Raw genomic sequence first — 72089 nt, 5'->3', positions numbered from 1 at the left:
GGGCAGCTCGAATATGCCCCTACTGCCAGCAGACTATTTATTACATGTTGACTGGATCTCAGCTTCTTAAGCACATTCCCTTGTGACTCAGTTATTAAACAAACACATGGGCAAGACAATATTACAGTGATATTACTTGTTAAGAAAGATAATCCCATATTCTTTGTACTTCCATGGAAATATTTGATATTAATCAAGTCAAGACACAACAGCTGAGAAGTGTTCACACTTTCTGTGTTATTTTTCGAGACTTTGGTACTTTTGCTTCCGTGTTATAGCCTTCAGACAAACAAGCTTCCTTTCTCCACCCCCCACCCCCAGCACTGCGTAATGCTGACCCTGAATAATAAAACTCATCGGCAATGCAGTTTTTAACCTCGCGGTCTTATCATGAATATTTACTATCTGGCTGGGAGCTGGCACCGGGCTGCCTGCCTCTCCACTGCCCTGCCGCAGCCTGATCCACTGTTGGGAGAGTGTTGCCTTGGCAACAGAGGGCCGCGGAAGGCAAAGAAACTGACAGTCACCCACACAAAGCGCTCCGGATCTGTGGGCTAATTAAAAGGTTCTGTGCTTGGGTCACCTTGTAAACGAGAGGTGTCAGTCAGAAACCATGGTCAAAAACAGCCCCGCGGAGAAGCCCCGGGAACTCCCTGCCACCCTGCAGGTGCCTGCTGCCCCCGAGTGAGGAACTCACAGGTCAGGCTCTCTCCTTGGCTGGGCAATCTTATTAAATGGACTGGATCTATTTTTTGCCAGTAGGCACATAAAGCAGTCAACTGGAGTGATTGATTAAAAGCAGGCTGCTCTCCTCAGATCCTGATTTAGATCTGATGTCATTTGTAATTGAAACTGCTTTCAAAAGCTTACAGGCTGGAAGGTGGTATGTGGGGGCAGTGGGCAACTTATGATGAGCTCTAAGGGGTTCAGGATACGGCAGAAGGTCATCATCTAAGCAAGGATGGAACAGACCCTCCCCTTGGACCTTAATCAGGAGACGTCATCTTTACAGTGTGTTGTGGGGCAAGCGGACGCTGAGCATCTCCAGTACACCGAGCAGCCTTAAGAACATGGGGGTGAAGGCCTTGCCCCCAGTGGCCCATAGCTGCCCACTGGCATTGCAGCTCTCTGTGCTCCAGCCCCAGCGGAACTCTTTAGCCACAGCTCACACTACACACCCCACACGGTACACTCACTTCCAGGTAGGTCCAAGGGCCTGGATTCCTGCACCAAAGCTGAACTCTGACCCTTTAGAAACCCATGAGCACTGCGCAAAAACAGAAAGGGAAGCTCCCAGGGAAACAGAAACAGAGGTGGCCACAAGGAGAGGCCGGATGTTACATAAGAGCCCACCACTCACAAAGGCAACGCACACCCACGGGGAAGCAGCCAGACTCAAGAACTGGCTGGGGGGATCTGGGGGGAACTGGCTGGGAGGAATGGGGCGGAACTTCAGTGGGGCCTGCCTGAGGCTCCCAAAAGACCAAAGACAGGAGCTCCTGGTCCACTCACCTCCATTAGCACGAGTGCATCAGAATCTCCCTACAGCCTCTCGGAACAGAGGAGTCTCACACCTCAGGTCATCAGGGAGTAGTAGGGGGGTCGCAGGATCCCCACGGACAGCCTCAACTACCTGTTTCTCTTCTTGCTGATGACCAGAGCTCCTTTCTGAGAGATGGGCAAGACCACATGATGCGGGTTCTGGTTGCACACACAGCACTCACGTCGAATGTGTGTGACCTGGACAGTTACCTCATACTTGTGCATCCCTGTTTCATCACCCGACAAAGGGGCAGCAAGACGATTCTCTTCACGAAGGCACCACGATCATGAAATAAGGTAATCTGTGTCAATGCTCCGAGAGATGCCAAGAGCACCGCGAGGCCCCAGTAAACACAGGTGAACTGTGTCTCCCAAAAAGATACGTAGGAGTCCCAACACCCAGCACCTCAGAATGTGACCATATTTGGAGATGAGGTCTTTCCAGAGATAATCAGGTTAAGATGAAGTCATCAGGGTTGGGCTCCAAACCAATACAACGGGTGTCCTCATCAAAAGGGGAAACTGGGACACAGGCGCTGACCTGCATCGAGGGCGGACAATGTGGAGACACAGGAAAAGCACCAGGTGAACATGAAAGCAACCCATCTACAAGCCAAGGAGGGTCAAAGACTTCCAGTGGACCCCCAGACGCTGAGAGGCAAGGAAGTCTCCCGGGCAGGTTTCAGAAGGTCATGGCCTTGCTGACGCCTTGAGTTTGCCTTTTGTCTCCAGAACTATGAGATAATAAATTTCTGTTGGGTAAGCCACCCAGTCTGTGGTGCTTTGTTACAGAGACCTTGGGAACTCATGCGGTGTGTTCATCAGGGTAAGTGTTTGTAAGTTCTAACCTGCGAAATCCCAAAATGCAGTACGTTTAAAAGGAAGTTCCTCATGAACCCATCGCGTCGTGCCCAGCCCTGGGCAGGGGGAGCCACTCTCTGCCATGGGCTCATGCAGGAATCCAGGTTCTTTCTGCTCTGTGGCTCCACCACCTACATTCCAGTGAGTGGGAAGGGACAGGAGAGGATCTGGCTTCTGAGTTCGGGAAGGACCAAACCCAGAGGGGCAGGCCTCTCTTCCACCCACTCCCATCAGCGCAGGCTGTCACATGGCCACCCGTGGCTGCATGTGAGTCCCCAGTGTTCCTGGTTGTGACTTTGCATGAATATTACTTAGTGAATGGGAAACCTGATACTACACCTGATAAGGAAAGAATCCAAGGATTGCTCAGTGCCAAAACCAATAGCATTAGGCATGCACCTTGTACCTTGCGATGGTTGAGGTTTGACAGAATCAGTCCATTCAGAAGAAGGGGTCTCTCCAAAGTAGCTGAACAGAGTCTCCCGAGAGAGACTGGCTGGGGACGTTCCCAACTGAGGCCCCGGTAGCCGCCCTGCACTTCTAGTCTCTTTACGGGAGACGGAGGCCTCCCAGCGACCAGCTTAATTATTCCCTGCAACTTTTAACAGCTGAATTGTCATTTCTTTAGCTGCTACAAGGTTTGGGTCATCTCGCTGGTGGCTTTATTAGTATCTATTTTTACTCATAATGAGGAGATAAATAAGCAAGGTTTCCACAACTGGTGAAAGCCTCTTTGTTGGAGACAGCCAATCATCACAAACCACCTTAGAAATTACAGCCAACCCATGCACTTTCTAAAATAATCTGAAACTTAAAGATGCAACTATTTATCAATTAATTTAAACCCTAGCGAGAATTTTGCATACACAGGGACTTTAGGATGGAGCTTAATGGATTGAATTCAGACTACTGCACAAATGAATTCTGAGAGCTGGGTTATATATATTCACAAAGTTGAGGCTTCGTGAAGTTTTCTTGGCAGAAGGAAAGAATATATTAAAATCTGGACTCCTTATGTGTTTCCCAGAAGAAATCAGCAGTCAGCTTCTTCCACCATAAAATTAATCCAGAAAGTAAATGAACATAATGCAAGAAATAATTCTGTTGTGGGGGGGAGGGGTGTACTTCACAGGCAACAACAATATCCAACGAAGTTTTGGTCCTGCCATTCTGAGGGCCTTTGAAAACTATGTCAAATCCTACCGAATTGAATTTGAAACAGACCATGAAAGATTTCAAGTAAGCTCTTGTGGGGATCAAAATGAAGATTTATGGCAATGGAAATAAATTTGATTTCGAAAATGACTTTTGGTATCATTGCGTTAATGACCTTAAGGGAAACCCCTCTCAGGGGAAGTATTAGGTCACAGGATATTCAATCAGGGGAGCAATGCTGAAGTAGGGAACTTGCAAATTAAAGATAGCACCATTTGTCTTAAATCGATCAGAGACAAGAGTGGAGGAAAAAGTCCCCAAAAGGTACAGCAAAAAATCAAGCCCAATTTGATTTGATTTATGTCACCTAGCCTCATGGCACTGCAAATACCATGAGACCTTATTTCAAGGATTCTATAGATGAACTTGTGGCCAGAGAGAAGAGGGAAATGATTCCATAGAAGGAAGACGAGGAAGAAGAAAAAGAGAAGGAGAAAAGAGGGGGTAGGGAAGGAAAGGGAGAAGATTTTTACATCACATCTGTGAAATGCCTGGATGTATTCCCCCCAAAATGCTTTAAAAATAGTCCAGTGGGTGCCTGGGTGGCTCAGTCGGTTAATCTTCCGACAGCACAGATCATGATCTACCTCTCTGATGTCCATGAGGAACCTGCTTCAGATCTTCTGTCCCACCCTCTCTGCCTCTCCCCTGCTTGTGCTCTCTCTCTCTCTCTCTCTCAAAAATAAATAAGCATTTAGGGGCGCCTGGGTGGCGCAGTCGGTTAAGCGTCCGACTTCAGCCAGGTCACGATCTCGCGGTCCGTGAGTTCGAGCCCCGCGTCAGGCTCCGGGCTGATGGCTCGGAGCCTGGAGCCTGTTTCCGATTCTGTGTCTCCCTCTCTCTCTGCCCCTCCCCCGTTCATGCTCTGTCTCTCTCTGTCCCAAAAATAAATAAAATAAATAAATAAATAAATAAATAAATAAGCATTTTAAAAATAAAAATAAAATAAAATACTAAAGAAAGATAATCCAGTGACTCAGAGATTGGATGGAGGTCAGGACCAGAAACTGGAAGAAATGCCCATGTTGTGCTGGTTTGTACCTAACAGCTCTCCCCCCAGAAGCTGCACAGCGCCCCGGACAGCTGGAGCTAGTTACTTACTCTCCCCATCTGCAGTGGCCTTGGGCTACTGAAGGACCACGTGGCCGACCAAGACACGGAGGGAGGGGGCTTCCCTAGAAGCGATCAGAGACTGCCCAGCCCAGAGCCCCAAGGCTACAGGCTTTTCAGGTCCTGGAAGGACCAGCATCTGACCTTGATGACCGCACTCCAAGTCTGCCCCAGAGTCCTTGCACTGGCCTGCACTTGAGCAATGGGGCCTCCTGCCCCAGCCACACAAGGAAGACTCCTATAGACAGACTGTAGACGTCCATCTCACGGTTTGTTTTGTTCTCTTCCAAGGGAGACATTGAATCAGGGTTTGGCCCAGCTGGCAAGTTTTCTGGACTGGAAACTGTCAACCATTTGCTAGGAACATATACAATCTAACATGCCTTTGGATGATGTAGACCAAACCCAGCTTGGCTCCCTGCAGGCGGGAGCCATGCATCCAGCCCTCTAAGGAAGTTATGTCATGACACTAGAGAAATCTGACATCTGGAAACCCAACCAATTAAAACACAGCCAACAGCTAACCAGAAGGTCACAGGCCACTCCTGCCATTTCTACATATTGACTATCATGAGAACTAAGAGGTATTTTACAGTAAGCTTGGGTCACAGTTTTACAAGTAACTACATTTGTACACAACACAGAAAAACCCTTGATCCAGAAAGAAGATCAGATAGAACATGTGCATTAAGGTCCCTGAAAACAGAAAAGAAACAGCTTAGGAAGGAACACATTTGCCACCTCTCTGAACTTTCCCCAGAGCCCCTGTCCTCTCATGGGTCCTGCAGGTAAAGTCCAGGGTTCTGGGACAGAATCAAACTGGTTGTTAGGACAGTATGAGTGGTTAAGTTGGGTGGTCCATACAGAGAATAGAATATTTCTTGAGATAATAGCAAGAAGAAAAGCAGGTGGCCACAGCAGCCAAGAGGCAACTATTTAAGGTACAGAAAGATTAAGTTGTCTTCACCAGCTCCAGGATTTTCCAAAGATCAGGAAGTCCCTTAATCAGTTAAATAAGGCCAACTTGGGTGGCAGGGCCATTCGCTGAGCTCTGGTACAAAGTTTTCACTCCCGTCTGTGCCGACACTTATGACAAAGCCAGTCCTCTCTTGCCCTTGGTCTCCCTCTCAGATACCTTAGAAGGAAGAGGAAAGGAAGAATTAACAGGATGAATGGAAGTATTTAGGTCTCCGTTATAACAAGGCCAGTCCTCTCTTGCCCTTGGTCTCCCTCTCAGATACCTTAGAAGGAAGAGGAAAGGAGGAATTAACAGGATGAATGGAAGTATTTAGGTCTCCGTTGGCAATCATTCCAACCTCATTTATCTGAATAATTATGTGTGCATGGAGCCAGGAAGGAGGGGAGAGAGAGCTAGGACCTGAGACCCACACCCCCATCCCAGTCCCAAAGGCAGCATCTCAGAGGATGTAGAGTCTTCAACAACTAGGACCCCAATTTTTGGCACCCTCTATTCCCTCAGAGGTCCCTCGCTTCCTGGGTTTCCCAAGGAGCCAGCCTTTCCTCCTCAGTAATGGACTCCAGCCAGCTCTCTAACACCCCACTTGATGTAAACGTGGGCATCTCAAACATGGCACACCCCTTCCCAATGGCTGCCCCTCCAGTCTCCTGCACCTGTGTGCATTGGAGCACCACTGTCCTAGTTGCTCAGACAAAACATCTAAGAATTCTCCTTGACCTCTGTCTTCTTCTCACGTCCTACATCCCGCCCACAAGCAAATCCTATCAGCTCCACCTGCAAAATATAACCAAAGCCATCTTCTTCCCTATCCCCATCCTGGCGAGGAGTCCTCACCTACAACATGTCTCCCCCAGTTGATCAGAATAGCATCATATGTGGGCTCCCCACTTGCACTGGTCTATGTCCAGTCCACCTCCTCATGGCAGAGTGGTCTTTAAGAAACACAAATCAGATTGTATCTCTCTCCTCCTTAGGCCCTCATTCACAGAATTTCTGGGTGCAATGGAGCTGGTGACGAAAACGGTTGACATGGTGCTGATAAATGGTGCAGACACCAGAGGCAACTTTAAGCATGGCAGCAATACACCCCAAAGATCCCCAAGTGAACCCTCCAGGCACAGACCTGCCTATGGAGCTCTCGACCTTCATGTCTAAGTGCTCACTCAGTGTCTTCACTTGGATGTCTCAAGGTAACCTCAAACTCAACTCATCACCCACCAGACACTGAACTCATCACCTCCACCCTTGCTCCCCCCAACCATGAGCATGGCCCCAAACGTTCCCCTCCTCAGAGAATGGCACCAACCACTTACCAACTGTACAAGCCACCACCTCGGCACGACCCTTGGTGTCTCCCTCTCCTTTCCCAGTGTCAACTCCACACCAACTCCCGTCTTTCTCACCTGCCAAATGCCTGTCAAATCGACCCACAGCTCACTATTGCCAGACACACCTTGCTGTCCTACAAGGTCGTTTCTTTCACCTAATTGGTATTCCCAGGTCCAATGTAGTCTCCCAGAGTGTGGGCATCTCAATAACTGGACCTTCTCTTATTCACAGGGGATTCCAGCTCTGGGCTACACATTCTCAGGGTCTTCTGTTTCTTCCAAGAGCATGTCTAATATATTCTTCACTGTGATTGTTTGATTAGTGAGTCTTTCCTCACCAAAGTGTGAGCTTTACGTACATTCCTGAACGCCATAAAGATGTCTGTGGGAAGTCACAGCCACCAAGCCCAGTGGACACAGATCCCCTCCCTAATCTATTTGTAATCTTTGTTGAACAAGGAGCAGAAATGGCCCAAGGAATGCACTGAGCTGATGCGTGTTCAACACACAGCCTCTGACAAGCAGAGTGAATTGTAAGAGGTGTGTGGTCCAGTGAGAGATAACAGTACCCTGCAAAGATGGACTAGAACTGGCCCAGAGAACGGCAATAGCTTCTTCTTCACACGTTCCTCCCCATGGTCCTGAGTCCTATATCATCCCAGGTGCCACTGTCAGGACCCTCCTTCCATCGTTGCTTGAGCCCTGACCACCTCCCCTCATAAACAGACCCTGGAGAGAACATACGTCATAGGTGCACATGCCCCAAGTCGGTAAGGAAGCAACGTCCATGGAGGCAACGTATCGCCAAGCGACATACAAGGTGCTGTACATCGTGAGCAATGCACTCTATCTCCTGAATGGCCTTCGTGCCGAGATCGTCACCTAAACAAGAAGCCCAATAACGAGGGCTTCATCCCCGGCAAAGTCAGGGGAAGGGACCTTGTTCCACTTGAAATCGGCCCCTGCCCACAAGAGGGCTGCCTGTCTTCCTCATGGAAAAGAGAAAAGGCCCCTAAAGTGGGCCCTGCCTGCCTGATTTTGACCTTAGTGGGTTACAGATTAGCTTTGCTGAGTGTCTTGTTAATCCAAACTGCTTCTGCTTCCTGATCCTTTTCTTTGAGCTGCTTTGCTTTGTTCCCTTTGGCCTCCCCAGGGAAGCAGTGTGGGTTTCACGTAGCAGATTGTCAAGGGTTTCATAGCAAACAGTCTTATGCACACACACGTACACACACGTGCTGGCTTTCTATAGCCAGGGAATATAACCTTGCAAAATAACCAAGACTTGTTCTACTTAGAGTAAGGTCGAAAGCAACAAAGAGAGGAGAGACGGGGCAGGCAAAGTCTTTGCCAGCAACTTCCACGTTACTCCTCCAGACACCCGATCAATGATTCTTAATCCCCAGTGTGTCTCCAAATTGCTTGGAGAGCTTGTTAAAAATTTAGATTCCTGGCTTCCACCCCAGGAAGTCTGATTTAGTAGGTCTCGCGTGTGGCTATAAATCCAATTTTTAGCCAGTGCCTCGCTTGATTCAGAAGCTGTTGGTCCAAAGAGCAAACTGGGATCTGACCCTGAACGTGCCATTCTGCTGCTCAGCGCCTTCGATCACGCTCCGAGAAGAAAGATTAAAACCGCAGGCCGGAGGGTGCTCTGGGCCAGGCTCCCCTGACGCATCTCGGCAATGCTCACAGGGGCCACCTCCCATGCAACATACCCCAGCTCGCTCCTCCTGGCCAGCAGTGTGAAGTCCTCACTCCAGCCCTGGGAGTCACCCCCACCACCCTCTCCAACACCTTGTAATCTGCTCAGCCCAACCCTGACCTCCTGGACCTTCTCCTGCCCCCAGGGTGGCCCTGCCGGCTCACCCTCATGGCTGCCCCAGCATTGACCTTCCTCATCCCAGCACCTTGGCTTTTTCGGGGCAACCTCACACCCAAGTCCTTCCCTGGGGGCCTCTGAGGGAAGAATGCAAGCCTTCTCCCTGGGTGGCTAGAGCTCCACCCTGTGAAGCACAGGGCTTCCCCAACACGCGTTTTCCACTGCACGACCGAGAGAGGGGGAGGGGGAGGTGGGAGGAGCATCAAAGGAGACAGATACCAGCTAGACTCTCCTCCCTCTACACCTTCCCCTCTCCCTGCATGTCTTTTCTGAGGCTGGCTCCTTCCTGCCTTCAACACCTCTCCATCATGCGTCCCCCATCAGTCGCCCAGGGCCACCGCAACAGGGTACCACAGACTCAGTGGCTTGAACAACAGAAACGTATTATTTTCTCACAGTTCTAAAGACTTGGAAGTCCAGGATCCAGATGCTGGAAGGACTGCTTCCTTCTGATGCCTCCTCCCGGGCTATAGTGGCCATCTTCTCCCTGTGTCGTCACTCCGTCTTCCCTCTGTGTCCTGATCTCCTCTTCAGTATGACACTGGTCATACTGGAGTACAGCCCACATGAATGCCTTCGTTTCAACTTAATTCCCTCTATAAAAACCTTGTCTCCAAATACAGTCACATTCTGAGGCAAAGGGGGGCTAGAACTTCAACCTATGCATTTTGGAAGGACATGACTCAGCCCATAAAACCCTTTGCTATTGTTATAAATTCCTATTTTTGGTGGCAAGGTCTCCTGTAAACCATGGACCTCCTCACCTTCTCTGTGTCCGATGCAGGTCTCCGGGCAGGACAGCTTGGGGACAGCTGATCTGGTCTGCTTTGCCTTCCACTGGCCTGTGAGCACCTCATTTACTGGACTCAGTCTCCCCAGGGTGAGCTGCAGAGCATACACAAAGCGTGTGAGTGGGCATCACGCCCCATCCTGCTGACACGGGACATTCAGGGAAGGGAGCCTTTAGAAATCCTTATGGAGATGTGGAAAACATTTCCCTTTGTGCCTGACCGTACTCTTGGAGTTCTTCAGCCAAAAAGAAAGTACTGTTAAGAATTATTACTGAGCTATTTAGAGTTTTTATTGGAGTTCTAGGAAGCCAAGAATTTCTGACTGGTATATGAATCACAGGAAGGAACCCTGATTATTTTTTACCCAGAAACTGGCAGTATTTGATGACAGATAAAAGTAATAGATCGGGAAGTGCAACTTCCCTTAATGCTATTTCAGTATTTCTCAAAGCACGCTTGCCAGAGATGTGAACGGCTGGGGAGAGTTGGCTCGTCTCTTCTATCTGTCCTGAGCTTGCATGGACCGCCTTCTAGCAGTTCCGAGTCCTTGCCGTGTTCGCCCCTTGCCACCCAGGTGTGTGTCTATGTCCCTCACTGCAATGAAGGGAACATTCATTAGAACATTTGTTCTAATCAGCTCAGTGAAAATCCTGACAGTGCTACGCTTTGGTGAGGAGGCAAGGGAATGAGGGTTCACACACATTCTGGTGGGATCCTAAGGCAAGCAGTCTGGAAAGTACTTTGATCACTCCCAGCAAGCTGAAGATGTGCACAGAGCCCAGAGATACTTGCATAGACGTCCAAGAAGACATTTAAAAGAATGGTTACTGCAATTACTTGCAACTTGGGAAAACGGAATAATTTAAATGTTCATCGATAGAATACCATAAAAATTCAATAAGTTAACTGGAATTAATGTATCAAGTAGATGAATCTTAAAACCATAATATTGATTTTTTTTTTTTTTTAAAGCTGCTGCAATATGGACGTTGTGCAAAAAAAGCATGAACACGGCCAGCCTGGGCCTGTTGTCCTTAGAAAGACGCATCAGATTTCAAGAGGGTTCCCTCCATCCCCTAAATAACAAAAAAAAGCTTGGCATGATAACACTAGGTGTGCAAACAATGCAGTTGGTGTTGGAACTTGCTTTCCTTTGGGGCGTCTGGAGTCCAGGTGCTGAGCCAGGCAGGGGCACCAACATGAGCAGCCCCCGATGAAAATCCTGGGGCCCGAGCCCCTGTCAGACTCCCTGGAGGACAACCCTTCACACACAGAGGAACAAGCGTGTTCTGTGTGGCTGCTGGGCAAAACCCTAGGAAGCTCCTGCCTGGTTTCCTCCTGACCTCACCCCCACCCCCACCCCCCAGTCCCATGCCTTTCCCTTTTCTGACTGTGTTCTTCACCCCCCTCTGCGCTCCCCCTCCTCGCAGCTCTGACCCATTGCAACGAGTCACAGCGGGGAGCCCGAGCACCATGGAATCCTTCCACCATGGAAGCGCGGAACCTCGGGTGATCTGGGGACCCTCAAAGTGAACGCAAACAAAACATCATGTGCTTTAAGCTCAAGAACATGCAAAACAAGATGACTCATCGTTTATGGAGGCACATGTCTGATAGGAAAATATAAAAACATGCCCAGGGGTGATAAGTGACAGCAGAGAGTCAAGGACAAACGTTCACAAGACTCACCTGTGATACTTTATGCCCGTAAAGGAATGAAGCCAACATGGTGAAGTATTAAGATTTCATGTGGCTGAGTCACAGTCCACGGTGGTCCCTTACATTGTGCTCTACATTTTTCTGTATGTCTAAACATTCTCGAAGTGAGCCACATTGAAAAGGGATGAACTAGAGGAGGACAGCCCAGAGGGGACGAAGGTGAGTCTATTTCAATTCTAGCTCGTCTTTCCCTCATTGTGGATCATGGCGCTCTCCTACCAGAGGGCAAACAGCCCTGGAAGTTACAATTCCGGGAAGTAATTCCACATAAGCTTGACGTCTAGTTCTTTCTCAAGTAGGGATTTCATTGGGGGAGACGCACCTTTCATACCTGAAGAAGTCTGGAGGCAAATGGCAGGAATAACGGAAAAGGCACAAGTCAGCAAGCAAGGAGATCCAGGGAAGGAAGGAGGTCTGTCCTCTATTTCATTATCGGAGGCCAGCCATTATCTTACAAATGACACCTTGGCAGTGAGTGGCCGTCCCACAAGACAGTGATTCTCTTGTTCCTTAAAAGGATTCCCTGGGAGAGATGTATGGGATGGAGATGGGGTTTGGGACAACTGCAATGGTGATCATGATAATGACGTATCAGTGTCTCAACATGTTGCTCATTGACAATGAGAACAAATCTGCTAAATGCCTAAACGTTACTGTGCGTGGGGAACACAGAGAAACTAAACTGTCATCTTTGTCTTCAAAGAGCTCAGAAGCTAGCAAAGGGACCACAGGTGGACAGATTCAAAGGCACCTGAGTTTTTGCGTGGGAAGGCTAGCGGTGACAGCTTGCCGTCTGCCTCGATCAAGCAACACCCCACTGTGTCCGCTGGTGCTAAGACAACATATGCCCTCAACAAGCATACACTGTCAATGATGATTGTGTGCTGTTGTACCAGGTCTCTCTATTGGTCAAGAATTAGTTCCAGAAGCCATGCAAATGGTTATTTCCCACTTGCCTACACAGGTATCCTGGACATGCCTCCACGGAGGTTATGGAGGACACTACATCCCAACATGCTGCAAGCTTCTTGAAACAGGAGACCGTGGTCCCCATGCCAACGCACTGCTCTGTGCTCCTGCTGTGGGGAGCAATACTGATTCACAGGCCCAGGCACAGCCCTCTGCAGCCTTCACTGCATGCACACCAAGCCCATGCTGCCGGAACACGCTCTCGGCCACTGCCTGCACACTCTTGCCAGACCAGAGTTCTCCTGCTTCAAGCAGCTTTGGCTAGAGAATAACTAACTCAACAGACTGGTCAGATCCTTCTCCAACCTGCATGGAGGTGTGGAGCTTTTCTGCTCAACCTTTCCTCTCTGTTCACCAGTGTCGGGCCTGCCTCACGGTCTGAAGGCTCCCACTGCCTCCTTGGGTTCCTCACTTTTCTCCTTCACGGGCATCGTCCTGGTAACTTCTAACGTGTGCCATCGTATCTCGTGTCTGCTTCTCGGGGGACCCAAGATAGCACGGTTATAGTCCCAACACTAACGAAGGACAAAAATACAATAGGAGCTAAATAGTCACTGTTCAGTGAATATAAATAATAGATCAAGAAAAGAAATGATGAGGGTGATGATTAAGAAGATCTCTACAAGGAAAATGTAAACCATTCACCGATGGTAATTAAAAAACCATTTTAGTCTGAATATCTTGTTTACGATCAGTGCGCTGTTTGTAAATTTAATTTTTGGTCAACATTTCTTTATTCACAAGTGATTAGAAATCAATAAAAGACCATACTCGAAACTACCAAACTATAGAAATAATTTGCAACTTGGCTTCGGCTTCACTAAGCGAGTCATTCTGAATGCACAGGGGGCCTAACTTCCGCCGTAGCTGAGGAGGACCACTCTAAGAAAGGGAAGGGCCACATCTTTGTCAACCTGTGCTCATACTGGCAATATTTGGGAACTAAGCTTTTTGTATTTGTAATCACCAGCATAGGGACTCCTAGTATGTATCCTGACAGTCTTATGTACGAACTTTGTAACCTCCAAACAGTTGTGGAAAACAGGCGTACCAGATCAGTCCAGAGATGATGATGCCGTGATGTAACTTGAGGTCAGGAGTTCTGTCTTGCTCCCTGGAAAGTCCCCAGGGAAACAGGCAGCTGCTGGAACTCCAACAAACCTGTGATGTGATTCTGATTCCATGGTAGCCTGGTTTGCCATCTGCACACTATGCTGAGAAACAACCCTGAATCTGTTTGCTCTGTAATCTTAAATACCATTATCCAGCATATTTGCCTGAATCTAGGACTGGTCTCCTTATCTACCATAAGTAAGAAATGACTATTACTACCAAAAATATCTATTGAGCATTTGTTATGGGTTTGTTTTGTTTTTTTTTTTTTTGGTGATGTTTTGATTTGTTATGTGATGTTAACTTTTGCAACCCAGGGAGTCAGGAACTATTACTATTGACATTTTCAGATGAAAAAACTGACACACAGAGAAGTTAAATAACTTGTCCAAGGTCACACAGAAAAAAATAGTCAGGACAGGGTATAAAATGAAACAGTCAAACTAGAGTACCTTAACAACTCTTCTGCATTTCGACTTTATTTTCTAAAAGCCAGTTATTTAACGTGAATTTTTAAAATTTAATTTCAGGGCACCTGGGTGGCTCAGTCGGTTAAGCCTCCAACTTCAGCTCAGATCATGATCTCATGGTTTGTGAGATCGAGCCCCACCTCGGGCTCTGCTCTAATAGTGTGGAGCCTGCTTGGAATTCTCTCTCTCTCTCTGCCTCTCTTTCTCTTTCTCTCAAAGTAAATAAAATGAATTTTAACTTAATTTCATACTTCAAATGGAGGGAAAAGTCATTTGGGGTATAATTCTAATCTGGATGATGTCATTATAGAAAAAAAGGGCTGCAAACACATCTTTTTGAGCAATTCATAAAATATTCTCTTTCTTTGACAAAGAGACTTTTTCTTTTAATATTTGTTAAAACTTTTTTTTAATGTTTTATTTATTTTTGACAGAGAGAGAGAGACACAGAGCATGAGCAGGGGAGGGGCAGAGAGAGAGGAAGACACAGAATCCGAAGCGGGCTCCAGGCTCCGAGCGGTCAGCACAGAGCCCGACACGGGGCTCGAACTCACAGACCATGAGATCATGACCTGAGCTGAAGTCAGACGTTCAACCAACTGAGCCACCCGGGCGCCCCAACAAAGAGACTTTTTCTATAAGCAGACAGCCTGCTGCTCAAAATTTATTAAAAACATGTTTGTGTTCTGCTCACGTCTTTTTTCCAAATCCAAATATGAAAATATTTTTCTCGTCCCATGTGATCGCCAGACTGATGACCAAGTTCAGGGTCAGGGTGGAGTAATCAATGTTTACTTTCCTGGCAGCAGCAGGTGACATCTGGAAAGCTTGGAAAAGCTAATAATCTGTATAATTCAAGGTAGGACATGTAAGATGCAAAAGAGATGATCATCAATCAGCCGCCTGTATCACAAATTTTAATTGGGGTAGTAGTATTTTTAAGCACTTAAGGATTTTTTAAAATTAAATTATTTGGCAATATAACCATCAGTCACGGCATATACGCTCCCCGTGCCTGGGGGTCCTGAGCTCTTCCTCCAGCTGGAGAGCAGCTCAGAGCAAGAGACGGAAACGGGAGTGCATCTCTCAGAAAGCTCTAGCTTCAATTAACCTTGGCTTTCAATTTTATTTTAATTTAACAGAAAGAAAAGCAGCTTATCAAGGGCAGACCAACAATCCAAGAAATTTCTTTTAACAGAAAGAAAAGTAGGTTTTTAAAAATTTAAGTGACCAGGCATAGCACCAACTCAAACACCTCCACATCCTTTCCCCATATTCTTGGCCTGGCAGTTGACCTGGACGCTGTGAGTGCAGTCCTGGCAGGTCTCTTAAGCTCCAAGAAAATCACTTTCCTCTTCTGTAAAATGGAATAACTGAATCCTGAGGGCTTAAAATAGAGAACAGTTGTCCGGTGCCTACCAGGAAGGCTGGAAAAGAGTGTGATGCTCAATATCACCGATCATCAGCAAATACAAATCAAAACCACGATGAGATACCACCTCACACCGGTTCGGAATGGCTAAAATCAACAACACAAGAAACAGCAGATGTTGGCAAGGATGTGGAAAAAGGGGAACCCTCTTGCACTGCTGGTGGGAAAGCAAACTGGTGCAGCCACTGTGGAAAACAGTATGGAGGTTCCTCAAAAAGTTAAAGATAGAACTACCCTATGATCTAGCAACTGCACTATTAGGTACTTACCCAAAGAATACAAAAATACTAATTCAAAGAGATACATACACCCTGATGTTTATAGCAGCATTATCTACAATAGCCAAATTATGGAAACAATGCAAATGTCCATCGACTGATGGATAAGGAAGACATGGTGTATATCCATCGACTGATGGATGGATAAGGAAGATATATATATATATATATATATATATATATATATATATATATATATATGGAATATACACACAATGGAATATTACTCAGCCATAAAAAAGAATGAAACCTTGCCTTTTGCAATGACATGGCTGGAGCTAGAATGTATTATGATAAGAGAAATAAGTTAGAGAAAGACAAATACCATGATTTCACTCCTATGTGGAATTTAAGAAACAAAGGAGCAAAGAGGAAAAAAAAGAGAGAGAGGCAAACCAAGAAACAGACTCTTAACTGCACAGAACAAACTGATGGTCACCAGAGGAGAGATGGACAGGGGTAAGGGGGTGACACAGGTGATAAGGATTAAAGAGGCACTTGTCCTGATGAACAATGGGTGTTGTATGGAGGTGTTAACTCACTAAACTGTACACCTGAGACTAATGTAACACTGTATGTTAACTCACTGGAATTGAAATAAAAACTTGCAAATATGAAAGATTTCGATCTGCTGATTGGACAGCTGAGGAAACTATGATCTGGAAGGGTGTGAATGGCACAGTGAGGGACTATTTTTGTTTCCTACTTCGGAGTTATTTGGCATTTCACATTTTTCACAGAAATGGAAAAAAGGGTGTCCACTGGTTAAGTATTTTGCTCTCAGTGTTCTAGAAGAGGAGTACCTTGGTGAGTAAATTTATGTCTTTCTCAAAAGCAAAAGTGAGAATTTGATGGGAGAAAGAAAGATCCAGCAGAGCTGGGGAGGGGAGTGGTCCCCGGGCCAGGGCTCTAAGATGCTTCTGATGACCCCAGGTTGGGACTGTGTAACATCCACTGAGAAGCATACCCAGTATTCAGCACTCACAGTGGAGATGGTAGAGAGAATCACTCAATCTTGTGCTGAAAGAATCATGAGTTTAAAAACACTCTTCCTTGGGAATGCAAGCTGGTGCAGCCACTATGGAAAACAGTATGGAGGTTCCTCAAAAAACTAAAAACAGAACTACCCTACGACCCAGCAACTGCACTACTAGGTATTTATCCAAGGGATATAGGTGTGCTGTTTCGAAGGGACACATGCACCCCCATGTTTACAGTAGCACTATCGACAATAGTCAAAGTATGGAAAGAGCCCAAATATCCATTGACAGATGAATGGATAAAGAAGACGTGGTATATATATATATATATATATATATATATATATATATATATATATATATACCCACACAATGGAGTATTACTCAGCAATCAAAAAGAATGAAATCTTGCCATTTGCAACTACGTGGATGGAACTGGAGGGTAATATGCTAAGCGAAATTAGTCAGTCAGAGAAAGACAAAGATCATATGACTTCACTCATATGAGGACTTTAAGAGACAAAACAGAGGAACATAAGGGAAGGGAAACAAAAATAATATAAAAACAGGGAGGGGGACAAAACAGAAGAGACTCATAAATAGGGAGAACAAACAGAGGGTTACAGAAGAGGGTGTGGGAGGGGGGATGGGCTAAATGGGTAAGGGGCATTAAGAAATGTACTCCTGAAATCATTGTTGCACTATATGCTAACTAATTCAGATGTAAATTTTAAAAAATTAATTAATTAATCTTTAAAAAAACCACTCTTATTTATGGATGAAGAAGCCAAAGTCCAGTGAAATTAAAAAAAAAAAAAACTGTTTAAGGTCATACAGCCATTCAAAAACAAACATACAACTCTCACGACCTCCACCCAAAGTTTCCCTACTATGCACCATTAGTGACTTTAATGGATTTCCTGTGCAATTGCACTACTAGGTATTTATCCAAGGGATACAGGTATGTTGTTTCGAAGGGACACATGCACCCCAATGTTTACAGCAGCACTATCGACAATAACCAAAGTATGGAAAGAGCCCAAATGTCCATCGATGGATGAATGGATAAAGAAGATGTGGTATATATATACAATGGAGTATTACTCGGCAATCAAAAAGAATGAAATCTTGCCATTTGCAACTACATGGATGGAACTGGAGGGTATTATGCTAAGCAAAATTAGTCAGAGGAAGACAAAAATCAGATGACTTCACTCATATGAGGACTTTAAGAGGCAAAACAGATGAACATAAGGGAAGGGAAACAAAAATAATAAATAAAATAATAAAATAAAATGAATAATAATAAACCTGTGCAGGTTGGGAATGGAAATCCCAAACTCCTATATTATCCTAACCTAGATGTACTTTTTAAAAATTAATTCCAAACACATCCAGTTGAAAGAAGTAAAAGTTATGATTTTCGCTAACAAAAATATTTGTGTGAAAACAATTACTCTGTTACTAGGTTAACTCCACATGAATTCAATGTAGAAAAACGTAAGCATTTTAACTTCACTGGCAAACTTTCTGTGAAATATTAGAGCCGGGTCCAAAGGTAGCATTCAAAATATAGTGTCAGGAAAATGCGTAAAAGACTTCGAAATGAGCAAATCTGCACTGCTGTGCAGGGCGCCCTTCCAGGGGATCTCCGCCTTTCCCTGTCTCTACAACTATGTAGGTGACACAGTAATGACACTGCTAGTGATTCACGCCCATAAGAAGCAACTGGCGTCTGGTGGAGAGGCGCTTGATTACTGACAGTTGACTACCTACCAGTTAGAACCTCATACTGATTCCCTCGTTAATTAAGGAGTGAAATAAAATCTTTGATGCGTGTTAATTTTACGTCTTTGAGAATCATTATTTCACCGTTTCCTAAAATTATCATTTAAGAGCACATACAAAAGACAATGTCCGGTTTTCATCCAAAAGGCTAGAATCCAAGCCTTATCTCTAATTAATAAATGAAATGCTATCTCCCCCCAGAGCCCCTACAGCCTAAAGCTAATTCAGGTATAGGTGTGCTCACCACCCAAGCGATGACCGCAGCCTTGCACAAAAGCAGGGTGGGGGGCTATGGACAACAAGGGTATTTCTGCAACGACAGTTTCAACATTCCAACTGGGGGAATCTGGAATTGAAACATGCCATGGTGCAACGGGAACAAAACCCTAGGCAGAGGGGAGTAGCCGAGTCTACCTGTTAGCCCTACTGTCTGATGCCACAACCATAAACTGCACGCTTCCTGTTTCCTCCCCACCACCGTCATCACGCACAATAAGAAATGCCGTCTTCGCCACCAGAAAGGAATCTACTGCACGTGAAACGCTCTATGAAACAGGTGAACACAGAGTCGTGAGGTTGTCGGTAATGGTTTAATCTCCAAGGTCCTTACTTCTTCCCCGTTTGTTAAAATAATCTCAAACAGAAGGGTCTCAAAGGAACCTTGCAACTCTAACTACTCACAATTAAGTCTATGGTCATATATAAGTGGCCATAGTCATATATGTTTTATTTGGTTTCTAAATCTGTGTGTGTGTCTGTGTGTGTGTGTGTGTGTGTGTGTGCGCGCGCGCGTGTGTATCATGTGAACCTGGATTAATCCAATGTCATTATGGTGCATGGAGGGATCATTTCTAACAAGTAGTTAAAAATGTACTTCTGCATAGAAGCTCTGTGAAAGAGGTATCAATCTGAAGTTCGTGTTGGAATATTTTCAATGGAAATAGAAAGCTAACCTAGGGTAATAAAATCCAGAGGATGGAAGTAATTCCACTTGTGATTGGCATTTCCATGGACCTTCACGTCACCCGGAAGGCAGGTACAGCTCCTCTTCCTGTGTTTAAAGGTTGTAAATGTCACTCATTCAGACGGAGGCAACAGCAAGTCGACAGCAGAAGTTCCCCGAGAGCTAGCAAAGATAATGATTATCTCAAACTCTGCTTATACATAGTGTCAGCTCTGTGTTTAAACAATTAGAGAGTCATTTTGACCTCCTTTGGAATCTTACTGATAAGTTTTATTTGGAATATGAAAAGACTTTCTGGTCTCTTTAAATGTGGCTTGATGCACCAGGCAGAAGGGATCCAGTCTGATGGCAAATTGCCTATTTGAATCTCAAGGAGGTGGGATGCTCTCAGAAACATATCTCAAGGACATGGCTTCCAATACCTTTACTCTTGGGTTTCTGAGTTGGGATGCTTAGGATTATGGACAAGTCCCCCAAGACCATCCTACCCCTAGACATTTCCAATTCCCCTATCAGGGGTCTGAACCTCAGAGACACCAGAAGGGGCTAACCTACCAAAGTCACTTTTCCTGGACAAGTGAGGGCCAAAAACTGGTAAGGGTCCCAACTGTTGCACAGAGGAATTGCATCTTCCCAGAGGGGCACCATTTCCTAGCTCATACACAGGGGACATGAAGGTCTATACTCAATCTCCTCACCCGAGATCATGCCTTCCCCAGAACAGGATCACATCTAATGCCTGGTTGAGGCGAGGGTATAAATGACTGGCTACTTTAGCTAATTCAAGACAACTGTGATGGGCCATTTTTGCTTCAGAGCTCTCGTGGAGCTGGCCAAGGCCATCCTCAGGCTGCATTTCAACCCAGCTTCACCCTCTGCCCAATCCTACTTCCCCCCTTACCCTTCCACAGCTGTTGATCCCAAGGGACCTCCTCAATAAATGTCCTACACCCTGAACTCTGTCTCAGAGTCAGCCTCCTGGAGAGACCAACCTACAAAGGGAACAGGAGACGTGGGAGTCCACACGCTCAGACCCCAGCCTTGGGGCACGAGAAGAATTGCCCTGAGCAAGAGCCAGACAAAGCCTTCATTTCTTGCAGATCCCCCACTCGTTACCACTCTAGGGGGAGCCTGGAACAACTTTCACCCAGCATAGGATCTGGCACACAAGGATACTTTTTTGGAAGAAAATAATTTGGCACCTCTGCTCCAGCTGCTTCCTGATGAGAAAGCTGGGCTGCGAGAGATCTCTCTCAGCCCTTATGGCCCCCAAATGGGGGTCACTGCCGTGGTGGCTCTCCCAGATTCTCCAACACCTGCCCCTAACGTGGCAACTCAGGCAGTTTCTTAGGCTTTGCTTTTTCATTCTTTATAAAATAGAGATATGGAGAAAAAAATAATCTTTAATTACAATAATATTAGCTGATAACATACAGGAAAAACCAATTTCTCCTGAGCTAAAGACCACAGTATGAAGGGTCAATGGTCTCCAAAGCCATGCTATTCACTGAACAACACTAATAAATGGAAGCCATCGGTTTCTCCTATCTCAAATGCAAACAGCCAAGGTCAAAGACACATTCACTTTAGGAAAAACATATGTTGAGTAAAAGCTCACGCATCGTTATGTGACACATACAGACTCTGTATGTGTATAGATCTGTTAGCCGTGGTCAGTAAAAAAGCCAGTGGTAAGCATCCATGATATTGTATGTCATTTGTGTTATTTACAATGCATAATAAGAAAGGTTTTATATTCCCATTGATATTGAGACTGTAGGAAATTTATTTCAACAGATACAATTCCTACATATTATTTATATTACACAACCTCATAGGATAGTATTAAGAGCATCAAACAAAACAGCTTAGGCTAAAATGCTGTAGGAGCCATAAAACACAACAATCGTAGATTCTATCTGAAAGCATGTGTGTGGGTGAATAGCCCTATGTCACGTGAGAAAGCGCCGTGCGGTTGTAATCTGACAATTCTAGGGGAGGGTTGCCACTTACATATATTAACCTACTGATGCCACATATGTGTCACATCCTATTTTCAAAGTCCCAAGAGAAGAAAGGCACCTCTCCTGTACGTGGCGATACTCAACAGTCAGGGACCTATAGCAACCACACAGTGACTTCAATTCAACAAACACTTTCTGAATAAGGACACAGGAAAGGAAACATAAAGCAGAGGGAGGAAAACCCCCCTCAAACTTTAACGGGGAACAAGTTCTATCTCTTTAGAAAAAAACATGCAAAGTTTCATGAATGACAAACTATTCAGCAAGGTTTTGTAGGATGAGTTCTATTTCAAGGGGTAGAATGTTTTAGGGGAAAGGGGACGCATTTTAGGAAGGAGACATGGGTTAAACACAGTAAAGGTGAAAGCAAACTCAGGGAAGCTAATCCTTCCAGAAGGGCAGTGGGTTGGAAGTTGGGGGGAGGACACGAAAGGTGGTTTGGAATCATGCTGGAGAAGACTGCGTCTTGCCCTCTAGGATTTTAACCACAGAAGGCACAGGAGAAGTTCTAAAGGGTTTTGGTCAATAACCTGACATGATTACTTGAGATTATCAGAATACAGAATTAACTGGAGTGGGCCTAGCATGGGAGACAGAAACTAAATAAGACGAAAAGGCAAATCTTAAGCAAGGGGTAATTAGGACGGTGCCTGGTTCATGATATAAACTCAAGAAATAGTTGTTGGTCACTGGAACTAGCGGTAGAAAAGGCGAGACAGATCCTAGGGAGACACTGGATTTGGGGGACCCCCCAAAATAATGCGGCTAGAGCTATTTTGACTTGGGGAGTGGTCAGTCTTTCCAGGCTCCACATTCATCCTGTAGGACCTGGTATTGACAGTGATGTGATGGGTCTTTCATCAAGTAGCCATAGAAAAACTCTTCCAGAATCATTTTCTCTTCCTCAGCTTAAGCTCCAGCCCTCTATTACTGGTGTCACTTAGGAGCTGTTTGTTTTCCCTCGGTTTCCCAGAGCCCATTTACACGCTGTCTAAAAATGGTCACTTCATACAAAGGCAGGCAAAAGTTTTTGCCCAAAGCATAACCTGGACATATTCTGGAAGCAGCTGGAATGTAATTACAGTTGAGGAAGCAGAAACCTAATCTGTGGTATAGTGTTCTCTCCTGATAAACCACGTGGGCAGGAGAAAGTACTGTGCAGGGCTCTCACATCATGAGTGTGTCCAGCACCCCTGGTCAAAGCCCACCAGGTTGCTGGTAGGCCCCTCGGTAGTGATGGAAATAAAAACCACCCTATTCCTTTCCAAACACCTCCTACGAGGGCAATAAGTCTCCAAATAGGAACCAGGAGCACACAAAAGCTAGGACAAAGATCCAGAAGGTAGCTGGGTTTGTCCACAGCTTTCCAAGGAAAAGACTCAAAATCCAAGGGAGACATGTTATTGCCACTGGGGAAGTGAGAAATTGGGTGATCCATCATGATTCGTCAAGTCTGTGGTGTGCACATTTCTGAAATGACCCAGCAATGGCTCACACACGCCCTGTAGAACCCCCTCCTCTTGAGTTGGGAGGGCCCTGTAACTATGGTGGGGCAGTGGCCAAGTGATGAGGTGTGGAAATGGCACCACTAACCTAATCAAGTGAGCCATTAACATGGATACGGTTCTTCCTAGAGAAGGATGTTCAAAGTTGAAAGGGATTTGATGCAAGAGAAATTCTTCTCTGCTGACTTTGAAGATGGAGAGGTCAAGTACAAAGGAACATGAGCGCTGCTTCTGAGTGGATAATCCCCAGCTAACAGCCTGCAGGAGAATGGAGACCTCAGTCCCACAACCACAAACAACTGGATTCTGCCATCAGTCTGAATGAGCTTGGAAGCAAGTCCCTGCCCACATGTTGGCATGTGTCGGCAGCTCTTTTTTTCCATGAGGACCCAGCTGAGTCTGGGCTTCAGACCTACAGAGCTAGGACATAATATAAATGGGTGTTGTTCTCAAATACTAAGTTTGGTTTGTCATGCAGCAATAGAAAACTAAAACAAAGGTCTTGATGAAATAGTCTTCAAGAGAATTCACCTCATTTTTCTATAACAATAATAAATAATTACTAAAATACTATGTTAAATATTAATAATTATTATTAATTTATGATTACGATTATGCTGCTCAACTATGTCAGTCTGGGTCCCCACAAGCAACAGCATGTCAACAAGTACTTGAAGAAAGCCTGGTAGGGAGGCATTTGCAGAGATGTGGGCAGAGGTAAGAAAACCCAACAGGGGAAGACCTGACACCCTGAGCCTGGGAGCACCAGGAGACCCTAACAACTAGACCCAAAGGCAAAGGGCTGGGATGCTTCCAAAACCCAGAGAGAAGTTAACTGAGATGCTGAGTGAGACCTCCTAGGTGGGAACCTAAAGAGCATCTGCCAGCGCCAGCGGCCAAATCCAGCGGGAAGACGGAGGAGAGTTGGTCCATGTGGGTCCGTCTTCTCCAGCACGCGGCAGGTGGAGAAGCGTGGAGAGAGGAGACAGAAAAGCAAGTAGCAGCTGCCAGGATAGCAGAGACGCTGATGCCGAAAAGGGGCCTGAACTGAAGTAGTCAGAGCTCGGGAGATGTGTGGCATCTAAAGAGACAGGTGACCCGCTGTAAACGAAGAAACCAGCAGTGCGTGTGATGCACGTCATTCCTCTAGAGCTGACACAACCTTGGACGAGGGCAGAGTTGAAGGCCAGGCCCCGGCAACCCCAAGGCCAAGGGAATGCAGAGCTAGCTGCGGGGTCAGAGTAGACACATCACAGCAGGACTCCCCTTTCCTGCCCCCAGGGGAGACCGGCAAAATGACTGAGAGTGCAGACAAAGAAGCGAGTCATAGGAAAGAAGGGATACTGGGAAAAAACTTTGAGTTTGCAAGCCAGAGGAGGAGGGAAAGATAGTCCAGACAGAGGGGACAGTGTGTGCCTCTTCGGGCATCGCGGGGCCCAGCGTGATCGGAGCAGACAGCGCGTGCGTGGCTGTGTGCCGTGTGGGCGCCTGGTGGACGGGATGCTGGCGTTAGACCAGGGGGAGGTCGGGCGGTGTGGTGAGCAAAGCGACAACAAGTAATAATAATAAAACACCTGCAGTCCAGAGATGCCTCCGAGTTGAACACGGACCCTCTCACTTAACTTCTCAGGATTAACATCCCAAGATTCAATTCCCTTTCGCTCCTAAGTTAAAATCCAGAGAAATGAAAATAAAAAATTTCTAAGCCAGAGGAATTAAAATCCAAAACCTAACCTCCAAGGAAAATTGTAAAAGCTGAAGAAATACTTTAAAGAAACACTTAAGTTTAGAGAAATTAGAATGGGGAAAAAAAATACTCTAGTTTGCTCCATTCTCTCTCAAATGCCAGCAACATCAGGCTCTTTCCAGAAGCTGGGCCTGAATCATTTGCCTTAAAAGTTGTCATGGGTCCTTCAAGACCTCAGAGACTGGGTCCGTTCAACCCCAATGTGCTCACAATCTTCACTCTTTAAAGAATCCGAAGAGGGGCGCCTGGGTGGGTCAGTAGGTTGAGCGTCCGACTTCGGCTCAGGACATGATCTCACTGTCTGTGGGTGCGAGCCCCGCGTAGGGCTCTGTGCTGACAGCTCAGAGCCTGGAGCCTGCTTCGGATTCTGTCTCCTTCCTTCTCTGCCCCTCCCCTGCTTGTGCTGTGTTTCTCTCTCTCAAAAATAAATAAACATTTAAAAAAATTTTTTTAAGAATCTAAAGAGTTAACCAAAGCCATACGACCATCTCAGTACTGGTGGCACACCAGAAAATTCAGAAAAGTCAGAAAATTCTCCCCACCCATGGAGAGTCCATGAGAATTCTGGCCTCGTGGGCTCAGCCAACATTACACGTGATGAAGGTGGCCGGGAACGGTGTGCTCGCCGCACAGATTTTCTCTGTTCATATGCATGCTTCACTGTCCCATCAGATTTCACTTACAAAGCCCACGTTCAAATATGAAATGATTAATAATTCCAAACCGGTGACCACATAGCGCATCAGAACAAGTGCAGGGCCCTTCCGAGCACAGGGCACGTGCAGCCAGCCCTGAATGCTGAGTCTACACCCTGTGACCTGAGCCCGCATGAATACAGTCCTCTATCATGCTTGCTTTGGACACCGCATTTACCAAACTTAGGGGGGGACATGTGTCCTGTCTCTTCATCTCAGACATATTTCAGACACATGTCCCTTCTGCAAAGATTAGAAATTGGCAGCAGTGGGGAACCCATCTCTGGGTCTCATTTGAGAGGCCCCTTCCCTTCCTGCACATACAAATGCTTTCAATCTCCATTTTCCTCCTGACGTCCCTCTCCTTCCCGTCCCAGGGTCCCAGCGATGACGGGCTCTGTCTCATATGTAATGGTTTCTCTTATGAGTTCGGCTGGGTCACAATGATGGCCATCGTCCCTTCCTGCCGTGGAGTTGGAAGACTGTGAAACACTCCCCACTGGACATCTTCCCCCTCATCCCCAGCTGTGCTCCTGCTGAAGAACCACCCCCAGTGGACTCATGAACCAGTTGTCAGTGCCTCTGGAATCTGCCCCCTCTAAGCCTAGAGACGCCATGTGCTCTTAGAGACACTTCCTCTGCTCCCCGGTGGCTCTGTTTAGCATGTCTCCGCGACATCGGTTCTGTTCCTGAAACGGGGGGGGGGGGGGGGGGGGGGGGGGTAGGAGGATAGGCCTCTTGTGTTTTATTTCCCTCTTCTCTTTGCCACTATTTTCAGGAAAGTTCAGCTGAGTTTCTAACACTTCAACTTGCTTCCTCGCTTATTTTTCGCCTTCCCCATGAAATGGAAAATTAGCACCGTTTTCCAGCAATCCGTGTCTTCCTTCATCTTCTCTTAGCATTCCAAACTCCAACATTTGTTTTTCAGGCACATCCCACTAGATTTTGTCTGGTGAAGTATCCCACCGCGGAAGAGCTGAAATCAGGAAGTTAGGCATCTGCTGCTCACAGTAACAATGCCTACATGTCCCTGGGTCAGATAATCCTACCCAGGACGGTGTCCGTCAGAGCCAATCCAATCCCTTCCTAATGTCGCGTTACACATTCTGGTGCACCTTGAATGGCTCATCTTTAGTGTGCCTCCTCTTGAGGTCCTAATTCCTGCCTTGGATAGGCCATTGTGGAGTAAAGACCTCAGAAGAACAGGATCCCGCCGAGACTTTCTCAGACAAACTGCATATTATGCGGACCTCCCCAGTCTTGCCCTCTTAAATCCTCACTTTCTGGTTGCCCAGACTGACCCAGTCCTCAGCCACCATCACCTCAGTGACTCTGCCCAGACCTCCCAGCGGTGGCTCTGAGCCTTGGCCCCAGACCCTCGGTCTGTTTTCCCGAGGCCCCCCCTCTTCTGTCCCCTGTTAGATTCCTCTGTCACCCTTCCTGCTTTGACAAAACCAAGGAACCTTATTTTAAATATTCTCCTTAGGAGAAGTTAGATTGAGGGCATCTCCTGCATAGCATGGCTCTGCTTCTGTCCCCTGCTGCTCCCCTCGTGACTCCCAGGCACAGGGACAGGCCCAGCATCCCTGCGGTTTCTCGTTGGTCCCCGAGACAACGGACTATGGGCATGGCAGCTGTTTCTTAGCCTTTGGTGTTGCAATCACTTAATTCCATTTTTTGTCCCATCTTAACCATATTCTCTTTATTATCAGGACCTTGTAGTTTTATTTGTAGGTGAGTAAAGTTGACCACCTTGTGTGGCTAAAGCAATCGTTTGGGGGCTGGGGTTTCTGAAGGCACAAAAGTCAAGCTCTCCATCTGTACCTTCTCCCACAACGACCCCTTCCAGGCCCAAGGCCTGGAACCCCACCCTCAGACTGGCAAGTCTCAATATTTCACCCGAGCACCACACCCAGGGCCGCCTTCTCAACCCGCCTGCCAGGACTCGTAATCAGCATCACAAATCAACATGCCCAGGACCACAGGCTTAATCCCCTCACTGCAGACTTGCCCCTCCCACGCCTGCCCCCCAGTGAGCTGTCCTCAGTTCCCAGTTGCTCAAGCCAAAAACTTAGATTTCATCCTTGATGTTTTTCCTCCCACGTCATCAGCAAATGCTGCCATCATGTCTCCCACGTGCCCTCTGCCCATCTCTGTCCCCTGTTCAAATCCCTCCCCTTCTCTCACCTGACTTGTCTCCCTGCGCCCACTGCTGCCTTCCTACAACCCCGGGGCCACAGAGGCTAGAGAGAATTTTTAAAAACATAGATCAGATCAGGTTATTCCTCAAGGTAGAAGTCTTCAATGGCTTTCTCCTCCCCCTAAAATATAACTCGTCATCCTCCTATGGCCAACCAGTCCACCCGGAACGTCTCCCATCTGATCTCACCTGCTGTCTCCCACCCGGTCCACCATTTTTCAGCCACGTGGATTTTCTCTCTGTTCCTATAATGTGCACCCAGTCTCACCTTCTTCTTGGGGGCTGTGCACGAGCCAGTCCCTTGTCTGAAATGTTCTTTCCTTGGATAGTTATATGGCTGGCTCTTCCCTGCAGATCTTGGCTCAAATGCCCCTCTTTAACGGGACTTGCAGTGACCTCTCAGTCAAGGTTACCCCTCTCCCATCCTCAGTCCCTTTCCATCAGATTACTTCACTGTGTGCCCGGCATCACGCTTATTCCACTAGCTAGAACGCTCTGGGCTGTTTATTGGTTCACTTGTTTATTACGTGTCCTAGAACTGCCAGCTTCAGGAGAGTGGTTAGCTGGCCGTGATAGTTGCCTCCCGTTGCCTACAACGGTGCCTGGCAGGGCAAGAAAGAAGGTCATCCTTGCAAATCTCAGACACAAAGGGCTACGTGAGCCGTGAGCATCCCAGGTGCAAGAAGTGAGGCAATTCAGGGAAGTTGTGCTAAGAAAGGAGAGGATCCAGAGAACCGAGGAGACAACACAGAAAGAGCCCAGAAGAAGAGCACCGAAAACGGGTGCGGTGACACCGCCACTGGAGGCCGAAAGAGCAAAGCCAAACCCCTTCCCGTGTTTCCTGTCCCAGGAACCAACCACGCGTCCACCCATCATCACAGAAACCTGCTCGTCACATACAGCCACTTCCTCCCCTCCTCCCAGCACCCCCAGTTCCTCCTCCCTTGATGCCGCTGACTTGGCCTCAGCTTCTTCATCTCCAGCCCGATCAGTGCCACAGTCGCACCTTTCCACACCCGTCCATCCTCTGTATAGGGGATCTTTCCAACACGGATCTTGTCACGTCAGGGGATTTCAGTCATGTCACTCACTGCTTAGAAAGCAAAGTTAGCGAGGGGCAAAGGAAGCACAACGCGACATGAGTTTGGAGCACTTTGTGGTGCCATGAGGTAAGAAAGTGCTCAAAAATGAAAGAAGGAAGGAAAGGAAAGGAGAGGGGAGGGGAGGGGAAGGGAGGGCAGGGGAGGGGAGGGGAGGAGAGGGGAGGGGAGGGGAGGGGAGGGGAGGGGAGGGGGGGGGAGGACAGGGGAGGGAAAGCCATTTTATGAAATACCAGACCAATAGTCTCCAAACACGTCAGGGAGATGAACGAGTTATGAAGGACGGGGGAGCACGAGGACGAAAAGGTCATGAGCCCCTCACGGGATCCCGCTACAGAAAAGGACATACGTGTGAACCTGATGAAATCTGACTCATCTGTAGCTGAGCTAATAATATCAGACCGGGGTTAATGTCTTTGTTGCGTGTGCCAGCCTCACACAGATGTGGACATGAGACGGAGTCAGAGGAGGGGTGTGCGAGAACTGAGTGCTATCTTTGCAACTCTCTCAGAAGTCCAAAATTACGTCAAGTGAAAAGCGTTTTACAAAGTTGAAAGGCCATCAACTCGCTTGCCAGGGTCACTAGAATAGAATCTGAATTGTTTGCTGTGGCACTGAAACCCCCCCGTGATCCCGCCTCCTGTTGCTGTCTGTCTGCTCCCCGCCCGTCACGATCCCTGATGAAGGGCCCCCCCCCAACACACATACGCAAATGCTACCACTATCCAACCACACTAAGCTATTGACAGGCTCCCCGAAGGCAGCACCTGCTTCATGCCCATGGTCCCGGGCCATCATCGCTCCTTCGTCTTGGGGCCTGGTGTTTCTCAACCAACGCCTTTCTCATAATTCAACCCAAAAGTCACTTCCAGGTAACTTTTCTGAGCCTCGGCTTCCACCAAAGGCAGAACTGACGACTCCCCCCACGGCCCCCACCGCACAGAACCTGTGCTGACTTGAGCCGTGGCTCCTACTGCCTCGACTGCACAATCTCCCTCCACCGACTAGACCCATGGTGCCTGACGACGGGACTGATGTGTATTTATCTCTCAGTCAGTGCTAACTGTGTACATGGGGCTAGTTGGGCAGGAGGGTCTTCCTGGAGCTGGAAACTTGTCTAGCTAATCAGCATGTGAGACGGCACCTCTGGGGGTTCTGGCAGTGGGTCCTGGGAGCTGACGCTCATCCATCACTGTCCCCGCCATCCAGAGCATGGGACTGCCAGCGGCCATCTGCAAAGGGCCGGCACAAAAGGTCACTTCCTGGGGACCTGTGAAAAAGCAGTGTCTAAGCTAAAATGTGTAAATTATGAAGAAAAGCTTGCTACTCAAGAAAGTCAATTGTTCTCAGATGTATCTGAACAGGCCATTAATGTAAACAGGGTTACCGAAATACGAACACGAATTAGAATTATTCCTCGTTAAGTCAAGCCCTGTAATTAAGTCAAGCACTTTCTCTGGCCAGCTGGGGCTAATCCATATATTTAAAAGTAGGAAGTCTGAGTTCTTTTTATAAAAATCTGAGGTTCACTTTTTTGTCCAAATTTTTACTCGACCTGCTCCTTCGTGCTCCCATGAGCCCCAGTGACTGCAGATTCTGGACCAACACCGCTCACGCACGGCACAGGACTCGGAGGTTCAGAAAGGAGGGTGTGGGTCTTGTGGTTCAGATTTGATCGCGGCATTGCCCCCAGACCACACGCCAACTGTGGGAACACTTTAAGTCTGGCGTTTTCAGGGGAGTGAAGAGATCTTTTAACGTTGTTCCCGGCGTATATACTTTTCCGTATTGATTTCTCACAATTCCAAAATAGAGTTCACGTAGCAGCGGGGCGATGGGTCTGGGATTTCAAAGCCTGCTCTTGATTCGAGGCACAGAACGTTTCATTTGCAGCTTCCACCTTGGCATCAGTTTCCCCAAGTGCACCTTCAATATTTGATCACAGGCATGAGAACAACTGTATCTATCACCCCAGCCTGCGGCGCGAGGCTCACCCTTAATTCTGTGTCCTGTTAGTGCAGGATAAAAAGAGACAGAAAGAAAACAAAGGAAATAGCATCTATTTCTCCGAAGAGAAGCCTGCTGCGTTTTGAAAGTGAAGCTTTTATTATTGAGTTTCTTTGTCCCACAAAGCATTGCAGCGAGACCTATGAGCAACTCTGCTGCTGGTTCCTTGTGTCTCCTGCTCAGTCTCAGCAACACCCGACTCGTCCTGCCTGGTTCTCTGTCAAGGAGAAGGGAGACGAGAGAAGCCTGGCATCTACCTGCTTGCAAAATATCTCCCAGTGACCTGCTTCGATGGGCCCTTTCTCCACCCCCCTGAGGTCACCTTGTAAAATCACCGATGTGATCACGGCCATGCTTCTGTTTTAGCTGCAGCTGCCCGCTTGATATTCCCGTCATCGTGGAAGTATCTACCAATTCATCAGATATGTTCAGGGCATACTTAACCAACAATCGGTCCACCCAAACAGCCTAAAGTCCTTTCTCCTGCTTTGCCTACACCCCAATCACCCTCCTCCCACCCCACTGGTCACCAAGTCCTGTGGCTGCCCCTCAGAAAGACCTCTGTGCTGTGTGTCCCCTTTTCCCGTTTTTAAGACACTAATGCAAGATCAGCTTTTTCTACCCTGGAACTACAATTAAGAATGACTTTTATATCCCTTTCCGGAAGGCTACAAGGGACAAGGGACTAGGGAGGGGAAACAGATGGGTACCAGCCCCAGAAGCAAAAGGAAGCTCGTGGAGGATTAAAGGCCAGGATGAGTGGGAACAAAACAAACGCGGCTGCTCTCAGTTCTGTCACTCCTAAGATCCAGAGTAAGAGGGAGCCCAAATTCGGCATAGCTGTGCAACTTTCTCCTTTGCTGAAAACCAAAAACTTTGCTTGGACCTAACAGAAACATTGAGGTGGAAGAAAAATTGATTGGACCATCCCCAAATCTGGAGAGACGGTCACAACCGCAGAGATGGGCAACCAAGATCTGTTTGCCTGGAGGAGAAGCCCTTGGAGCCGTCAGCCGGAAGACACGCTTACACGGCGATTTGAACTGCTGGAGGCTAAGTGTGGACTCCCAGAAGAGTAAGAAATCCCCGGAACCCACACCTTGGGGGCTGGGGGGAGCACACTCTCATGGGCTTTACTACCCGGAGCCACGCCAGGTTTTTACGGTGAGGCCCTGAGAAGGATCCCTCGCCAGGGCAGGGAGAAGGGAGGAATAATCATCACGAAATATGCCCAGACCTTCTCCCTGGCAAAGGTGTACTCCCCAGGGGACAATGCATCCCCAAAACTTTATCCCAGATGGGTCAGGTGCTTCTATCCTGCTCCAGACCCCTGCGAGCCTTTCTGCTTCACGAGGGGGAAGAGCAGCCAACAGGGCCAGACTTCCAGAAAACAAAATGAGGGAATCGAGGAAGAACCGTGGGGGGAAAGGATGCGTCCACGGAGACACAGTGGTGAAAGTCACAGCCCCTAGACCCAGGCCGAGTCACTGAGACCCAAGCAGACCACACAACACGTGAACACTCCCGTCCCCTATGCCTTCCCCCCAACCGCACCGGGACCCTAGCGGAACGGCGGAACAGAGCCAAGACCACTGCGAAACAGACCCCAGGAAGAGTTCCAAGAGATGCTAAAGACAACAGCAGAGACAAAAACACCAAAACTAGAGGAATTTTCAGACCCTGGCACCTACACTTAGAGCAAACATGGAAAAAGAAGCCCAACTCCTAACCAGTTTAACATAAACCTTCACACCCAAGACCTATTTGCCTCCATTCCTGTTACCCAGCCTTCAAAAAACAGGCAAGGTACGCAAAGGAGGGAGAGAAAGTAGACGAAACAAGGAGAGCAACATCACGATCAGACTCAGATGTGACAAAGATGTTGGAATTAGCAGCCAGAGAATTTTAAATAACTGTGATTCGTATGTTGAGTATTAGCATGTTTCAACAACTCTGATTAGGATGTTAAGTGGGTAAAGAGACAACAGGCAGAAGTGGATGATTCTATGGGCTGAATGTTTGTGCTCTCCCAAAAGTCCTATGTGGAGATCTTAACCCTCCATGTGATGGCGTCTGGAGGTGGGGTCTCTGGAAGGTGATCGGGTCATGAAGGCAGAGCCCTCCCAAGTGGCAGAGCTGCCCCAATAAGAGAGACTTTACACAGCTCCCTTGCTCCTTCCACTGTATGAAGTCATGGCAAAAAGATGCCATCCTGGGGGCAGGCTCTCATCAGACCCCGAATCTGCTGGTGCCTTGATCTCAGACGCCCAGCTTCCACAGCTTAGAGAAACGCATTTCTATTATTTAAAAGCCACACAATACACGGCATCTTGTTACAGCAGCCTGAAAAGACTAAGACAATGGCTAATGTAAGCAGAGAGATGGAAATTCTAAGAACTGAAAGGAAATGCTAGAAATCAGAAACACGGTAACAGAAATGAAAAAACACTTTTGATGGGCTCATCAGTAAACTAGACACAATCAAGGAAACAATCAGTGAGCTTAAGAATGTGTCAACAGAGGGGCGCCTGGGTGGCTCAGTTAGTTAAGCGACTGACTTCGGCTCAGGTAATGATCTCATGGTCCATGAGTTCGAGACCCTCATCGAGCTCTGTGCTGATAGCTCGGAGCCTGGAGCCTGCATCGGATTCTGTGTGTGTGTGTCTCTCTCTCTCTGCCCCTCGTTCGCTCATGCTCTCTCCTCTCTCTCTCTCTCTCTCAAAAATAAATAAACATTTAAAAATTTTTAATAAAAAAATAAAAATAAAGTAAAAAAATAAATAAAAAAGAATGTCAATAGAAACTTCCCAAACTGAAAGAGGAAAAGAGTTTAAAAAAAAAAATGCAGAACAGAAAAGAACATCCAAAAGTTTTGAAACAATTTCAAAAGTCGTAATAGCAAAAGGAGAAGAAAGAATTGGGCAGAAGAAATATATGAAGTAATAATGGCTCAGACATTTTCAAAATTAATGTCAATACCAAGCCACACATTGAGAAAACTCTGAAAGTACTACGCAGTACTAATACCAAAATACATGTGTACGCACACACACACAGACACACACATCTTGACGTACCACACTGAACCTGTATAGAACCAAAGACAAAGAGAAAATCTTGAAAGAAGGCAGGGGGAAGTCTTGTCTCTACGAAAACATGGATAAGAATTGCAGTGCTTCTCATCAGAAAACAGAAGTGAGCTATTTCAATGGTTGGAAGAAAAAAAACCAACCAGCCTAGAAATCTGTCCTTCAAGGAAATTATCCTTCAAAAGAAAAGGGAAAATGAAGACTTTCCTAGACAAACAAAAACTGAGGAAATTCATTGTCAGGAGATCAGCGCCGGAAAAAACGTTACAAGAAGTTCTCTCTCTAGGAAGAAAGAAAACAATATAGACTAGAAACTTGGGTCTATATTGTTTAAAAAGGAAGAGCATCTGAGAAGAAATAAACGACAGTATAATATTTTTATTATTCTGATTTTTGATCGATCTGAAAGGTAATTCTTTGCTTAAGGGAATAAGAGTAATTTGGTATTGTGATTACAGCACTTAAGTGACAGGAGTGTAGCAAGGGGTAGGCGTGAGGAATTACATTACCTATAAAAGTACCTGTCCTACACATAGAAGTATTTCCACTATACATGGTAGGCTATAGTGCTGTTGGAAGATTGATTCAGTTTACTTAAAAATGTATATTGGAGGGGCACCTGGGTGGCTCAGTCAATTAAGCGTCCGACTTCAGCTCAGGTCATGATCCCGCAGCTCATGAGTTCAAGCCCCACGTCAGGTTCTGTGCTGACAGCTCAGAGCCTGGAGCCTGCTTCAGATTCTGTGTCTCCCCCTCTCTCTGCCCCTCCCCCACTTGCGCTCGCTCTCTCTCTCTCTCTCTCTCTCTCTCTCTTTCTGTCTCTCAAAAAAAATAATAAATCAATAAAGTAAAACAAAAATTTTTAATGTATGTTGTAAATGCTAAGGCAGCCACTAAAAATTATTAAAAGAAGTAACACGCTGACATGCCCAGAGAGGAAATAAAATGCTCAATTAAAACTAGAGATGGCAGAAAAAGAAAGAAATAAAAGAAATAATAATAATAATAATAATAATAATAAATGGTTGAAAACAGTAAAAATCCAAATATATCTATAATCACTTTAAAGTGTATGGCCTCAAATTTAAGATACTAACCAGATGAATACAAGCGAAGGGAAACAAAAGTAATATAAAAACAGGGACGGGGACAAAACATAAGAGACGCTTAATAGAGAACAAACAGAGGGTTGCTGGACAGGTTGTGGAAGGGGGGATGGGCTAAATGAGTAAAAGAAAAAGAAAACGAAAAAATAAATACAATAGAAAAAAAAGTGTATGGCTTCAGAAATTCCTTAAATGACAGAGATTCTCACACGGAATTAAAAAAAAAACTCAACTCTATATTGTCTACAAAAAAGAAAACCTACATAAAATATAAAGAAAGACTCAAGTTAAAATTGAAGGGATGGAGAAGGTTATATCGTGCTAACATGAACAGGTGGAAAAGCTGGAATAGCTATAATAATTTCAGAGAAAGCAGGTTTCAGAACAAAGAAGATTAACAGAGATAAAGAAGGACATTAAATAGTGAGGAAGGAGCCAATTCTCTAGGAAGACATAATGATAAGCATGAATATGCCACATGACAAAACATCAAAAGATGTGAGGAAAAAAATGATAGAAATGGAAGAAGAAATAGTCAACTTCACTATTATAGTTGGAGACTTCAATACCCCCTGCCTGTAATTGATATATCAAGTGGGCAGAAAATCAGTAAATATATAGACAGCCTGAACAGCACCATCAATCAATTTGATCTAATTGACATGTTTTAGAATTCTTCATTCAGTGATGCTAGAACACACATTCTTTTCAAGTTTATAGGAAACATTCACCAAGATAAGCCACATTCTGGCCATGAAAAATACCTTAACAAACTTAAAAAAATAGAAATCATACAAAGTATATTCTCAGACTACTATTAAATGAAATTAAAAATCAGTAACAGAAAGATAGCTGGAAATTTCCCCCAAACAATTGGAAATTAAACAGCATACTTATTGAAGATACCAGGTTTGCTAATGGGTTAAAATACCATAATCGGATTTGACCTTGGCCACTGAGATAGGGTGTTTGCTTTTTCTTTCTTTCTTTTTTTTTTTTTTTTGGATAAACTTTGGAAATTGTTTTTAAATTTTTTCAGATTATACCTTATGGTCTTAAAATTAAGACTGGCAGCAAGAAAACATTAGATAATGTAAGATGTTATAATTTTATAACACGTTTGGACAAGATTGGTCTAACAATCTCCCTGACTTTTTAGGTTTTTATTGTAAAAATTCTGGAATGTATTAAAAAAAAGAGACTCCCTCACTAAATATTCATCTTGCAGATCTTACGGTTTCAGTTCTGTATCCCTCCTGACAAATGAATTTAAAAGCATGTGTAAGTCTTATATTTTAAGGTTTGTTTTTTATCATTATTTACAAAAGCATTTTTCTTGAGTTGCAAATATAGTTTCCCAACTTAAATAATATCAAACTAAATGTATGTCTTTCTAGATGCATCTTTGTTCAGAAAAAAGAATATATGTACATTTAAATTAAAATCTTAATTCTTTTATGAAAAATAAATAAATAAATAAATAAGCAAGCAAACAAACAAATAAACAGCATACTTATAAAAAGCCCATAGACCAAAAAGAAGTCTCAGAAAAATTTTAAAATATTTTAAACTAAATAAAAACGAGAATTCAGCTCAGCAAAATTTGTGGGATTCAGAGAAAGCATCAATGAACCAAAATCAAAGAATCAAAAAGCTGGTTTTTTGAGAAGATAAATAAAATTGATAAACCTTTAGCCAGGATAAGAGAGAGGAACAGAGGGAGAAAAGAGAGAATTCAAGTCACCAATATAAGACTGATTCCTTGGGCATTAAAAGGATAATAAAGGAATACTATTAACAACTCTTTGCCCCAAAATTTGATAACTTAGATGAAATGAAGGAATTTTTTGAGAGGCACAAAATAACAAAACTCACACAAAGGGAAATAGTCAACATAATTATCCTTATATCTACCAAAGAAATTGAATCAATAACTAATATTCTTTCAAAAAAGAAAGCACTGGTTCCAGATGGTTTCATTGGTAAATTCTACCAAACATTTATGGTAGAAATAATACTAATTCTCCATAATATCTTCTAGAAAATAAAATCAGAAGGAACACTTCATAACTTCTCTATGAGATCAACATTACTTTAATACCCAAACCAGACAAAAACATTTTAAAAAAGAAAGTTAAGAAAAATATTTCTTATGAATATAGATGCAAAAATGCTCAACAAAATGTTAGCTAATCAAACCCATCAATGTATAAAAAGAACTATATACCAAAACCAAGTGGGATTGATTGTAGGCAATATGAGTCTGGTTCAACATTCAAAAATCTATCAATGAATCAATACAATTCTCATATGAACATGCTAAAGAAGAAAAATCATTTGATCATAATTTAACAAAATCCAATGCCTATTCATGGTAAAATTATCAACAAACTAAGAAGAGAGAAGAACATCCTCCAATTGATCAAGAACCTCTATTAAGAAACTAAAGCTAACATCCTACTTAAGGATGAGAGACCAGACACTCTCCCCCTAGGACCAGGAACAAGGCAATGATGTCCTCTCACCATTCATGTTCGGCATGGCGCTGGAAGTTTTAGCTGGTGCAACAATGAAAGACAAAGAAATATGCATATGCAGATTGGAAACAAATAAGTAAAACTGTCTTTATTTACAGACATAACTGTGTATGTAGAAAAGCACAACAAAAACAGGCCTAGAATTAATACACAAGTTAGGGGCGCCTGGGTGGCTCAGTCGGTTGGGCGTCCGACTTCGGCTCAGGTCATGATCTCGTGGTCTGTGAGTTCAAGCCCCGCGTCGGGCTCTGTGCTGACAGCTCAGAGCCTGGAGCCTGTTTCAGATTCTGTGTCTCCCTCTCTCTCTGCCCCTCCCCTGTTCGTGCTCTGTCTCTCTCTGTCTCAAAAATAAATAAATGTTAAAAAAAAAAAAAATACAGAAGTTAAACAAGGTTTCACAGTACATGCTTAAAACACAGAAGTCGATTGCTTTCTTATAAGCCGGCAATAAACAACTAGTTTGAAATCTAAAAGCACTCTGATGGTTAACTCCGTGTCCACTTGGCTGAGCCACAGTGTCTATATATTTGAAAAACATTATGCTGGATGTTTCTGTGAAGGTGTTTTGGGGGTGACATTAAGACTTAAGTCATTGCACTTTGAGTCAAAGCAGATTACCCTCCATAAGATGGGCGGGCCTCATCCAATTAGCTGAGGCTTTAATAGAACATGGTTTGGGCTTCTCTGAGGAAGAAGGAACTCTAGCTGTGGACTGCCTTTGGACTCAAACTGCAACTCTTCCCTGGGCTCCCAGCCTGCCAGCCTACCCTTCAGATTCTGGACTTAATAAGCCTCTACAATCACATGGGCCAACTCCGCAAAATAAACCTCTCTCAATAGATGATAGGAAAATAGGTAGATGATGATGATGACGGATAGATACATAGAAACATAAATAATAGATATAGATAGGTGGTAATGATGAAGACTGATAGAGAGATGATAGAGAAAGAGAAAGAGAGAGACAGGAAGATAGATATAGACACACACATCCTGTTGGTTCTACAAACCCTGATGAATATAAACACCAACTAATACAATACCAACAAAAAATTAAATAATTATGTATAAATTAACAAAAATACATATAGGGCCTACATGCAAAAAGTTATAAAATACTGATGAAGGAAATCAAAAAATATCAAAATAAATGGAGAGATACCCCATGTTCCTGATGGGAGGTCTCAATATCATTAAGATGACAATTCTTTCCAACCCAATCCATAGATTCAAGTTACTTTCAATCAAAATCCCACTAGACTATTTTGGGAATATCAACAAACGAATTGCAAAGTATATAGAAAAAGGCAAAAAAAACTAGAATAGGCAATACAATACTAAAAAAGAAGAATGAGGTTAGAGGACTCACACTATTTGATTTCAAGATTTACTATAAAACCACATAAGTTAAGACAGCATAGTATTAATAAAAAAATAGACAAGTCAATGGAACAGAACAGAAAGACAATAAATAGAGCTACAAAAATATAGTTACCTGATTTTTGACAAAAAAAGAAAGGGAAATTCAGTATTAAAAAGATAGTTTTGCTCAAAAATGATGCTAGAACGACTGGATGTCAATATTGAAAAAAATCTAACAGAGATCGTACAACTTTAACAATAATTAACTCATATTAGCTCTAAATGAAAAATGCAAAATCATAAAACTTTTCTAAGAGATTCTAGGCGAAAAACCATGAAAACTTGAATTTGATGATGAGGTTTTAGATTCAACAGAAAAAGTATGATCCATGAAAGAAAAAACTGAATTCTTAACTTGGACTTTATGAAAATTAAAAACTTCTGCTGTGTAAAAACACACATTAAGTGCATAGAAATATAAACCACAGGCTGGGAGGAAATATTTTCAAAACACTATCTGATAAAGGACTTCTACTGAAAATACACAAAGAAGCTTAAAAGTCAAAAATTAGAAAATAACCCAATTTTTAAAATGGATAAAAGATGGGGCACCTGGGTGGCTCAGTCAATTAAGCTTCCAACTTCATCTAGGATGTTAGAATGACCCAGGTCATGACAGTTGAGAGTTGAGACATACACTCATGGTTAGCTTAATATAGATGCAAATGGCTTCACCAAGAAATATTTACAGATCTGTGTTTATGCACAAGTTGATATTCTCACATATTTTTCCTTTCTCTGTCAGATGACAGAACCCAGGAACACCACCACCCTGTAAGAAGAAACACATCCAGCACCACATCCTGATTTCCAATACCGTTCTGTAATGAGACGACCCAGGGATCCTTGGAGGAAATGGTTGATTCTAGGACTGGGGCAAGAAATACACAAGAGGAGCCTTGAGCATCTTGTAGTACAAGAGGCAAGGAAGTGTTAAATAATAATAAAATTAATTAATTAAAACTATGACTCGGGGTGGGGCACCTGGGTGGCTCAGTTGGTTAAGCATCCGACTTCAGCTCAGGTCATGATCTCACAGTCCAGGAGTTTGAGCTGACAGCTCAGAGCCTGGAGCCTGCCTGGGATTCTGTGTCTCCTTCCTTCTCTGACCCTCCCCTGCTCATGCTTTGTCTCTCAAAAATACATAAATGTTAAAAAAATAAAATAAAAAAATATAAAAAACCTATGTCCAGGGGGTATAGCAAAAAGTCACTGGAGCCAATTAAAATAGCTCTCAATGGTCAAAGCTGGACCAATTTGAGCAACAAAGTGAGTAAAGTAGTATTAGATAATGACCCAAAGTATAGAATAAATATCCATGAGTCCACACTGATATAAAAAAAAAATGATCAAATACATAAATAATGGAGGAGAACAGAAAAGTTCCCATGCACAAGAATTCCAAACAACTTAAATAGATAACTCTGTTTTCTAAGGGGTAGAGCATAACTCTCCACTCAAGCATGGGCTTCCCTCACATAGAGTAGAGTACGCGGGGATAGGGGTAACTTTAAAGAAACAAAATTATGACCTCCCCAAGTGCTCAAACTTAACATCAGCAGTCACAAGTCATGTTGACAGTGTGTTCCCTTGATATGATGGGGTACAAATGGTACTTGACATCTGTGGTCTTTCTCCCCCAAACCTATAACCCCAGTCTAATCGTGAGAAAAATATTAAACGAATCCCAGTTCAAAGACATTCTACAAAATACCTGACCAGCATTCCTCAAAACTGTCAAGGTCATCAAAAACAAGGAAAGCCCGAAAAAAAAAGCAGAGCCCAAGGAGGCAAGATAGCTAAATGAAATGTGGTATCCTGAATGGGATCCTGGAACAGAAAAGGAACATTTGGTAAAAAGTAAGAAATTCTGAAAAAAGCGTGAGCTTGCGTTAATGGTAACATCAGTATTGGTTTGTTTAAATAAGCTATAACAATATACAGTCGAGAAATTCCTTAATCTTTCATTTATTTTATCTACTTAATTCTTACTTAACTCAATTGTGTAAGCTCTTTTAAATTGTTCAATTCTGGAACATTATAAAGAAAACCAAATTGACAGAACACAGCTTAATTTACTCAAATCTCTCTTCATTTGAGACTGTGTCCTAAGTCACAATGGGCATAATTAGTTTTAGAATCATTAATACACACTCTGCTTCAGGGTGCCTGGGTGGCTAAGCTGGTTAAGCATCTGACTTCAGCTTAGGTCATGATCTCACGGTTTGTGAGTTCGAGCCCCACGTCGGGCTCGGTGCTGACTGCTCAGAGCCTAGAACTTGCTTTGGATTCTGTGTCTCCCTCTCTCTCTGCCCTCTCCCGCTCTCTCTCGTGCTCTCTCTCTCTCTCTCTCAAAAATAAATACACGTAAAAATGCACACTCTTTTTCATATGCATGCAAACATTTTCATTTCTTGGTTCTAAGTTTTCAAGTTTTGTTGGACTGGCACCTTCCATGCATGTATCACATGAGCAAAGTCCACTTTTTTAAACAAAAACATTTCAAAACTATTTATACCTAAATATGGATTTGGATTTTGTGTATGCTTTTTGCTACATATCATTAGCAAGCATGAGTTCATACCCCATGACTGTGTAGGATGCAGATTCAACATTTATTTGATCTGTGTGCTAAGGACCATATTAATTTTTAGTTGAGAGTCATTTGTTATTTTACTTAACTCTTCTAATAAATATGATATCTCGTCAAAATAAAATCTGATTTCTCTACCGGCATCTATTTGGTATTCCCTTCAGGTGTTTGAGAATGATTGAAAGGTCAAATTTGATAAGATATTCCACCTTTGGGAAGATAAAGAAAATAGCATATATAATTACTGCATTCATTGCTACAAATATGTCACTATGGATATAATTGAGTCATGACTCCCAGTAACAAATGGATTTTCAGCTAAAATTCTGGTTTGTAAGCTCTCCTCTTGACTAATATAGTCTTAGTGCCTTTACCATAGTCCCTCAACTATCTTTTAAATCAATGCCTAAAACTCAAAGTATTTATCTTGTCTCTTACCTAAGTCAAAACCTATACATTTTACAACAGATATAAAACCAATGACATAACCACTCCTTTTGAAGTCCCTGTTTTCTTTTGTATGATAGTTAACATCACATACCAAAAACGTTAGTTGTTCGACAGGACATTTGTCCTTGGTACAATCTAGTTTAAGTGAGTAGTGTTTACTTTTTTAAACATTTATGTATGATTTTTTTCTCTCACTGTTTTATCCATTAAAATATGGATCTCACTTGAATTTTCCATCCTTGATCATGTTCATATGCATTCATTTTTTTTCTATATTCCACATTCAACCATTCTATCATCTAATTTTGAAATCATATGTACAAAACTAAGAAATGTCTATCATTTTATATAAATATTGTACTAGTGGCATCACACAGAGAAAACATTATCATTTTTGCTAAATATTGGACAGAATATTCTTTTTTTTTAATTTTTTTTTTATATTTATTTATTTCTGAGACAGAGACAGAGCATGAGCAGGGGAGGGACAGAGAGAGAGGGAGACACAGAATCAGAAGCAGGCTCCAGGCTCTGAGCTGTCAGCACAGAGCCTGACGTGGGGCTCGAACTCACAAACCGTGAGATCATGACCTGAGCCGAAGTCGGTCGCTCAACCGACTGAGCCACCCAGGCTCAGAATATTCTTTAAGAAACACCACCTCCATGTATTTCAATGTTCACGTGTCTTTCTTGAAGATTCTTGGTTGTTTGCTGTACAGATTTATTTTCATGGTAGTAATTACACTTGTGTGATTTTTATGTGCAAGGGATGTTTTGTGTTCTTTTTTAAAATTTTTTTAATGTTTATTTTTGAGAGAGAGACAGAGAGAGAGAGACAGAGCATAAGTGGGGGAGGGGCAGAGAGCAAGGGAGACACAGAATCAGGAGCAGGCTCCAGGCTGTTAGCACCGAGCCTGACGCGGGGCTCAAACTCACGGACCGCAAGATCAGGACCTGAGCTGCAGTGGGTCACTTAACCAACTGAGCCACCCAGGAGCCCTGGGATGTTTTGTGTTCTTATAATTAAGAACTCGGATGTTTCCAGCCACAAATAACATGGTGGCGAAAGCTAAGTCATAAAAAGTAGAAAAGTTACAAAATACTTTGCCTTTCTTTTTTTTTTTTTTTTTTTTTACTTTTTATTAAATTCAATTTTGTTAACGTACAGTATAATATTAGTTTCTGGTGTACAATTTAGTGATTCAACACTGTTTTTTAACATAGTACTGAAGTCCTAGCCACAGAAATCAGACAACAAAAAGAAATAAAAGGCCTCCAAAATGGCAAGGAAGGGGCGCCTGGGTGGCGCAGTCGGTTAAGCGTCCGACTTCAGCCAGGTCACGATCTCGCGGTCCGTGAGTTCGAGCCCCGCGTCAGGCTCTGGGCTGATGGCTCGGAGCCTGGAGCCTGTTTCCGATTCTGTGTCTCCCTCTCTCTCTGCCCCTCCCCCGTTCATGCTCTGTCTCTCTCTGTCCCAAAAATAAATAAAAAACGTTGAAAAAAAATTTAAAAAAAAAAAAAACAAAATGGCAAGGAAGCAGTAAAAATTTCCCTATTCACAGACAACATGATATTCTATATAGAAAATCCGAAAGACTCCACTAAAAAATTGCTAGAACTGATATACAAATTCAGTAAAGTTGCAGGATACAAAATCAACGTACAGAAATCGGTTGCATTTCTATACACCAATAGTGAAGCAGAAAGAGAAATCAAGGAACTGATACCATTTACAATTGCACCAAAAACCGTAAGATACCTAGGAATAAACACAGTCAAAGAAGCAAAAGATCTGTACTCTGAAAACTATAGAACACTTATGAGAGAAACTGAAGACACACAAAAATGGAAAAACTTTCTATGCTCATGGATTGGAAGATCCTATATTGTTAAAACGTTGACACTACCCAAAACAAACTACACATTCAACGCAGTCTCTATCAAAATACCACCAGCATTTTTCACAGAGCTAGAACAAACGATCCTAAAATGTGTATGGAACCAAAAACGACCCCCGATAGACAAAGAAGTCTTGAAAAAGAAAACCAAAGCTGAAGGCATGACAATTCCAGACCTAAGCTATATTACAAAGCTATAGTCATCAAGACAGTATGGTACTGGCACAAAAACAGACACATAGATCAATCAAACAGAATAGAAACCCCAGAAATGGACCCAGAACTATATGGTCAACTCATCTTCCACAAAGCACGAATGAATATCCAATGGGAAGAAGACAATCTCTTCAACAAATGGTATTGGGAAAACTGGACAGCGACATGCGAAAGAGTTGGGCCACGTTATTTATTCCTTTACTTACTTGTTTGTTTGTTTGTTTGTTTGTTTGACAGCACTAGGGATTATCAAGCTGTGCCTTAGTGTAGGCGTTGGGGCTTGCCCATGGTGCTCTCGATGTATAAACCACGGACGTTCACCAATTCACAGCTAACTGGATGTTGTTCACAAGCCCATCATCTGTCATTTTCACATGGCTAATGGCCAAGGCCAGACACAGCACCCTCTTCATCTGGGATTTGATCGTGGACTTCACTTCATCTCCTTTGGCCATGATGTTCTCGTGGGAGGTCAGCAAAGAGGGGAATTTGCCAGCCTTATTCAGTCCTGGACCAGGATTCGTGGGATCTGCTTGAGCACAGATTCTGAAGCCAAAACGGCATCATACTTCTAATCCAGCTTCTTGACTAAGTTTTTATTTCTGCTGAGTTTCATTGGTGTCCCGATGTCCATGTGGGGAATATCCACAGCCTTGGCCTCATTGCAGTGCCGCTGGTCCCCCAAAACACAGACAGAGAACATAGGGCAGGGAATGGACTTAAGCCTGATGATGCCTGAGAAGCGTTTGTTCTTCTGAGGGTCAGAGTTCTTCAAGCTGACCTACAGCTTCACCATCTCCAAAAACTTCCTGTACTTGTGCTGGTTGGCATGAGGGACTCACCACGTCACCTGGTACAGGGTGCCCTGGGGGGACTCTTCTGCTCACAGTGACTGGCTCCACAATAACCGGGAAAGACTGGACCACTTTCTGACACCACACACAAAAATAAAATACTTTGCCTTTAAACCTAAACTATAAAAGTTGGTCTCTGTACTTTCTTTTTCCGCTAGAAATAATTTAATTTTGATGTAAAATACTAAGTGTTCTGTCAGACCTACCAAAGGGAAAATCTGATTCGTCAATTTGAATCAGACTGTTTGCTAGAAACATTCACACACTATCAAGACGATGTGCGGAGGTCTCCACGTTCTTGCCCAATTTACCAATGTCGTGAATGTCACCTCATCACGGCAGCAGGCGGGGCTCTGTCTGCGGCTTCTGGTTGCAGATTTGATAAGAATTACTCTTTTCCATTTCCATTATTTGATCCAAAACAAACTTCAATCTTCCCTTACTAACAAATAAAAGAGATTTTTATCTGACCTCTTTTTCTATTTGGTGAGAATAACTTTATGCTCATTTTCATTATTGTTTCATTAATTAAATCTAATTATAAAATTTATAATATCCTGTTTGTAAATTTCATGTGAGTCACACTTGACAAAAGTCTGCTTAATTTCCTTGTTTCCAGATTACATTTTCAATCTAAGCAGGGCACCCTCTGAAAAACTTACTTCTTTTTTTAGCTTTTCATTTCTGAGCCCTGTTTCCATATTCTGTTTCCACAAATACACAAAAATTAATTTACATTTTATTCTCCATGATCTAAAGTAACTTTTTACCTTATAATATGTATTTCAGATTAAAATATACAATAAAATGTTACTTGAATGTATTCATTTGAATAAACTGCCACCAAAATATAAATTAAATCATGAAATATGGAAGTCTGTAAATGTTTTGAAATCATGTTAAGAATTTATAATTTGGGGGCACCTGGGTGGATCAGTCTGTTAAGCGTCTGACTTCGGCTCAGGTCATGATCTTGTAGTTCGTGGATTCCAGCCCCACATCGGGCTCTGTGCTGACAGCTCAGAGCCTGGAGCCTGTTTCAGATTCTATGTTTCTCTCTCTCTCTGCCCTCCCCTATTCGCAAAAACAAATAAACATTAAAAATTTTTTTCTTAAAGAATTTATAATTAAAAAACATGTTTTTAGTGTTTATTTATTTTTGAGAGAGAGAGAGAAAGGGAGAGAGAGAGGGGCAGAGAGAGGGGGAGACACAGAATCTGAAACAGGCTCCAGGCTCTGAGCTGTCAGCACAGAGCCCAACGCAGGGCTCGAACTCACGCACCATGAGACCATGACGTGAGTCGACGTCAGACGCTTAACTGACTGAGCCACCCAGGCGCCCCAAGAATTTATAATTTTAAAATACTTGTATTTTCCCAAAGAGTTCTTTTCCTAAAATACTTAAACTAATTTTTCAAAATATTTTTTACTTTTATTTATTTACTTTGAGAGAGAGAGAGAGAGAGAGAAAGTAGAGGAAAGGCAGAGAGAGAGAGAGAGAGAGAGGGAGACAGAGAATCCCAAGCAGGCTCCACACTGTTAGCACAGAGCCGGACACAGGGCTCTATCCCACGATCCTGGGATCATGGCCTGAGCCAAAACCAAGAGTTAGACACGTAACCGACTGAGCCACCCAGGTGCCCCTAAATTAATTTTTTAAATTAAAGGTCAAACACACATTATAATTAATAAAGTCAAGAATTTTATATCCAAGTTATACAAATAAAGCTGTAATTATATAAATTTCTAAACTATAATTTAATCCTATTAAATGTTTTATACATATAAAGCTACTCAGAATTCTTGCATTGAAATCCTTCCATAAGCCAATGAGTAGATTTGCCATCATGCTTCCCATCATGGCTCACTACACCTGCACTCCGCCAAGCCCCTCAGCAGCATCCTCACTGCAAAGCCTGGGACAACTCACACCCCCTTTCTGGCACTCAGAGCCTTTTCTCTGCTCTTAAAACACAGATCCAATGTGAGGAAGTTTATGTGGGGGCCTGATGGTGTCAGTCACCAGATAAGAGGTCTGGGATTAAGGGTCACGCTGCACAGAGGGACAGGTGCTGAATGGGAAAGATGCCGTGTGTCCCTAAATAAATGTGTGGTTTGCTGTGGTTATTCTATGCACAGCCCAGCACGGGGCCCTCTTGCCCTGATCCAGGGGCAGCACTGCCTGGGTGTACCCTCTACAGAGCCACACGCACAGGTGACGAGGGGCCACACACAGTGACGCTTAGGGAGGGATCTTTATAAGAGCCAAAGCCGTGATGTCCACAGCCCAGATGTCCATTAACAGCACGATAGCTGAATAATTTGTTGTGCAGTCACACAACAGAATACCAAACAGCCACGAAAGCTAAAGAACCACACACAACAATGCAAGTGACCATCGCCCACGTGCAGGGAACAGAAGAAGCCAGACGCAGAGGGAAACCTACTGATTGATTCCATTTACCGAGAACGGCCTGTGGGCTCAGGGTGCTGCCTGCCAGGTGTACCCGCAAAGAGGAGCTGACAAAAGTCAGCATGTTGATGGTCTTTTTTTGAAAATTTTTATTTTATTTTTGACAGAGAGAGAGAAAGAGAGAGAGACAGAGCATGAGGGGGACCCAACTGAACCACCCAGGCGTCCCGCATGTTGATGGTCTTTAAGGGGAGGGGAAGGGCAGTGATCTGGAGGAGGAGAGGGGCTTCCGGAGGGCTGCAAACATTCTTGCTATGATCTGCATGTTTGCGTCCCTCCAAAACCCGTCTGTTGAAAATGAGCAAGGTGATGTAATTAGGGGGTGTGGCTTTGGGGAGGTGATGAGGTTCCTAAGGTGGAGCCCTGACCAATGAGATTAGTGTGCTCACAAAAGAGGCCCAGAGAGCCCCCTCCCCACTTCTTCCAGGTGAGGACAGAGCGATTAAGTCTGCGATCTGGAACGCCTGGTACCACACTCGTACCAGGAAATCAGACTTCCACCCTCCAGGACATGGAAAAATACATTTCTGTTGCTTATAAGCCACCTGGCGGGTACTTTTTTATAGCAGCCTGAGTGGACCAACACAGTCTTCTCTCTGAATTAGGTGGCCGGTGACAAGGTGACACGGGGATGTTTCACAGTGTCATCTCCTAAATGCCACATTTATGGCTGTGCACTTCTCTGTGTGTGCATTCTACTTCAGGAGAAAAAACGTTTTTTTTTTTAAGTGAATGAAGGGTTAAAAAAAGGAGAGACACTCTAGACAATTTATTTATTCATTCAGCAAATATTTGTCGACACTGTATGCCAGGCTCCTTGTAAAATGTTCAGAAGCAAATTCAACATCTGAGGCTCTGCTCTGTGCTATAAGCAGATATCCCTGAACAGTCCCTCACTCCTCTCAGCTGTGGCCAGAAATACTGCAAAGGACAGGACACACAAGTCCGCACCTGCAACCTGGAGCCTGCCAGAATCAGGGCTCTTTCTAATCGTACCCTGAACAGAAGATACAGGCGTGTGTCACAGTCAAACTGTCAGCATCCTTCCTTAAATAACCTGCGGCCCCATGCCCTCCATTCCCCACAGGGGCAGGGGACGGGAGGAAGGCACAGCCACCCTCCCAAACTGGCCTGGTACAGAACCTTCCAGAACAAGGAAGACTAGGTTTCTCAAATCTCCCTTGTTCTTAAAAAAATCTGTCAGTTTTGGGGTGCCTGGGTGGCCCAGTCAGTTAAGCGTCCAACTTCGGCTCAGGTCACGATCTCACAATTTGTGAGTTTGAGCCCCATGTCGGACTCTGTGCTGACATCTCGGAGCCTGGAGCCTGCTTCAGATTCTGTGTGTGTGTGTGTGTGTGTGTGTGTGTGTGTGTGTGTGTGTGTGTCTGCCCCTCCCCAACACGTGCTCTCTCTTTCTCTCTCTCTCTCTCTCTCTCAAAAATAAACATTAAAAATTTTTTTTTAAAAATCTGTCGATTTTAGGCAGGGTTTCTACCAACTTAATTTTGAATTTATTATTTCAGCAGGTGATCATGGCGAAAAAATTTTAAATACAACATAAGAAATCATTTCTCGTATTTCCAGTGGGACAAAATACCACACGTCAATTCCTCTTCTTAAATCAATACGATGGACAGCATATTTTCTAATGGACCAAGCTTCTTGATAATTCCAAATGGACACCAAAAGCCAGGCTCCAATGAATGTGTATGTCATAATCTCCGCAATCCTATTACATTCAGGAAATACAGAAAGAGGGTAGAGTGAGGGTAGCTGAAATTCATAGACCACAGCCAGTGGAGGTGATCAGCTCGGCCTCTGCCAGAGGAGCAGACAACATGAATTCAAACCCTCTAAAACACCACGAAGGGGTAACTTCCGTGAACTAGCTCCATTGTACACGGCCACCTAGGGACACTAGCGGGGAAACATTATGCGTGCTACTTCTGCTCAGAAAAGTCCAAACAAGCAAACTTCATATACGTGAACCACACTTGAATCTTCGTAGCTTATCTGCTATTATTGTTTTCCTGTAATTCTCAATGTCTTTCTCCCTCAGAGAGGGAGACAGCTAATTGAATACCTGTGAACACCCCCATGGACGTCATAAAAAGATTGTGCAGTCTAGGGGATGAAGTACATTTTATTACAAAGATACAGGCTCAAATACCTATAAAAGCCTATTATCTGAAGAATGCTTTCTCTGTTTAAAACTCTGCACCTATAAAGGGTTATTTTACAACAGAACATTATTACGTTAAGGCATGCCACCGTCAATAAAGTAATGTTTAGGCACAATTCAAAGATTTAAAAGTCAAGAGAATTAGGAAGAAAGTTCTAATTTCAGCATAATGCTTTCCTGTATGTATAGAAAGCCTCTTTTAATGGAATTATTACTCACGTAATCTTGGATTTCTTTTACACTGTTTCACTAAGATTATCCCAATTAGAAGTACTGTCCTTGTTCTTTTGTAGAAGTTAAAACCACTCCTTAGAGGACCTCAAGGTAAATAAGATTAATTAAGACTAATCTCCACAATCCCCACTGAAGTATAACTGAAGTGGGCCTTCTGCTACATTGTATGTAGGAATGTGTATCCACGACAGGAACCCCTGTGAAGATAAGGACCTGAGCAAGGTGAATGTGTCATGTGTTCCTGGGTGCTTTCCAGCCACTGGGTTAGTACTCCTAGGTCACACGATTGCAGTTCATCAGCAAGCATGATTTACCCCCAGGGGCGAATTCACAGCAACAGGTGGTGAGGGTACATACACCCTTGCACAGAGGTCTCGTCTCTCAGAAGCCCGCGCATCACCTCCCAAAGCCACATGTTAGACCAGCTCTGCTCACTGGGGTCCAGACTGTGGTCAGGAGGAGGGGACAGAAGGGAGAGGGGTAGCGGTGGGAAGGTGGGCAGGAGGGGAGAGGAAGCAGAAAAGGGAGCAGAAGGAGTGAGGAGTGGGGAGGAGAGAGGGGAAGCCCTCATTTCACCCCTGCCCATTTGCAGTAGAGTTCCAAAAGCCCAATCCCAGAAAACAGACTGCTTAATGGGCAGCCAGCCTGTCTCTGTGGCTCATATACAGCAATTAAAAAAAACACAAAACTTTTTATACATTATCAACCTGGCTATCCTTATTACAAATTCTAACCATCTATTTATGTACACAATTACATTATCTGGAAGGAAATTTTTATTTTCCTCTTTTCCAATCTTTGTAATTTGCAAATTCTCAAGATGATGACTACTTCTAGTATCATTGCTATGGAAATTCAGATGCAATCGTGTATCTGGTCTATCTGTGTATAAAATCTCTCATGCGGCGCCACGACCTTGAATAAGAACAGCACTCACTGATGTTGACTAATGACTCCCCGGTGAGCGGCACGTGCATGTGGCCAGTCCCATTCTCACAGACCGGTCGCTGGTACCATCCCCACGAGCCCAGTGACATTCTCAGTGTTCCAGAGCCAACAGCTGTTCCACCGACACTGGAGGTCACAAAGCAAAAGGTGGTCCCCAGAGGAGCGGGGAGGAATCACGAGCACTCACCCCATATGAGGTGGTTACCTGGTACTTTATAAGCTGAGAAAGCTCCACCCAAGTTACCATCCCTGTCGCTCAAAAGAGGCTCCAAGTCATGCCATTGGCAGGATTTGATGTCACAGGATATAGGACAGGATTTGACGTCAGTTTATTGGAAGATCGACAAGCAAGGAAGTGATAGAGCACGTGTGAGCCTTTGAGCTCGGTACCCGCAGAGGGTGTGCCCTTCCCATGCAGTAGGCAGGGACACCCCCCACCCACCCACCCAGGAAGCTCCCTGCGGCTCTCACCAGGGGACATCTATGCCACTCTAGTGTGGGAAGCAACCTGGTCGGGGAAAGGTGGGCCTCTGGAGCTCTCAGGACACGGTAGCTTGTCCATCTTGCCAGACCCGTGAGAGCACCTGTCTGCCAGCTTCCAAAAAGCATGAGGAAATGAGTCTCCAAGTGACCCAGATCTGATGCCACAGGACAGTAAACAGGCACATCGACAGAGATGTCCTTCAGCTAAGCCTTCTTCTAACCAGAGCTTCTCTCCGCATCTCAAGACGTAATACCTCCTTATGTTCTCTTTTGAAAAACAAAGAACCCCCAGAAGCACCGACGTGGTAGCCAGGAGCCAAAGCTGCCTTTGGAAACACTTTGAAATGACCCTTTCGGGGGGGATCCTTTCCCAAGAAAACAGTCAAAAACACAGACACACATTTACGTACAAAGATGATCACAATGGGATTGCTTCTGAAAGGGAAAATTAGACAAAGTTTGAATGCATGACCCTGGGTTGGAAGCATCGCAATTTATCCTCAAGATGAATCCCACGCAGCCGTGGTATTTCCAAACGGTGCTGAAGGACACAGTGCGCTCACGACACACTGTTAAGGAGGAGAGAGGGTGAAAAATAAACTTACATGAAATGACTCCGTGTCTGCTTTGCAAAGGTATAATATGATGTTTGGAAGAAAATTAAGTATTTCAAGTGTAATAATGATTTTTCTCTGTTGGGAGAAGAGTTGGTGTTTATAGTCTTTTTGTACCCTTCCATGTTTTCCAAATTTTCAGTAACGAGCATTTATAATTTTATCGCCGAGGAAATGTGATTTCTAAGAGGCCCTGTGGATTAATGAAATGCTCTGTGTGGAAGGAGAAAGCAACTACCTTGGATCCAGTCTCTGTGGACCTGGGTTCAAATCCCGGCCCCACCCTCACCATGAGTGTCCTGACCACCGGCTTGCCCCATGCGCTGCCGACTGCAAAGCAAGGACAAAAGTCATTCCGTGTCACAGAGTTCTGAGGAGGGCACACGATAATGTCCACAAAAGTATTAGGGAGAGGGTGGTCACTCAGCTATTCTCTGAATGGGACTGAATTATTCTAACAAAGATGAATAAGTCATGTTTTCAGCAAGAGCTTGACAACGGAATCAAAGCAATAATCCTAGACATGTCTCACTGGACTTGACCAGGACCATTTAGGTTTCCCGAAGGTGTGAAGAGGAGTAGGAGAGCCAAGTTCTGGGGCTTGGGCCCTTCATGGAAAGGAGAGAGAAGGGGGGGAGACGAGAGGGACAAACCCAAACTCAGTTTGCCCCAAGCCAGACCCACACTGGGCTCTGAGCCTTTCAGGGGCGTCAAGGGTGTCCTGTGGCTGGTGAGTGGTGTTTCTCCTGCCCCCAGGCTCCCCTCTCTGAGTGGCTTAATCAACAGAAATCTATTTTCTAACAGTTCTGGAAACCAGGCGTCTGAAACCAAGGCGCTGACAAGGTGGGTTCCTTTTGGAGGCTCTGAGGGGGGACTCTGCTCCATGCCGTCCTGTAGCTTCCGGTGTCACTGGGAGCCCTTGGGGCCCCTTGGCTTCGAGACGTGTCCCTCCAGTTTCTGCCTCTGTCTTCACATGGCTTCCCCCTCCCTGTCTATGTCTCTTGCTCTTTACTCTCAGGACACCTCCATTGGATTCAGGGTCCACTCTAATCCAGGGTGATTTCATCTTGAGATCTTAGCTACATCTGCAAAGACTTTTATTCCACATAAGATCACATTCTGGGGTTCTAGTTGGCCATGCATTTTTGGGGGGGTGGAGGGGGATGAAGGGACACCATTCAACCCACTACACCTGAGAAGCATCAATGCTTCAAGGGGAAGCAGAGAAGCATCACGCATGCCAGCTGCCCAGCCCTGACCTCAGCCCCATCCTAGACAGCTTCCCTCTTCTCCCGGGCTCAGTGGTTCCGTGAGAACATTCCGCCAATCCCTTCCCTTTTGGATCCAGCCTTCTGGAAGCCTCTTATATATAGTTTGTTCACCCAGGGCATTCTCCGGGCCCTAAATTCGCCCCAGACTCTGCGAGTCAGGGACAAGGAAGAGAGTGGAAGCCAGTCAGGTAAGAAGAGAAAGAATGGAGACAGGAAATACCTGGTCTCCGACACAACACTGTGTGTTCTCCCTTCGTCTCTCCTTCCTCTGCCACACGGGCTGAATACGTTTGCCTCCAGCTTATGCTTGAATCGTCAAGCTGCATTTAGTGGGAATGCCATGCCACAGTCGATTTCACACCAAGTGAAAATTCACCATAACTCTATCTACTGTGCTGCCGAGCTGGGAATTACACAGCCTCCCTAATTAAAGAAATGAACCCCATAAAAGCCTTATTTATAACTTTTCTAGAGTCCTCTGGCATTGATCCCAAGCCCAACGTTAGAATCCAATTCTTCAATGTCAAAATATTAGAGTAATAATGAAGTTTGGAAACCTCAGTTGACCCAAAGGTATATTCCCTCAGAGTCGTAAGAGTCATTATTTTTCTTGGACACACTTCTGCAAGGTGGGGGATGGTTCCAAGGTGTCAAAATGAGCGATTTTCATGCTGGAGCCTCAAGAACATCCCTTGGCTTCAGGAGCTAACATCACCCAAACAGATCGATAGGGCTCAGCGCCAGTGCCCTGAATCCTCGCTGTTCCTGCAGAAGCAAATCCAATCTCCAACAATAACTCTGACATGTGAGCCTCAGAACTAAATCACAGGAAACTTTCCAGGCAGCCCGTCCAGCTGCCACTTCATGGAGGGAAGTCCATCCTCCATGGCTGCTTCAGGCTGGCTTCTCAGCCAGCACGCATTTAAACCTTTCCATTTTCCCAACTTTGTCTTGAGAAGGATTTTTTTTTTTTTTTTTTTGGATGGGATTCTTTTCTACCATTGCTTTTCATTCATGAAGTGCAATTCAAAATGTGTGACGGTAATTAGAGATGAGAGATGATGCAGTGTGGATAACTGAACTACCCAGATAGGGAAAGATGTTTCTGGAATCTTCTTTAAAGAGGCCACTGAGTTTCTGAGATGCAAGGGACTCTGGGCCATATGTTGAAAGCGAAAGTGAAATAGAATAGTTCTTGCAGACAAAAAGGGAGAATGTGCCTTAGAAGAAGGCAGCTCAAGCTCTTCCCTGAGTGTTTCAAAGTAATTGTAGTTGAGTAAAACTTATCATTTGAGTAGCCTGCACCAGACTCTCTTAGGAAGGAAAGTGTGTTCAGGAAAAAAATTTTGATAAGCTGCTTGGAAGAAACGTAAGACTTTGAGGGCCAAAGTCTTGAAGAGATTCAGCAGAAATGAAGAGGAAGTTGGGGCGCAGGGTGAGAGAAAGAGAGCAGGAAAGGTGAAGGTTGGAGACAATGTGGCAGAACAGTGGGGGCTGAGTTGAAAAGGTACAGAAATCTGTGAATACAACTATGGAAAATTCAGTTTGTGTTAGTACAATAATAACTCTCATGCTCCCCCAAAGTTTCTATAAAGTCATCTACATATCGAAATGCTTGGGTGAGTGATGAATTTCATGTCCAGATCAAAGCTACCCAGATTAAGATAATTGCTACACGCGACTAAGTTAGCAGAAGCAGGTTCCTGCTGGACCAAAGGCAGCCCTGAGGAGGTATGCCTCCAGAGAACTTATCACAATGTTGGTGAAAGCACTGTACCCGCCACAGCAGTGAAATAAGGATTTAAACAACTAGATCAGCTTTTTAGGGGCGGGGGAGACGTAAGGGTAATATGGGTAAAGTGACGATGATGCTGATGATAGTTAATATCTTTAAATGTGTATTATGTGTTAGATCCACGGCACCCTAATATGGTTATTGGATTTAATCCTCGCAATATACAAGGTTGATGTATTGCTATTGCCATTTTGTAGATGAGAACTACAATAGGCCTAGTTACCTAGCTAGGAAGAGACAGAGAGGATATTTAGACCCAGATTAGCCTTGAGTCTGGAGAATTTGCAGTATCCCATGAACAATGAGAGGTCTGTTCATGTGGGCACATGCCCTGGAATCACAGGTGAGCCCTGAGCCTCTGACATGGGGCCAGCTACCTGCAGAGATAATGGAGCAGAAACCCCTACGACTGTTCAGGCAGTACTTAGTGTAAGCACTGTGTAGGTACACACTACTTAACTCTCTCAAGGAGGACTATTACCTTAGAGGAAGCAAGGAAGAGGCAGAAAGAGAGGAAACAGGATGAAGGAGAGGGGGAGGTGGTGAGTGAGAAGCTTCTCTAGAGCTGTTTATACCTAAATAGGAGGAGCTGGACACAGAAGAAATTGGCCCCAGCAGATCCATCTGGAGCTCTGCCCTTCTCACCTCTCCTCACTCAGAGTCCCCATTCTCCTACCTCTTACTCTGATCTCCAGAGGAATCTCTTATAATTTTCAAAAATCTAGTGCACCGCCAAGATGCCAACCACAGCCAGGGTTGCCAGACTAACCACAAGGTGCCCAGTTAAGCTTGGATTTCAGATAAATAAGGCATCTTTTTGGTGTAACTGTGTCCTATGCAATATTTGGGAAATTCACATTTAACTGTGCATCCTACATTTTTATCTGCTAAATCTGCCAAACCTATACTTGACCAAGGCCAAACTCTTTCTATTTATTGTTCTACATCTCTCCACTATTCACTAATCCAGGGGGGAGGAGAGCAGAGCTAATTCACTGTGGTTTCCCTCAAGCTCAGATTCTCTAACAACGAAAGGCAGGATAGATAGGATGAGGCCTGATTCTTGTGTGGTTGGAGCTGTCTCAAGACACCTGTGAGTAGTTGTTTTTCAAGGTTGCCGCAGGTGCATGAGGGCAGTGGGGGTGATCTCAGGTAATCAGCTTTCATTCATTCATTCTTTCTTTCTTTTATTCATACATTCGGCTATAGCTGTTAGGCACTCCCTCTAGGCCAGACAGCATGCTAGGTTTGGGGGCTCCCCTGAAAATAACAACAAACAAGTTCCCTGCCTTCATGGAGGCAACATACTGCTATCGGCTGGCTCATGTCCCCTAAAAGTTCGTATGTTGACATCCTAACCACCAGTACCTCAGCATGTGATCTTACCTGGAAATAGGATCTCTACGAGATCAACAACTTAAAATAAGTCCATTAGGTTTGGGCCCAAATTCACTACGGCTGGTGACCTTATAAAAGGGGAGATTTGGACACAGAGAAGTGCCGTGTGAAGCATGTGTGTCGACAGAGGGTGGGATGATGCGTCTCCAAGCCAGGGACACCTGAGGCCACAGGGAGTCAGAAGAAATGCCTGGAACAGATGCCTCCCTCATGCCTCCAGAGGGAGCACAGCCTCGCTGATACCTTGATTTCAGACTTCTGGCCTCCGTGACCGTGAGACAATAAATTTCTGTTGTACCAAGTCACCCATTTTGTGGTACTTTGTTACAACTGCCCTAGGACATTAATACACACATTAACCAAAAAAACCCAAAATGTGGGTAAAATTGTGGTGGCTGGGCACTATGGTGGGGGGGACAGTGCTGTGTGGGTCAATATCAGAGGGTCTTTCCTGGTCGGAAGACTCAGGGACCACCTCTCTGAGGAAGTCACACTTGCACTGGGAGCTGATGGGCAGAGGGGCAGGGGTGGCGTCCGTGAACCCAAGGGGAACAGACCACCTGTCCCCATCCAGGTTGGGAATGTGGGTCAGCAGGGTCTCACTTCCCATCGGGAAATCCGGGACCGGACACTGGAGGTCAGATTCACTCATCAGCAAAAATCTTCCAAAAGCAATCCGTTGGATAAGATCTGTGAATGCATCATTGATACAATGAAGGCTCCTCAAGATGTCATGCCAAGGGGATGGATGAAGTGCGATCCTGAACCCGTAATGCACGCGCTGTGACTGCCGCAGCCTGGGGTGAGCGGCGGAATATTGTATAAGGAGGCAGGGGAAGGAGGTGTGTGTTCACGCTCTCCTGGCCCCATCAGGGAGGGCGGATGCCCCAATTTTAGATGCCCCCTCCCAGTTCGTCTTCTGCAAATAGCCCCAGAGTTGGAAAGGGCACTGTATCTTGCTACCACAGCACATCGGAGACAACCCGTAAGAATATCCGGCTCTCTCGGCTCCAACTTTACGCTCGCTAAGCAGCCGTGTGAGTTGTTCTGTTGAGGTTCTGACTCGGTGATTTTTTCCAGGCCCTGAGCCAGGACTATTCTCAGAACCAGCGTTCAGGCTGCAAAGGAACAGAGAGGATGGGAAGCCCACACTCTGACAGCGGACGGGGCAGCCAGAAAAGGGGAAGAAGGAAGAACGGAGTCAAGTATGAAAAGCAGGGGAGCCCAGGCTACCCCCGAGGTCACAGAGGGCCAGCAGCCCAGCTGGCAGCCATGGGGAGGCTTGGCTGACCTTCCCGGGCACGTGAACAGGACCCGTGTGGTCGGAAGAAGCAACTGGAACAGCCCTGGGTGGGGGAGGCTGATGGGAGGCAAGGCCACTGTCTCCAATCAAGAAGTATGCCGCCTGTGCTTGGTAGGACCCAGAAGGCAAAGCGGGTGTCGGTCAAGCCCTACAGCCCTGCTTCCAGAAGACTCGTGGACGTCCCCACTCTCCACAGCCAAAGCCCCTCATCCCTATGGTACCTGAGACCTCTGGCTCTAACACTGCACACAGTGTGTTTCTTACAGTTCGGTTCGTGCTGTACAGCCACCGAGAACCAGCTTCAGATACTTCCCTCGGCCTACGTTTGCTTTTCCATAAGCCGAGCACCACCGATGTCCACGGTGGGTGTGCTTGATGCAAAATATATCATGTATCAACCTAACTGAGAATTCTCCCGCCAGACCCAGAAGACTGTAGGATTGACTGAAAGTCTCGTCCAATGGCAGGTAAGGTAGTTGTGTGCCAACTAGTAAAGTGGCAAGGTCGAAATTTGTGGTCACAAACTTGGAAGCTCAAAACTGGGTGGTCCTAGCTCCATCATGGACCCCGCGGCCTTGACACTTTGTCCTGAGCACCTGCGGAGCCGGCCCCACCCACACCTCCTTCCTCCCTATGTGCGTGACACCTGGGCTCCGGTGAACTTCTGTAATGATGTCGTGGTGCCAAGAAGACGGACAACTTGATCTGTGGCTATTTCGTGTCCTGGCTGGCATCCACGGCAGAATGCCTTCTACACCACGGTGGGAGCACACAGTGGTGCTCCCATGGCCTCTGCTCTGCTCCCTCTCCAGTACTCCCACATTAGCGGGTGCTCCCATAGTGGGTGCTCCCATGGCCTCTGGTCCTGAGCCCACATGCCTGATACTGGCCATTCTCCATCAGCACCTGTCTCTCCTGGGGCGACGGATGTTTGTGGGGAACCTTCAGACCCTGCTCTGTGCCCAGTGTGAGGGCTTAAGAGTGGGGTCAAGGATAGGGCTTGTGACGTCATTCATCTCTGCTTAGATCTGCCTCATACAGTGGTGGTTGTGCCGCACGGATGCCCCTCTCCAACGGGAACTTCCCCTTCAGGAGGGAGGGTCAGGTGCCCACAGCACCTGTGGCCTGAGGGTCTGTGCCCCCTCCATGCAGGGGAATTGCGCAAGCACCCCCACTCCCACTGTCTGTGTGGCAGACGGCAGAGCCTTGATACTCTGAGGCTTCTGGACGTCACTCCCAATACTGAAGGCCAAGCTTTGGCATTCAAAACCCAAAACCCAATAAGTAAATAATCACGTAAAATCCATCCTTGTCCTCAAAACCTCTTGCACTCTACAGCTAGAGTTCCCCGAAGACAACTCTTGAACGCAAAGCCACGATTGTAAATCTGCGTGTCCTCCCTTCCTGAGGCCACGAGCCTTGGCCTCACTCACTGTCCAGGTCAATGGCAGACGAATTAGAGTGAAAGGGAATCACAAGGACAAACACGTGTCAGGTATGATTTCCAAGTAGTGTCCTGCTCCTGTCACCTGCCGGGGCCTGGGCATGAATGTTCGTGTTGAGAGGGAATGAGGAACACAGGCCAGTGGGGTGTGGGTTTTATTCCACCGGGCAGGGGTGCGGGGACACCCAGAGCTCTGAGCCTGAGCCAGACTGCAGCTACGGCAGCTGGCGTCGTCCCCGTCCTCTTCCTCTTTGCTCCGCCCCCAAGATGGGCAAGGCGGAGACTCTGAAGAGAGGGCCCTGGGAAGGCTGGCTGTCACGCCTCCCTCCACCCAGAAATAGACCCCGGCTTCAGGGGACACAGCCGACAACCCCTCAGCCCACACTTGCCCTCGATTGTTCCACATCCCAGGATTTGCCATCCACTCCAGCAGCAGCAAGAAGGGGGACCCAGATCCTCACACCCCGTGCTTTAAACCCGGATTCCCAACCAGGGTGCTTCCCTGACAGACAGCTCATTACCTGCCTCTCCCTCCCACTGCCCGCTGCTTTGCGTGCTGTTTCAAACACAAAGCAAAACAAAACAGAAACAAACGGACCCGCTGTGCAGTTAAGAAGAAAACGAAAGTCTTATGAAGACACAGGGGACAGTTCAATGTGAAGTGATGAGCCACCCAGAGCACTTTGGCTGATCAGAACTAATAGGACCTGAACGCCCAGGAAGGGTGACGCTTGATCACATGGCATGGAGGTGGCTTAACGTCACCACCGCATGCTGGGGCTCTCAGCAGTCACCTTCGAGGCTCACCCAGCCTCTGCCACTGGGCAGCCACTGTCTTCAATTAAAAGGTGACCGCTCTGTGGAGAGTCACTTGGCAAGTCTGTCGAACTCAAGCCTGTCTCTCTTGGATTCTGTTCCCTTCTGACCGTGACCCAAATACAGGAACTCAGGGTGGAACTTGAGGAAACGCCAGGCTCGCACTTTTGACACTTACACGTGGCTCTCCCCTGGGAGCTTGAAGAAAACATCCTGTCCCCTGAGCAGACAGCCCCGTGCCCCTGACCGGAGAGCCTGCCACCTGCAACCTCGCCTCCCCCATCGTCAGCCACGTCTCTGGGAGCCCCGAAAAGGACGGTGTTGGCTGCGGCGAGGTCGTGGCTGCACTATTACTGTTCCAAATTTACGACCCCCTGATTTATTCCCCCCGTTTTCAGAGAAAGAATAAAGCAATTTCAGTGTTGCTGCACATCATTTTGCTTGCACAGAGGGGCTCTAATCTAGCCGCTTCCACCTGCTTTCTCCCAAGACGCTAACAAAATAATTTTCTGCCTGAAAGAAATAACTTCAGAGAAAAAGAAAGCCTTGCGTACATTCAAAAGTCATCTGAATTATGTTGCATTTTACCAGAAAGCTCTCAGAGTTGTATTTCGCTGGTGTCAGGGACTGTGAGCAGTTCTTAATTCCAACGTCCTGAGCAGGGGTGGGGGGCGGTAGTCTGCCGAGGACCTGTGTCTCTTGTTTCCTGGCCAAGCTCGGGATTTCACGCTGGATTTCATAACTCCTCCTAACGAGAGGGCAGTGCCTGTCAAGGTACTTTCGGGAGCTCTGGGAGAGAGCAGACACAAGAGAGACAAGGCCCAGTGGAGCACAGAAAAGTGAACCCCTCATCTCTGGATCTCTCCGCACGCAGGCCAAGGAGGGGTTCTGAGCAAGAGGGACGTGTGAGGGGCACTTTGTATGGCACCTTCACACGTCACCCTCCCTGCCTCAGCACGGCCAGCAGCACCCAGTCGCTCAGATGCAGGAAGGAGGAGGCAGGTCTTGGTAACCGTGTTTCAGGTGAAACTGCATGGCCGGCCCAGACTCTAGTGAGACTCCGCGTGCGTGTGTGTGTGTGTGTGTGTGTGTGTGTGTGTGTGATTGGATTAAAGCTGATTTTCTTTCCAGGCTTCTCTAGTTCCCTTTCTATTCAGTGGATAACGGATAACGAGCATTCCCTTTTGTCCAAGAATATCCTCGCTTCCCTTTGCCCCTAAACATTATTTAGCATCTAAAATGATATTTGTGCAGCCAGTGGATGCCAGTCGTGAAATGGGTGTTGAGCAATTGTGTCTGTGCTGAAATGCTGGGTCACGCCACGAACGCGCCATGCGCATGGGCATAGAATGACAAAGGCCAAGGCGTACCAGAGCAAACATCGCACCATCAGGAGGGAAGGTCCCAGGAGCAAGCTGAGTCTTCCCCCTCTCCTTGTGTTTCCTGGGCCCGGTGGCATCACGTGTAGACAGCAGCTGTGGCACTGGGAAGGAAGATAAGTGGGGAAGAGGCATTGGGAAGGAACAGAAGTGGGGAAGAGACAGTGGCTTGTTGCAGGGGTGGAAGGGAGCGTTCTCTGTCTTTATTCACGATTTCAGAATGTTGTTTTTTGAGCCAAACCAGAGACGACGACTTTCCCAGCTCCTATGGAGTCCCAGGAGACAAAAAGAAAATATTCTAAAGCCAGTATGTATTATCCTTTAGGTACCCAGAACCCAAGTGGCAGACAGTGGCACCGGTCCAAGGTGGCATTTACCGGGATGGGTGAGGGCGGTAGGAGGGACAGGTTTACGAGGAGCCACAGGGCACTGATGGCAGAGAGGTCAGGAAGCTTACTGTACTGTTGTCACTCCATTCGTGCAGGAGACGGAAGTGCACTCGGGTGACAGGGACGGTTTGTGCTGGCCTGGACACCTGGTGCCCTCCTGGTGGGGACCCCATGGGTGGCCGAGTCCTGGCTAGAGGATCCCGGTCACATGGCCACTCATTTCTTCTAAAGCACTGTGGGGAAATGCGTGCCCCCCGTCACTTCGTGACACAGAGGGACGACCTAAGCAAGCACCCACGTCTGTCTCTTCAAGGTAGAGAGCAGCTCACACACGAGGGTGAGCAGACCGGAGCCTGACACCCACCCCGGTTCCTGGGATCTGCTGACCAAGTTAGCTGCCTTCGGAATGGATCAATTCCAGCAGACACACACGTGCCTCTGCTGATGGAGCTGTTTTTCCTCACCAACACGTCCTTGAAAAATGTCCCAAGTGGAAGAAAGAGAGTTACACCACCATAGCCCCTATCAGAATAAGCAGGGGAGGCGCGTGAATGGTCTGAGAACTTAGTTTCCAAGAATGTTTCTTCTGCGTCTGGGGGTCTCTTCCCCCGCTTCTTTTACTTTTCTTTTTTTTTTCCTTTTTTCTTGTTTGTTTGTTTGTTTGTTTTTAGCACAACAGTGTTTTACAGGTTCTCTGTTGCTTAGGGAGAAAAACCACAGCCCATTTAACAAGTTGATTTCTTCCATGGCTGTGCAATTTCTTTGTAGTTTATGAACAAATTCTGTCCACAGGGACAGCAGCAAATATTGGTTACGATGTAATCAGATGGATAGAGCCCGAGTAAGAAAACAAATCCTTTGAATTATTGCCACGGCTTCATCGCAGACCTTGTGATTCTGAGCAATTTGTGAGCCCGTGATGGCCAAAGGTCAGACGCGAAGGCAGGAGAGAAACATAAATAGGAAATTCAGAAACTGTGTTTCAACACTAGTGTTACTCCCAAAATCTAATGGTGGGAATAAATGGCCTCCACCCACATGCATGGCGTCCTCACTTGTTGAATGAACGTTGAATGATTTACCAGCCGTGGTGTATCAGTCAGCTCAGGCAGCCGTAACAAACACCACAGACTGCAACAACAGAAATTTGCTGCTCACAGTTCTGAAGGTGGGGAGTCTGACATCAGCTTGCTGGTATGACCAGGGCTCTCTTCTTGGCTCATAGATGGCCACCTCCTCGTGTGTCCTCCCGTGGTCCTTCCTTGGAGCATGGGTGTGGGGAGAGAAACAGAGATCTCTTTCTCCTCCTCTTCTTATAAGGCCATCAATTTTATTGGATTAGGACACCCACCTTGATGACCTATTTAAACTTAATTACCTCCTAAAAGCTCTATCTCCAAATACAGGGACAATGGTGGTTGATGTTCCAATGTATGAATTTGGGGAGAACACAATTCAGCCCATAGCATATAACCACTCTATGTAAAGTAACGTCCAAAGATTTGAGCTCAAAAACTGAGAATTTACTCTATTCATATACTATACTACATACATACAATACATAGGTAGATAGACAGGTACATAAATAAGATAGATAAATAGACAAGTAGATACAGATATGGATATATGGCTTGGGATTCTGTCTCTCCTTCTATCTAACCCTCCCCAGCTTGTGACCTCTTTCTCTCTCTCAAAATAAAAAAAAATAAACTTAAAAAAATAATAAAAAGAAATAAAAAGAAGCACAGAGGTGCCCACATCCCTGGAGAAGTGAAACACACACCGTATCACCTCTGCTATGGATGACAGGTGCTACAGATGTGAAATAACCCATCAGATATGTTGTAATTAACAGTAATGAGGACCAAGGGTGTCAGCTGGGGCCACCCTCTAGAAATATCCCTGGTGGTATGAAAGTCACACCTCCCTTACAGCAGGGTAAACCAATTTCCTTTGCACAACAGACAATTCAGAAGGGGGGAAAAAACATGTGTGAACCACTCTTTTAAACTGAAAATGAAATGAGTTCTATGAAGGCATCCAATGAGGGTAGAAATATATCCCCTTAAAGTCAGATGACCTCAGCCACTGAATGGCAGCATATCAAAGAAAACAATTAAAATGGGTTTTTAATCACGGCAAGCAAACACCTGAGCACATCTGAGAAGTTCCAACACATAGTCAGCTTTCTCCAGGCTAATCCTGTCACACTGGTTCACCTGCTTGCCACCCCCAGGACCCTCCCTCATTCATCACCAGCCTCAGCCAGGACAGGGCAGGGACAAGAACCTGGAGCTGCCTCCTGTGACGCCTCGACCTCTTCACTGTGAACACTGGCGTTCTTTTCCTCGGCAGCCCCTGTGCCCTCCAGCCCTCTGACACATGAGGGCATCCATGCGTGCTGGCGATGAGCATGATTATTTTCAGATAGCACCACAAGGGAGGCCTGGAAATCACCAGGGAAAGGAAATTTGTCAGTGAAGAACCAACATACGCACCATGGCATTCCAATGGAGCGTACCGTTTCACTGTTCACATTTCCTTACCTCCTCACCCCCAGGACTGGTTCACACGTCTCCCAGTAACTGAGATATTGGAAGGCCCATGAGGTCTTACCCTGAGGTCTGTAATGTCTGCAACGAATAGAGCAGAGAGATGGGAATCACCTTGAAGAGCAGAAGCTCTCGGGCCACGGGCCTCCTGGAGCCAACTCAGCAGAAGGGAGCAGATGTGAGAAGAAACACGGGACGCCAACCAGAAGGCAGGTAGGGAAGAGACCCAGAGAGAAGCTGGCCACTAGAAGGTTGTTTGGCCTCCCTCCCAGTGGTGAGAGGGTACCCACTGTGAAATGGATGCCAAGCCTGGCACCTTGGAACCACTCAGCCAACCAGCTTTGGATTCCACCGCCTGTGGATATACAGTGTGCAAACACCCACTTCAAACCACCCACGCTGTGCACCTGCTGTGCCAGAATTTTCACTGTCAATTAAACAAATCAGGCTGCGGGTTCCACGCATCAGTCTTGCTAGCTTGGCTCCTGTGAGTCTACCCCTGAAAGACGGAGCCACTCTCTGCACGGCTGACCAAAGCCACCTGCGAGATCCTAGAAGGTTCCTTGGAACACTGCGTACCATGACAGACCAGGAGGGAGAACAGTCAGCTACATCCCCACGTGGCTGCAGGCACAAGAGCAGGGTGGTTTCCTCTTGACATGGCTACCACAGTTCTGACCTCAGACTTCGGAAGAAGAGAAGGTACATAATGAACGGGCCCGCCATCCTCCGGATGGTGAATGGGCCGAGGACACTTCTCCCTACTCAGCTCCATCTGATCCACCCCCTGAGGTGTCCCCCACCATAACTTCACTAGAAAACCCAAGGCTCTGAAGATGCTCTGGAGGAGTTTTCAAAGAAACTGGAGGTGTCTCAAAGACAGAACAAAACTCCAACTCATCCTTGCAGGAACGGGCTTCTACTTCACGGCCAAATCCACAGCCTTGCAGGTAACCAGAGAAGAGACAGATCTGAAAGGATCACACATATGGGTCATTGGTTCCTCAGAAGCTACAGGCCCCGAATTTTCTCTACCTGGGTGAATTAGACGCTTTAGTGTTAAGGTTGGTATGGAAGCCCGAATCGTGAGAAAAATGGATAAAAATAAAGCTACAATATTTTCATTTAATAAAACACACCATGCGTCACCCAGAGAATGGAGAATTAAGCAAACAGGTGGCAGTCTCTGCGTTTTGCAAGCTGTATCAACGATCACATGAGGATATAAAACAATGCCTGGCACAGAGTAGGTGTGATGTGAGAGCTTGCTATGTTCCATTATTACTGTTAGAACAAATTAACAGAAGAACAACCACATTTTTTAAATGTTTATTTATTTATTTTGAGAGAGAGAGCAAGCACAAGTGGTGGGGGAAGGGCACACAGAGAGAGGGAGAGAGCCTCCCAGGCAGGCTCCATGCCGTCAGTGCAAAGGCTGATGTGGGACTCGAACTCATGAACCACGAGATCACAACCTGGGCCGAAATCAAGAGCCAGAGGCTCAATGGACTGAGCCAGCTGGGGGCCCCTATAACAACCACACTTTATCAGTCCCGAGGTTTGGCACCCTTCTGACACAGTGTGCCTCTGCCTGAAGCTGCTGTTCCCCTCCACACAACACTTGTGCAACATGGTGGCCACAGACACTCTGTCACTGGGACAAGAATACAGCAGAACACCCCTCTGGCTGGAACAGCACTCTCTCTCCCATGTGCTCTTTGCCTCCTCCTCATGAGAACCGAACTCCCCGCTTTGGGTCCAGAAGGACTGGTCCCAGGGCACCCCTGGCAGGTGGCTGGTAGAGAGGAGACGGAGGCAAGAAGGGCTAACTCAGCATGCTCAGTGAATTCTGGCCCTGCCCGATTCCCCACCTGACGGCTGTTACCATCACAATCATTTTAGTGTTCTTATGTTGTTTTTTAAAAATAAGATTCTAGGGGCACCTGGGTGGCTCAGTCGGTTGGGCGGCCGACTTCGGCTCAGGTCGTGATCTCGCGGTCCGTGAGTTCGAGCCCCGCATCGGGCTCTGTGCTGACAGCTCGGAGCCTGGAGCCTGTTTTGGATTCTGTGTCTCCCTCTCTGTGACCCTCCCCTGTTCATGCTCTGTCTCTCCCTGTCTCAAAAATAAATACATAAATAAATAGAAATAAAAAATAAAAATAAAAATAAGATTCTAGGGGTGACTGAGTGGCTCAGTCAGTTAAGCATCTGACTTCGGTTCAGGGCATGATCTTGTGGTTTGTGAGTTCAAGCCCCGCGTCGGGCTCTGTGCTGACAGCTCGGAGCCTGGGGCCCGCTTTGGATTTTGTGTCTCCCTCTCTCTCTCTGCCCCTCCCCTGCTCACATGCTGTCTCTCCCTTTCTCTCAAAAAGATAAACATTTAAAAATCAAATAAAAATAAGATTCTAGTTAGGGATCGATTTTGCTTTAATTAGCAAAGTTATGATATGAGCCTTGGTTATTTAAATCAAATCCTGAAATATGAGAACCTCCCTGAGGAAGACAAGCGATTCGGAGCCTCCAAAAGGAAGTGTCCCTCTACCTGCTACAGGACATTACAACTCCTGACTTGGGTTTCAGCTGAAGACTGCAAGCCAAGAACGATTCCAGACTCAGAAGCGGTAGGGACAGTGGAAGTGTCAGTTCACAGACTTCCCAGATGGTATCCGAACAGGTAAGGGAAAAAGCCCCTGTTGCTTTTGTCTAAACCACACTACTGAGTTGGACAGGCTGTTTCTCTGACCCGGGAAATGGAGACCAGATATCCACCTGCTCGTCCCTTTCCACACTGGCCCCTGCAGAGCTCTGAGCCCAGGGCTTTTTTTTCTTTTTTTTTTAGTTTTATTGAGATATAATCAACATACAGTGCTGTATAAGTTTACGATGGGTAGTATAGTGAGTTGCATATACTGTGAAATGATCACCACAGTGTTTAGCTAACACCCATTATCTCACATAGATACAAAAAAAAAAGGAAAAGAAAATGGAAAAATGTGGTTTTTTTTTTCCCTTGAGAACTCACCATCTCCTCTCTTAGCAGCTTTCAAATACACCATCCAGCAGTGTTAGCTCTATGTGTCATCAAGACGCACACTGCCTCCCCAGAACTTACTTATCTTATAACTGGAAGGTAGCACTTTTGGCCATCTGCCTCCAATCCTCCCCATCTCTCGCCTTTGGTAACCACGAAACTCATCTCTTTTGCTGTGAACTTCACTTTTTTTTTTTTTTTTAATCCACCTATAAGTGAGATCATACAGTATTTGTCTTTCTCTGTCTCACTTACCTCACTTAGCATAATACCCTCAAGGTCCATCCACATGGTCACAAATGGCAGGATCTTGATTTTGTTGTTGTTGTTGTTGTTGTTTAACGTTTATTCATTTTTGAGAGACAGATCATGAGTGGGGGAGGGGCAGAGAGAGAGGGAGACACAGAATCCAAAGCAGGCTCCAGGCTCCGAGCTGTCAGCACAGAGCCCGACATGGGGTTCAAACTCACAAATCGTGAGATCATGACCTGAGCCGAAGTTGGACGCTTAACCGACTGAGCCACCCAGGTGCTCTGGATCTCAATTTTTTTAATGGCTGAATAGTATTCCTGTGTGTGTGTGTGTGTGTGTGTGTGTGTGTGTGCGCGCGCACATGGCACATTTTATCGATTCAACCATCGGCGGGCACTTAGGCTGTTTCCATGTCTTAGTTATTGTGAATAATGCTGCTACGGCGGTGCAGAGACCTCTTCAAGATAATGGTTTTGTTTCCTTTGAATGTATTTCCAAAAGTGGGATTGCTGGGTCCCTTAGTATTTCTATTTTTCGTTTTTTGAGGGCTCTCCATAGTTAAGCCCAGCTCACTATTCAGTGGCAGCAAGTCTGTGGACACTACACCCTATAGGTCTCTATTTTGGTTTTCCCACTGACCGTGGCCTCTGAGTCTAATGTGCATTTTGCCTGACCATTATATATACCCTCTGTTTCTATTTTACTTTTTAAAAACTGTCCATGCTCTCTGCAAACTGTCTCTGATATTGATTCTAGTCATGCATTTCCTGCTTACTCCCTAAAGATTGTCTGCCCCCCCCCCACACCCTTCACGTCTCCATGGGTCTGGCCCACTTCCCAGCCTGCTCAGGTGCCTCAGTGCACTGCCCTGTGAGTGTGGCCAATCTTACCAGCCCTTGGAGGCTCTTGCTACGCACTGAGAAATGAGTGCTCCTCCTTGTCCCTCTTGGGTCATGAGAAATGTGACTCTCAGGAAGAACAGTGCCTGACACATAGGAGCCACTCACTATTAATGGGATAAGGAAGGAGGGCATGAGGGAATGAACAAAGAAAGCAGGCTACCAGCTTGCTCTGAGGCACAAGTGTCTGTTTCACCTCCTCATGGAGGCATCAGTGAAATTGCTCAGGAATCCATTCCCTTCTATGGATGAATTCTCCTGGGCCCCGAGGCTACACCCAGAGACAGCTGCGAGAAATTCTTCCATAGGAAAGCTTCCCATTCACCAACTGCCCCTCTGATCTCTGCCTGTCAAGCAAACAAGCCATGTGGAAAATTTGTGCAATCTTAAAACTTCATAGTGGCAGTGGCAGTAACAATAGTAATGAGAGAGATAAAAATAATAATAACAATAATCACAGGCATCTAAATTTGAGTAGCACTTGAGAGCTTTCAGATGCATTTGCTGCTGCCTTCCGCACCTCCACTGACCCTGCAGGATACAGGTAATCAGTACCGTGGCCACATCTTTAAAAAGTTCCTGTGATTTAAAATCAAGATTCATGAGTGCAGGGAAAAGGAAACTTTTTTTATCACCATATTGAAGGGGATTTATATAGTCCACTCACTGGATCATCCCAGGAAGGGTAGGCACCTTCCTTCACAGCCAGAGACCCTGGACACAGGGACAGAGGTCAGGACTGCCACCCCCACTGTCCAAGGGACAAAGGTCAGGATGCCACCCCGACTGTCCACAGCTGCTAAGGGTGCTCAGTAATGGTAACAACGAACAAGGGAGACTTTATAGGCGCAGAACTACCAGGGAGCAAGTGACCTTCTAAGGCTGTGTCACAATCTCATTTCTTTTCCTTCTCACTGGAATTTTAATCAGTCTGAGCATCAGTTAATGACTCTTTCTTATCCATTTGATTAAAACACAAAGTCATTGAGGCAGTAGCAAATTGGATTTTTTTTTCCCTGGCCCTCAATGCACTGCAGTAATGAAATCCATGACTTCCAACCTCCACGAATGAAGAGCAAACATGTATAGTATGAAAAGCAGGGAGGCTCATTTGTCTCCTTGCTGATGTCCCTCCCTGAAGAAGCCCTCTGGGAGCCATGCATCTCTCCAACAGAGCACCTGTGTGGGTAGGGCTGAAGATTGAACACCATGTGCAATACAATTTCATTTCTTTAAAAGCAGCTGCAGCTTTTATTATGTGGATGAAATCATATCTCACATACTAATTTAATAAGCTCTTTTAAGCTTACACAGAGTCGTTTCTTGGGAAAGGATGCATTCATATCCCACTGGCCTGTGCACTGAAAGATTTCCATCGATGACCCAAGGGAGAAAGAGTAATGAAGATAGAAAACAAGGCAAAGCCACTCCAATTCATATTCTGATTAAACCTTAAAGATGCTGATTATCACAAATTTGGGTTGTAAAAATTAAATAGTAAGGTGAGCATCCAAACATTTGTCACCCTAATATATAAAGTGGTTCCCCATTGCCCTTGGTTAGGACTTTCCAATGACCCCCCCTGTGTCCTTGTATCTCATTGCCTCTGGTTCCAAGATCACCACCTACAGCCGAAGACTGTCTGGTTGGAGTTCAGCAGTAGTCCTGCTGGTGGGAATGACTTAGAGTAGTTGCTCTGGGTGAGCACAAGAACCTGTGGCCCATCTTTCCCACCCCTTTTCCTCTTCAGAAAGAAAAAAAATCAAGTGATGAAGAACTAGAGACAAACAAACTGCTGAAGTAGACTTCTTCTTGGCAACACACAGAAAAGCCTTATTATTTGCTTTATAAGAGGATAATGTGAGCTCACACATCTGATTTTATGTTTATTCATTCAATAAAAATGTATTGTTTTCTTTATGTATCAGGCACAGGAGATACATATATAAACAAAACTTTTTTTAAAACCCTATGTCCTCACGGAGCTTTCCATTATATTATAAAACTATGCCCTATAATCTTAAAAGTAACCAGGTGGTTTTATTATACCTGTGTGGTATTGATCCTCTGGCCCAGGAAACTTCAGCACTACGGTTCTGGACAGCTCTACATCTCATTACTAGTGCTCCCAGGCTAAGAGCACTAGTATCTCAGCATCCGGTTTCTCTGCATCCCAAAGCTGCAAGATGTGCTGGGTAAGTTACATGCAGACAGACATAGTTTGGAAGTTTGGAAAATCCGTGTCCCAGGGCAATCCTCGGGAGATGCAAATCCATGGGAAAATGTCCTCATGCCACTTGTCCTCCACTGAAAGAAATGTGAATCATGGTTCCTCAAGCCTCCAGTGGGTTGACATTCAGCCTTTCTCATGTCATACATGACATGTCTCATACAGCCTTACTGTATGGTAATCCATACAGTAAGAAAACCTTTGTTGATGTTTCTCCTTTCCCTGAAGTACATTCTCACTCTCTCACTTCTATTTCCCTAGATGGTCCCTCTTATTAGTCAGGGTTCTCCAGAGGAACTGAGCCAACAAAAGGAGATATAGACATAGACATAGATGATATTGATACAGATATTTGCTTGTAATAGAGTAATATGAGACAGAGATAGAGGAAATGAGCAAGAGAGAGAAAGAGACTGATTTATGATAAAGAAATGGCTCATACAATTATGGAAGCTGAGAAGTCCCATCATCTGTAGTCAATGAGCTGGAGCCACAGGAGACCCAGTGTTGTAGTTCTAGTTCAAGTCTGAAGGCCTGAGAACAAGGAGAGCCAATGGTGTAAATTTCAATACCCGAGCAGGAGAAAACCAATGTCCAGCTCAGTCAGAAAGGTGAAAGAAATTCCTTCTTATGCAGTCGTTTTGTGCCATTCAGACCCTCAGTTGATTGGATAAGGGCCACCCACATTAGAGATGGCAACCTGTTTTACTTAGTCTACCTATTCAAATGTTCATCGTATCCAAAAACACCCTCACAGACATATTCAGAAAAATGTTTGACCAAATGTCTTGGCACCCCATGATCAAGGGAAGAGTAGGGAATACTATTTAAACTGTAGTGTGTGTGTCCTTAAGTTTCCATATTGGGTTTTAAGAAAAGAAAATATATAACTAAATTAAATGGCAACACCACATGCTGACAGGTTAACAAAAAAAAAAAAAAAAGGTATGGAATAAAACCTATATTAATAAAGACAAATCTGAATAGTATTTTATCATCAAAGTCAAGAAGAGCAGCCAGTAAAAACATCAAGCAACTCGAGAGACATCAAGCAACTCAACGCACCATCCGTCTTGACCACCTCACCTGCAGAGGGAGATTGGTCATGGTGTCCAGTTGGTGGACCAGCCAGGTTTCTCAGGAAAAGCTGTCTTAGCCCTCATTAGACTAGGTAGAAGCCTCAGCATTTGGCCAGAATCTACTATTTAGCTCATGTTTGGCCTCTAGAAGGAAATTAGCCAAATGCCTATTACAGTATCATTGTTAGACCCCTACACTCGTGAGAGCTTGACAGTCACATGAGTCACAGGTTACCATCACATCCAGTCAGCACAAAAATGCCAGCAATGTGGACAAATCACATTATTTAGATGTATTGTCAGTATCTGAAGATCAACTTTCAAAATCAAGTATAACAGATAAAGCTGGGAGTTAAAATCCCCCAATGGTTTCCTCATGTTAAAAGTCTGTCACTCAATTGAAGTGTAAATTTATATTTCGAATCATAAAACACAGTGCAGGCGGCACTACCCTCAGCA

General features: G+C 45.4%; 1 pseudogene; it reads right to left on the bottom strand.

Annotated features, from left to right (window-relative positions):
* Window positions 1–44265: 44265 nt before the first annotated feature.
* LOC122198695 lies at window positions 44266–71658 on the bottom strand (annotated as a pseudogene).
* Window positions 71659–72089: the final 431 nt, after the last annotated feature.

The sequence above is a fragment of the Panthera leo genome, chromosome A1, assembly GCF_018350215.1.
Source record: "Panthera leo isolate Ple1 chromosome A1, P.leo_Ple1_pat1.1, whole genome shotgun sequence".
Lineage (NCBI taxonomy): Eukaryota > Metazoa > Chordata > Mammalia > Carnivora > Felidae > Panthera > Panthera leo.
Note: the sequence above shows the minus strand (reverse complement) of the source record. Positions and strands in the feature narration are given on the sequence as shown.